This window comes from Schistocerca nitens, chromosome 1 (assembly GCF_023898315.1).
Source record: "Schistocerca nitens isolate TAMUIC-IGC-003100 chromosome 1, iqSchNite1.1, whole genome shotgun sequence".
NCBI lineage: Eukaryota > Metazoa > Arthropoda > Insecta > Orthoptera > Acrididae > Schistocerca > Schistocerca nitens.
In genome coordinates this window covers 1,070,547,422-1,070,619,510 of record NC_064614.1, presented here as the reverse complement: position 1 = coordinate 1,070,619,510, position 72,089 = coordinate 1,070,547,422, and positions in this window count along the sequence as shown.

Sequence of the window (72,089 nt, the reverse complement as noted above, 5' to 3'; positions counted from 1 at the left end):
GTGTGCTCGACATGTATATAGTCCATGATTGTTCCATGCTATGCCATCCATCACGTGGCTGTTTTAATCATTCTGCAACATTTTATGCTCCAGCCATACTTTGCCTAGTAATCCTTACGGTGTGTGTTTTTTTGTGTAAAATACTGTTTTAGATTTTTACCTCCGCTTTACAGTCGCCGCTTTTTGTATGCTTTCTTATGTTCTGCCTTTTTCCTATGTTCCGCCACGTTTTCTTCTTTATATTTCTTTTAAATGTTTCCCTGTCTACTTGTAACGTCTCTTGCCCGAAGAGTAGCGCCTATGCTGCTGCCAACCCGCCCCTGATGGGGAATTGCAAATACAATAAAGGAAAAATAAAATGACAGCATGGGCATTCAAGGGTTGGAACCTATCTTCGTTGGTAGTTCTCACTATGTGTCATTGTCTTCACTGCCAGTGCTTACTACCCATCATCGTGTTTGATGGCAGTCATCATCTTCACACTGATGTCTCTCCCTCATCACTGATCATCGCCAACCTACATCTTTACTGCCAATCTTCGCCTCCATCAGCGTCACCGGCGTTTGACCGCATGTCAATTCCACCGCCTCCATCTGTTGATCGCCACCCCTGCCTCATGCTTGACATAGCTGTTTCCATCCCTGTCAAATGGGAAACATTCTCAACGTTCACAACTCCACCACAGGTCGTCACCATCCTTAAAGCACGTCTTTGGTGGTTGCTCTTTACAAACAACGCTGTTCATCACTCTCTCTCATCATGGACTTCTCTGCTACATCAATCATTTACACTTCTCCATCTCCTCTTCCCACTGCCACCACATGGAGCATGCCTTCCATCCGTCCCCCTACATTTATCCCCCCCTTGTCTACCACACCCTTTCCTATCATAGCAGTTACACACATATCTCTCTGTCCCCAGCTCCTCTCATCTTTTCTCTTTCAGCCTTGACTCATGATACAACTCCGCCACTGCCACACATGTCACTACCTTCTGAGTAACAGCTGCAACAGATGACATCACAAGCATCACCCCAAGATAAACAAGTATGAGCAATACCACAGTTTAATGTTAGTTTAATTAAACAACACTAATATAAACTTTCATTATATGAGCTAAATCAGTGTTTAATTAAACAGTAATAAAATAAACTTTTATTATATCGCTCTGATTCCACATACAAGTGTTTCTCCACAGTAACGACAAAACTGGAGCAATAAACAGTGTAGTTGCATCAGGTCAGAGCCAACCACATTCAGTTACTAATTATCTCGTAGATAACAGCCTCATTGTGCTATTATGCTACTAGCACAGAATCTGGGTCAGTTTCTTGGACAGATCGTAATTTTTTTCATGTAGCTCGCTGTTCATTTTATATCACTGCTGCTCATTTGAATGAATGACAGCACAACTTAGAACTGGATTAGCAAAAACAATAATGGTGGGATAGATACGGTCTCGTGATTGTAAACCAACAATTGAATGGTACAAGACAATGTTATTTATGGTTGGTGCACTTTATACAAAGGAGCGCCCACTTGAGGAGTAAAATAGAAAACAACCCCAAATTTTGTTTATATTTCTCACTATAAATTTAATTAATTCGCTTGACTGAAGAGAGGTGAATTGTTCCTCTGACAGTACACATAAGACATAAGGAGGATGAAATAACAACAAAGAAAAAAATAGTAGCAATGTGATAGTAGGTTACTGTCCTAATATTATTATCCATCCTTAAATCCTTCCCACCAGCAGCTATTCACTTGTGGATTGGCAGAAGGCTACACGCAAGCATTGGTGGGAGGGTGGAGGGCTGGCTCTGAGCACTATGGGACTCAACTGCTGAGGTCATTAGTCCCCTAGAACTTAGAACTAGTTAAACCTAACTAACCTAAGGACATCACACACATCCATGCCCGAGGCAGGATTCGAACCTGCGACCGTAGCGGTCTCGCGGTTCCAGACTGCAGCGCCAGAACCGCGCGGCCACTTCGGCCGGCGAGGGTGGAGGGGGGGGGGGGAATTGACGAGGGGTGAAAGGAGGAGAGGGTAAGTGGTGAGGTTGTCACATCTACACCATGGGGGCAGGTGGGAGGAGCTGGGGAGGGTCTGCCAAATGGTTCAAATGGCTTTAAGCACTACGGGACTTAACATCTGAGGTCATCAGTCCCCTAGAGTTAGAACTACTTAAACCTAACTAACATAAGGACATCACACACATCCATGCCCGAGGCAGGATTCGAACCTGCGATCGTAGCAGCCGCGTGGTTCCGGACTGAAGCGCCTAGAACCGCGCGACCACAGCGGCAGGCAGGGCCTGCCATCTTAAAAAAAATTGTTAACACTCAGAGCGCACCAGTAACCCCCTTACGTCTCTACTCAAGGGGTCTGCACCTACCACCAGTTCTCACCAACTGAAATCGGGATCATCTGAGAGCGCCACGGTTTTCAAATCGCCTAGGAACCAACTAATATGGTCACTAGCAGAGCAGAGGCGGTGCTTTGCTGTCACACAGACACCTGCGTCGGTCGTCTGCTGCCACAATCCATTAACGCAAAATTTTGCCGCACTGTCCTAACGGATACGTTCGTCGTTCGGCCCGCATCTCGTGGTCGTGCGGTAGCGTTCTCGCTTCCCACGCCCGGGTTCCCGGGTTTGATTCCCGGCGGGGTCAGGGATTTTCTCTGCCTCGTGATGGCTGGGTGTTGTGTGATGTCCTTAGGTTAGTTAGGTTTAAGTAGTTCTAAGTTCTAGGGGACTGGTGACCATAGATGTTAAGTCCCATAGTGCTCAGAGCCATTTGAACCATTTTGTTCGTCGTTCGCCCCCCTTGGATTTCTGTGCTTATTTCACGCAGTGTTACTTACCTGTTAGCGACTACTCTCGGACGTTACGTGAAGGCCGTCGACCACCGTGTTGTCGGTGGTGAGACGTAATGCCCAAATTTGGTATTCTCGCCACACTCTTGACACTGCTGATCTCAGAATATTGAACTCTCTAACGATTTCTAAAATGGAATGTCCGATCCGCCTAGTTTCAACTAGCATTCCGCGTTCAGAGTCTATTAATTCCCATCGTGCGGCCCTAATCACGTCGGAAACCTTTCACGCGAATCACCTGAGTACAAATGACAACTCCGACAATGCACTGCCTCTTTATACCTTGCGTAAGCAGTACTTTCGCCCTCTGTATATGTGCATGTAACTACCCTATGACTTTTGTCATCAGAGTGTGCATTGTTTCTGTGATTAGTTACGTAGGTGGCAAGGTTTTTAGTTACTGAAATTGAAGTGATGAGAAGATTAACCCCTTCTCGTGGGTCAAAGCAAGACAGGCGACCCTCATGTAGAATAATTTTACAACTGCTGCAGTGCCTGGAATTAATTCAGATCCGTCAATAAATGTTCCCGAGTATATATGCGGAACAATATGGCCAATAATTGGTGTTGCGTGCCGCAAATCCCTGCGGTTGAGTCGAACCGTCTTACGGCAATTTCGCGTGAAACCACAGTAGCTCCGAGAACAGATGAAATGAACGTTGTAGTACTGCGAAGAAGTATGAAAAAATATCACAAACGAATAAAGATATAAAGAGAAACATACCAATGCTGACGTTCGCACACAACACAGCCTAGGCTGTTGCAAACAACCCATAGGGCAAGAGCGAAAGTCAGCCACTCATGCATTCACAGGCAGGCGCAGGTGGTGGAGACTACCTGTCAAATGTCCACATTGCGCGCGTTGTGCATAAGCGCTAGATGCTTGCACGCGGTTGCCTACAGGTGCTCAGGCGGTGGAGTACGGTAGTCATAGCAGACAGGCTGCCAAGGCCCATGTGGCTGTTTGTAAGGGAAGTTTAGATTTGGTGGAAGAAATGGGCAGCATACTTAGCACAGAATATGGATTAAGTATAAACAAAGGAGAAACTTGCTTACTATCGGAACAGTATCTGCAAGACCATAAAAATTCTCCAACCTATGAAGAACGAATACACAGGATAGCTGAAACGAGGAGGAAGTTTGGAGTAAAAGGGCAGAGGCAAATAAAGTTTTCTTGAATAGAACCACACTGGTATCTTATATCGATATGGAATTAAGGAAGAAGGTAGTGGAATTCCTGCACGTGTTATTACCAGGTATTTCTAACTTCCAGTTGAAATCCCGATTCCCGATTGAACCTTTTCGGGATAGGTGAAAATCCTGAGCACACAAAAATGAATAATATTTCATATAATGTTATGGTCTCCACATTAAATTGTACATTTTGGGTTTAAAATTGAAGAGAAATCTTGCAAAAGTTACTGAAATTTTAAATTCTGCTTTCAGTTTTACTCACAGAGCGAAGTTGGGAAACCTGACTCAAGGGCCGTTGTTTTCGAGTTGAGAGTCGATCATAACAGTGCTTAGTCTTTCTCTCAAAAAATGGTTCAAATGGCTCTGAGCACTATGGGACTTAACATGGGAGCTCATCAGTCCCCTAGAACTTAGAACTACTGAAACCTAACTAACCTAAAGGCATCACACACATCCATGCCCGAGGCAGGATTCGAACCTGCGACCGTAGCAGTCGCTCGGTTCCGAAGTTAAGCGCCTAGAACCGCTCCCTCACCACGGCCGGCTTAGTCTTTCTCTGCCATAACAACTAAGTAGTGCTGAACAGTTTCCTTCGTGAAACATTTTTAGAAATATGAATTCGTAGTCAAACAGAGAAACCAAAGTGTCGGTACCGAAAACGAAAAAAAGAGGTGAAAACTAGGTTCAAGAGTGAATGGTGAAAAGTTTACTAGTGGCTTCGAAAAGATGATTACAATGCTCACTGTATTGTATGCCTCTTACATTTCAGTGTTTCTCATGAAGGTAAAAAAGCGTCAAAAGACACGTAAACACAGCAACACAAAAAAACTTCTATTCGAAAATCGTCCTCGAAAACGCAGACGAAAGTAAGTTCTTTTTTTTCCTCTCAAGGAAGTGTAGAAAAACAAAAATTAATAGCCACGGAAGCATGCTTAGCATTTCTTTCAGTTAAATATTGCCACAATTATCTTTTTGTGGACTGCTACAGCAGTTTGTTCCAACAGTTGTTTAAAAAAAATCTGAGAAATATTCATGAGGACGCACAAAAGCAACGAAGATGATTTCGGTAGTACTGCGTCCGTATTCAAATGAGTGAACAGTTGAGTACTTGGATAACTCTGTTTATTATGCTGTTTCTTCGGGTGCATACAAAGAAGGGCACATTAAAAGCTTTCTAATGGTAGTGAGTTACTCTGCTGGCCACCGTAAATGCAACACCCTGAAGGAAGCATCCGAATCAAGTGAAATTTACACCATGGGTTTGCAGCGATATGCAACAGATTAGAATTTCAGCGCAGACGCACATCACGCGCGCCTGTGGCGCCACCTCATAGCGCCATTTAAGGCTTGGCGATTTCGACGAGTGTACGTTCGGCACGTGTGTTTACCTTGTGGTTGTTTCACAAGACGATCAGTTATGCCTCGTAGACAACAGCGAACATCGTTTGATCAAGTATCCGAGTTCGACAGAGGAAGGATAGTGGCTTACCGAGATTGTGGATTATCATACAGAGAAATCGCTAGTCGTGTTGGACGAAACCAAACAACTGTAATGCGGATATGTGACCGTTGGATGCAGGAGGGTACGACGGACCGACGTGGTCGATCGCATTCACCTCGGTGCACCACTGCACGTGCTGATAGGCAAATTGTGCGCATGGCAGTGACGGATCGCTCAGTGACATCCCGAACCATAGCACAGCACATTGTGTCTGTAACGCATCATCCAGTGTCTGCGCGTACCATTCGACGCCGTTTACAGCAGAGTGGTCTGTCCGCAAGACGTCCATTGCTTCGTCTACCATTGACGCAGAACCACAGACGTCTCCGTCGCCAATGGTGTGATGACAGACGGATGTGGACGGCAGAATGGAATGACGTTGTCTTTACTGACGAGGCACGCTTCTGTCTGCAGCACCACGATGGTCGGATTCGAGTGTGGAGACACCGTGGAAAGAGGATGCTGGACAGCTGCATTATGCACCGCCACACTGGTCTTGCACCGGGTATTATGGTATGGGGCGGTATTGGATATTACTCTCGCACGCCTCTAGTACGCATTGCCGGTACTTTAAATAGCCGGCGCTACATATCCGAGGTGCTGGAGCCAGTTGTCCTTCCTTACCTTCAGGGCTCGGCCACAGCCATATTTCAACAGGATAATGCGCGACCACACGTGGTACGCATTGTCCAAAGGTTCTTCGTCAATAACCGGATTGAATTGCTTCCCTGGCCGGCTCGCTCTCCGGATCTTTCGCCGATAGAAAACATGTGGTCCATGGTTTCTCAACGAGTGACCCAGATTACATCCCCAGCTGCCACACCAGATGATCTTTGGCAACGTGTGGAAGCTGCTTGGACTGCTGTACCTCAGGAACACATCCAACGTCTCTATGACTCAATGCCGAGACGTGTGGCAGCGGTGATCTCCAACAATGGCGGCTACTCTGGCTACTGATTCTGGCAGGAACCACATGTCACAGACATCTGTAAACGTAATCATTTGATACTTGGTCAACATGTTATCAACAAAATAAATTTTGTTGTGCTACCTCTTGTCTTTCTTGGTGTTGCATTTACGGTGGCCAGCAGTGTATTTTGCTCGTGAACAAGATGTATGTATAAAATTTCTCTCATTTAATAGCAGTGATTGTGAAACGTCTGACTCAGTTGCGGCAGGAATCAGAAATAAGCTTACCAAAGCATCTTTACGGCTGAAGAATATCAGCAGTTTTTCTGATGACAACGCCTCTGTTAATTTTGGAAAGAATAAAAGTGTATAAGTCAAGCTGCGCAAGGAAAATCTAGATTTGACTGCAACATCGTGTAACTGCCATCTCTTGTATAACGCCGCAAAGCAAGCAACAAATGCACTTCGAATCGATATAGAAGCCATTGTTTTTAAGGTATGTAATGAATTCTGTCAGTCTACTAAAACAGTCAGTGAGCTAAAGAACGTCTTTGCTTGGATACACATTTGATGACAAGAGATTTTAAAACCCCTACCAACAGCTGGCTTTCTGTCATTTCGGCCATAGAGCGAACAGTGCAAAACTTCAAGCCAATCAAGTCGCACTGACTCTAGCAGGAGTACACAACAAAGATACTCTGAGACACCTTCGAAGATGAACCATCTTTGATACATTTGGTCTTTACTATGAAAGTAGGTGGTTATTTTGCATCATAAATGCAAAAGTGCAGTCTGATGATACGATAATAACATATTTATTTGACCTTACGAACCACTTTAGAATCTCTCTGAAACAAATAAAGGAGGATAGTTTTATGGCTCTGTGGCATCTTCAGTCGTTTTGAAGCCAGTAAATGATGACCGTGTCAAAAAATTCAAAGGAGAGGCAGCCGATTAGTTGCAGCATGGTACAGACTGCCTAGACAAAGGATCTGGCATTGAAGAGAGCATGGACAAAGTTTTGGAACCATTTTCATTAGCAAGGAAACAGTGTTCAATTTAAGAATTCTCACTAGTGATTTATCGATAAAAACTTCGTCTAGACAAGGATTTCATGTTCGGGAATGTACGAAATTCAACACGTTTCTCGAGGAAGAAGAAGAAGAGAACTTTTTTAAGCTGAAATCTGATGATAACTGCATGAAATTTTTTCGTCGTTATGTAAACTCTGAAAGCCTGTTCAAAGTTGTCTGTTTTATATTTTCTATACCTTACTGTAATGCTGCTCCAGAAAGAATTTTCACCCTCATGAGCAACACTTCCTGTGTTGAGAGAAACCGTTTGCCAATGGCCATATTCGAAACTAAATTAATGGTGAAGCTGGAAACATCCCCCCATTCTGGAAACATCCCCCAGGCTGTGGCTAAGCCATGTCTCCGCAATATCCTTTCTTTCATGAGTGCTAGTTCTGCAAGGTTCGCAGAAGAGCCTCTGTAAAGTTTGGAAGGTAGGAGACGAGGTAATGGCAGAAGTAAAGCTGTGAGGACGGGGCGTGAGTCGTGCTTGGTAGAGCACCTGCCCGCGAAAGGCAAAGGTCTCGAGTTCGAGTCTCAGTCCGGCACACAATTTTAATATACCAGAAGGTTTCGCGAAGCTGAATTATTCATGTACGTGCTTGCAGTTTCGTCGATTTCTCGGGGGCGTTGAAGTGAAGATTCTACTAAAGAGGCTGTAAGCGAGCAGAAATATCAATAAGGTAAAATGCAGTGCTTTGTTATATCATATACTGAATATTAAGCCTATAGGTGTTCTGTATATGTTTGGTAAAAGATGCAGATTTTGTTCAGAAAAAAAACCTGGTGACCCTCATGGAGCACAGTATTGTATGTAAGTGAAGTTAGAACTATTGGAATTATAGAAAAAGAAATCTTGAACCATTTGAAATGTGTGCTATAGAATAATGTTAAGATTATGAAATGGAGATGTACTGAAAAAAGATCTGGATACACGTCTGTAGAAGATGCAAGGATAGGTTATGGTATAGCCGCTACGGTGGATCAGTGTAATACTTTGCTTGGTGGTGGAAGGAGCAGTGGTCAGAGAAAATGCTAGGAGCAAAGTTCAGAATATACAGCGTGTTTCACAAATCCTATTAATGGCTCCTGGCTGTTGTTGAGGGAACTAATAGTAAATGATCTTTCGGAACGAGTGCCCGCCCGTGCTCCGTACAGATACCATGCACGGCTACATTTACTGGTTTGGAAGACTGATAAAAGGACTTATAACAGCAAAAATACTCTCACGTGAGAATTAGGCACACATGAACATTCTGCCCCTACCCACCGTTTCTTCTGTCACTGTACGGTTATTCATTCTCGCAAAAAAGTCTGCTGTTCTCGCGGAAAAAAACCGTGTTGCCAGAAAGTTTTGGTAAGGAAGCCATATACGGAAATATGCCGTTTGGAGATAAAATAAGTTTGAAGATCAGCCCGGTTTCAAATTTTCCTCTCACACTAAGCACACGAACTGTGAAGAGGATGCCGTTGTCAGTCTCTCTTTGAGCTGTGACATCGTATACAATTTTCGTCTGACTGCAACAAAGGCTGCAACGACCTCATTGATTAGTAACTTGGAGGGTACACGGGTAGGGCTCCATGGACGCTCCGTCCTCTAAACTTTGAAGAGGACGTAGAAGAGAACCCGAGAACAAGTCCTTCAAACATTGTCATTGGGTTCCTGTAGAGCAGACAGGTCAGAACTCATTCTCTCCACTGTGTGCATACCGTAAAGTGGGATATTTGAAAGTGATCCAATCTTTAGACTTACTTTACATCAAAACTATACATTTCCGGACGTAAGTTCCTTATTTAAAATTTTTCTTTAGAGCCCCTCGATATGGGTAACAGGCATCGTAAAACACGCTGTATAAAACAAGTTCTACAGAATGTTGGGTGTCGTAGTAACATATTAGCAGAATACAGGGAAAGATGGACGTCAGCATCAAACAAGTGGAAAGAATGGAAAAAGAAAAACTCGCTAAGCGAGAGTATGACTCGCGCACTGAGCGTTCTGCACAAACTTAGTTATGTTTATAGGTAGTTCATCCATCCAGGAAATCGACAATATCAGCGATTTTTGCCTGCTATCGATATCGATATTTCGGGAAAATATCATTCACACAATACGAGTCCGAGAATTATCGAACAATCAGCTTAACAGCTCATGCATCCATGTTGCTGACAACAATATTATACAGAAGCATGGATAAGAAAATTCAGGAAGTGCTAGATGACGATCAGTTTGGCTTTAGAAAAGGTAAGGCACGAGAGAGGCAATTATGACGATGCGGTTGATAATGGAAGCAAGACTACAGAATAATCAAGATACGTTCATAGGATTAGTCGACCTGGAAAAAGCCTCCGACAATGTAAAATGGTGCAAGATGCTCGAAATTCTGAGAAAAGTAGGGGTAAGCTGTAGGGAGAGACGGGTAATACACAATATGTACAACAGCCAAGAGGGAATAACAAGAATGGACGACCAAGAACGAAGTGCTCGTATTAAAAAGGGTATGACAAGGAAGTAGCCTTTCGCCCCTACTGTTAAATCTGTACATTGAGGAAGCAATGATGGAAATAAAAGAAAGTTTCAGGAGTAGAATTAAAATTCAAGGTGAAAGGATATCATTGATACGATTTGCTGATGAGATTGCTATCCTGAGTGAAAGGGAAGAAGAATTACATGATCAGCCGAATGGAATGAACAATGTAAAGAGTACAGAATATGGATTGAGAGTAAATCGAAGAAAGACGAAAGTAATGAGCAGTAGCAGAAATGAGAAGAGCGAGAAACTTAATATCACGGTTGATGGCCACGAAGTTAAGGAATTCTGCTACCTAGGCAGTAAAATAACCAATGACGGACGGAGCAAAAAGGACATCAAAAGCAGACTAACAATGGCAAAAAGGGCATTCCTGGCCATGACAAGCCTATTAACATCAAATATTGGCCTTAATTTGAGGAACAAATTTCTGAGAATGTATATTTGGTAGTGAAACGTGGACTGTGGGAAAACCGGAACTGAAGAGAATAGAAGCATTTGAGATGTTGTGCTACAGAAGAAGGTTGAAAATTAGGTGGATTGATAAGGTAAGGAATGAGAAGGTTCTGAGCAGAATCAGAGAGGAAAGGTACATGTGGAAAACAGTGTTAAGGAGAAGGGACAGGATGATAGGACATTTGTTAAGAACTGAGGGAATGACTTTCATGGTACTACAGGAAGCTGTAGAGGGCAAAAACTGTACAGGAATACAGCGATCGGAATACATCCAACAAACAATTGAGGAAGTAGGTTGCAAGTGCTACTCTGAGATGAAGATGAGGAGAGGAATTTGTGTCGTGCCGCATCAAACCAGTCAGAAGACGGATGCCCCTCCCCCCTCCCCGTTCCCCCCCCCCCAAAAATCAATATCGATTGTGGCAAGATATTGATCCCGGGAATTCCAAGACCGTATCAAAACATCTGCAGAGGTTCCTGAGACTGGTCTGGGCATACAAAAAGAAGGGACCAAAGGACTTTAGCTTATACATCTAGTGAGTGAAGACTTATTAAAACATTTTTATTTATTTACTAAAACATGACCAAAACTTAAATTTTACATTTCCATGCAGTAATATACGTCTACTATTCTTCTGACGGATTACGGATACAATGTATGTTCAAAAGACAAAAGATATTTTTGTGTGATATAAATACAGTTTAACTAGTTTCACAGTTTTTACTTGTACTGCGAAACCTTGCTTCCTGTAAAATTTCATGACTATAAGTCAACGAGAAGCACTCTTTAGGTTTTGACGAGTGTGTTTACGAGTATCAAAATATGTGCCACAAATGGCCCTTTCTTTTGACTGCATTGAATTAGAAGCTTACAATTTTTACGACGCCATGGGACCATGCACCCTAGTAATTTGAACTCCGTACACCAAACTGTTCCAGAGAAAAAAAGATCTTAATAGACGGACAGACAAACAGACAGATGGATAAAAATACAGTTTTTCGTATTGTATAATTACAAATTAACAACCTTCGGATTTTTTTTCGCTTTACTTCTGTTTTGAAACCTTGCATTTTGATAACTTTATTGACTCCTTTCCTATGACAACCTCTACATCTCAGAATAGCACTTGCAACCTACGTCCTCATTTATTTACAGGATGTGTTCCAATCTCTGCCTTCTTCTACAGTTTTTGTCATCTACAGCTCCCTCTAGTACCATGTAAGTCATTCCCTGATGTCTCAGCAGATGTGCTATATCCTGTCCCTACTCCATGTCAGTGTTTTCCGCATATTTCTTTCCTCCCCGATTCTGCGCAGAACCTCCTCATTCCGCGCCTTTTCAATCCACCTACTTTTCAACAACCGTTTATAGCACCACATATCTAATGCTTAGATTCTCTTCTGTTCCGGTTTTCAACAGCCTATGTTTCACTACCACACAATTTACATTCTCAGGAATTTCTTCTTCAATTTCAGGCCTATTTTTGTTGCTAGTAGACTTCTCTTGGCCAGGAATGCTCTCTCTACCATTGCTAGTATGCTTTTGATGTCGTCCTTGCACATTCCGTTACTGGTTATTTTTCTGCCTAGAAAGTAGGATTCTCTAATATCATCTACCGCGTGACCATCAATCTTGATGTTAAGTTTCTCGCTGTTCTCATTTTTGACACTTCTCATTACCTTCGTCTTTCTTCGATTTACTCTCAGTCCACATTCTGCTCTTATCAGACTGCTCATTTCATTCAGAAGATCATGTAATTCTTCTTCATTATGACTCAGGATAGCAATGTCATCAGCGAATCGTATCACTGATATACTTTCACCTTGAATCGTAATTCCACTACTGAACCTTTCTTCGATGTACAGGCTGAACAGTAGGGGTGAAAGACTATACCCCTGTCTTACATCCTTTTTAATCCGAGTACTTCGTTCTTGGTCGTCCACTCCCTCTTGGCTCTTGAACGTATTGTATATTACCCGTCTCTCCCTATAGCTTACCCATATACTTCTCAGAATTTCGAATATCTTGCACCATTTTAAATTGTCGAACGCTTTCTTCAGGTCGTCAAATCCTATGAATGTGTCTTGATTTTTCATTAGTCTGTTTTCTACACACATCAAAAAAAGTTTTGTATCACCTTGGTTCCGAGAATATAGAAAATTGGAGTAGAGATCAACATAAACGTTATTTCCGCCCATTTTATTGCTCATGAAAACCACACATTGCATGTTGTACCACTATACAGCGAGACCTTCAGAGGTGGTGGTACAGATTGCTGTACACACCGGTACTTCCAATACCTAGTAGCATGTCCTCTTGCAGTGATGCATGCCTGTATTCTTCGTGGCATACTATCCACAAGTTCATCAAGGCTCTGTTGGTCTAGATTGTCCCACTCCTCAACGGCGATTTGGCGTGGATCCCTCAGAGTGGTTGATGGGTCACGTCGTCCATAATCAGCTCTTTTCACTCTGCCCCAGGAATGTTCGATAGGGTTCATGTCTGGAGAACATACTGGCCACTCTAATCGAGCGACGTCGTTATCCTGAAGGAAGTCATTTACAAGATGTGAACGATGGGGACGCGAATAATCGTCCATGAAGACGAATGGTTCAAATGGCTCTGAGCACTATGGGACTCAACTGCTGCGGTCATAAGTCCCCTAGAACTTAGAACTACTTAAACCTAACTAACCTAAGAACGTCACACACAACCATGCCCGAGGCAGGATTCGAACCTGCGACCGCAGCGGTCGTGCGGTTCCAGACTGTAGCGCCTTTAACCGCTCGGCCACTCCGGCCGGCGAAGACGAATGCCTCACCAATATGCTGCCGATATGGTTGCACTATCGGTCGGAGAACGGCATTCGCGTATCATACAGCCGTTACGGCGCCTTCCATGACCACCAGCGGTGTACGTCGGCCCCACATAATGCCACCCCAAAACAGCAGGGAAGTTCCACCTTTCTGCACTCGCTGGTCAATGTGTTCAGCCTGGCCGGGTTGCCTCTAAACACTTATCCGACGATTGTCTGGTTGAAGGCATAAGCGACACTCATCGGTGAAGAGAACGTGATGCCAATCCTGAGAGGTCTATTCAGCATGTTGTTGGGCCTATCTGTACCGCGCTACATGGTGTCGTGGTTGCAAAGATGGATCTCGTCATGGACGTCGGGAGTGAAGTTGCGCATCATGCAGCCCATTGCGCAGTTTGTGTCGTAACACGACGTCCTGGTGCTGCACGAAATGCATTATTCAACATTGTGGCGTTGCTGTCAGGTTCCTCCGAGCCATAATTCGTAGGTATCTTCCATCCACTGCAGTAGCAGCCCTTGGGCGGCCTGAGCGAGAATGCCATCGACAGTTCCTGTCTCTCTTTATCTCCTCCATGATCGAACAAATTCGCTTTAGTTCACTCCGAGACGCCTGGACACTTCCTTGTTGAGAGCCCTTCCTGGCACAAAGTAACAATGCGGACGCTATCGAACCGCGTTATTGACCGTCTAGCCATGGTAGAATTACAGACAACACGAACTGTGCACCTCGTTCCTGGTGGAATGACTGGAACTGATCGGCTGTCGGACGCTTTCCGTCTAATAGGCGCTGCTCATGCATGGTTGTTTACACCTTTTGGCGGGTTCAGTGACATCTCTGAACAGTCAAAGGAACGGTGTCAGTGATACAATATCCACAGACAACGTCTATCTTCAGGAGTTCTGGGAACTGGGGTGATGCAAAACTTTTTTTGATATGTGTGTTATCAACTGCAACGTTAGAATTGCTTCTCTGGTGCCTTTACCTTCCCTAAAGCCAAACTGAGCATCATTTAACACATCTTCCAATTTCTTTTCCATTCTTCTGTACATTTTTCTTGTAAGCAACTTAGAAGCTGATTGTGCGATAATTCTCCCACTTGTCGGCTCTTGCAGCCTTAGGAATTGTCTGCTGATATTTTTCCGAAAGTCACATGGTGTGTCGCCAGTCTCATATATTTTACATACCAACGTAAATAGTCATCTTGGTGCCATTTCCTCCAATGATTTTAGACATTCTGATGATGTTATCTATCCCTTCTGGCTTATTTGATCTGAAGTCGTCCAAAGCTCTCTCAAAGCTTATTGTGATACTGGATCCCCTACCTCATCAATATCAACTCCTGTCTCTTCTATCACATCAGACAAATCCTCCCCCTCATAGAGGCTTTCAGTGTACTCTTTCCACCTATTGGCTCTCTCCTCTGCATTTAACAGTTTAATTCCGGTTGTACTCTTAACGTTACCACCCTCGTTTTTATTTTAACTGAAGGATATTTTGACTTTTCTATATGCTGAGTCAGTCCCTCCGACAACCATTTCTTTTTCGATTCCTTTACATTTTTCATGCAGCCATCACATCTTAGCATCTCTGCACTTTCTATTTGTTTCATTCCTCAGCGACCTGTATATCTCTGAATTTCTCTGAACATTTTTGTATTTTCTTCTTTCACAGATCAACTGAAGTATTTCTTCTGTTAACAATGGCTTGTTCGCAGTTACCTTCTTTATACCTACGTTTTTCTTTCCAGCTTCTGTGATATCCCTTTTTAGAGATGTCCGTTCCTTTTCAAGTCTCCACTGCCTACTGGTCTATTCTTCATTGGTGTATCTACAGTCTTAGAGAACTTCAAGCATGTCTCATCATTCCTTAGTACATCCGTATCCCACTTCTTTGCGTACTGACTGTTCCTACTAATCTCAAACTTCAGCCTACTGTTCATCACTACTATATTGCGATCTGAGTCTGCATCTGGTCCTGAGTACTCCTCACAATCCAGTATCTGACTTCGGAATCTGTCTGACCACGATGTAATCTAACTGAAAGCTTCCTGTATCATCCGGCCTTTTCTAAGTATAACTCCTCCTCTTGTGATTCTTGAACTGAGTATCCGCTAATAATAGCTGAAATTTATTACAAAAGTAAATTATTCTTTCTTCTCTTTCATTCCTTGTCCGAAGCCCATATTCTCCTATCTTCCACTTCTTCCCGTATAACTGCATTCCAGTCCCCCCTGACTGTTGGATTTTCATCCCCTTTTACGTACTCTATTACCCATTGCATATCCTCATACACTTTATCTCTTGATCCTCAGCTTGCGACGTCGGGATGTATACTTGAACTTTCGTTCTCGGTGTTGGTATGCTGTCGATTCTGATAAGAACCACCATAACACTCAACTGTTCACAATAACACAGTCTCTGCCCTACCTTCGTATTCATAACGAATCCTACTCCCGTTGTACCATCTTCCGCTGCTGTTGATATTATCTTGTACCTAAAAGTGGTTCAAATGGCTCTAAGCACAATGGGAATTGAACATCTGTGGTCATCAATCCCCTAGACTTGGAACTACTTAAACTTAACTAACCTAAGAACATAACACACATCCACGCCCGAGGCAGGGTTCGATCCTGCGATTATAACAGCAGCGCGGTTATGGACTGAAGCGCCTAGAAACTCTCGGCCGGCATCTTATACTGATCTTCTTTCTATTTCACGTCACTGACCCCTACTATATCTAGATTGAGCCTCTGAATTTCCCTTTTCAGCTTTTCTAGCTTCCCTACCACGTTCAAGCTTCTGACAGTCCACGCCCCTACTCGTAGAACATTATCCTGTCGTTGGTTATTCAAACTTTTCCTCATGGTCACCTCCCCCTTGGCAGTCCCCTCCCGGAGATCCGAATGGGCGTCTATTCCGGAATCTTTCGCCAATGGAGAGATCGTCATGACACTTCTGCAATTACAGGCCACATGCCCTGTGGATGCACTGTATGTGTGTACTTAATATTATGCAGTGATTTCCATTGCCTTCTGCATTCTCATTCTGTTGATCGTTACTAATTCTTCCGCCTTTTGGGGCAGGTACCCACCCGAAGGACAAGAGAGTGCCGTGAACGTCTGTCTCCTCCTTCGCCCTCTTTGAAAATGCTATTGGTGGAATAAGGGTCACTTCTTATGCCGAAAATCTTCGGCCGTCAATGTTGACGGTTTAATCCCGCGTCCGGCCATCCTGATTTAGGTTTTCCGTGATTTCCCTAAAGCGCTCCAGGCAAATGCCGGGATGGTTTCTCTGAAAGGGCACGGTCGACTTCCTTCCCCGTCCTTCCCTAATCCGATGAGACCGATGACCTCGCTGTTTGTTCTCTTCCCCCAAACAACCGAACCCAAATTAATCAAAATATAAGCGGTGACGTATTTGGAAGCCGGGACCGAGGACGTTTTGTTTATTAATCAAAGACGCTACTCCTCAACCACGGGTTAATTTCAGACGAGTTGAAAGCTTAAAATTTTTGCATATTCAAGAGACCGTAGACCTTAATATGTGACATAAATTTGAACTTGATACGTTTAACCTTCCGGATAGCAAGGGGTCCAAAGAGTCAGACAGGCAGACAGACTGACTGACGGACAACATAGTGATCCTACAAGGATTTCATGTTTACAGATTGAGGCACGAAACCCTGAAAATAGCCTTAGTTCATTCTGACAACACAGTTTTGTCACGAGAACAACAGACCTTTTTGCAAGCATGAAAAACCGTACTGTGAGAGAAAATTCTGTGGAAGGGGTGGTATGTTCGTATGTGCTAATCTCACATGAGAGAGCACTGTTGCCGTTATACATTTCAAAGTTTTCCGGACCAATAAAAGTTGGCTTTTACGGCGTCTATATGGTACACATTACGAACATTCGTTCCGAAGGCCATTTACGATTAGCGCTGCCTCCAGCTGAATGTACGAGGCGCCGCAGCGACAGTTGGGGGGCGGGGAGAGGGAACCGGTGGCCCATTGCGCTGATTGCCGCCCCTAAATCACTTTGCCGGCGTCTGCCGGCGTGGTTACGCGACCTGGACGGGCGAGGCGTCGCATCTGGCCGACAGCGCACCCGTTGCCGCCCACGTGGTGCCTGCTGCACGGACGAGCTTTTCTGCTAATGAGGAGGTAGCCGCGCCGCCATTCTCCAAAAAAGGAGACGAGGCAGTCTGCCGGCCTTTCTGTACCAATTATCGTCAGATTACTGCACGGTATCTCTGCGTCAGGCGCTGCTCCCTCTTACCAGAGGTTCTGCTGTTTTGTACTGCAGGGAGAACAGCCAAGAAGATGTTAGTGAGTAGCCAGCAGCTTGTGAACACTCATTTCTTTTAGGAATGAGGAGACAGGAGTATCAATAGCAAACAACAGGTTTAAAGGTCTATTGAGGAATGAATGAGGAACAAATAATCCATCTTAAAATATTTATTATTTGATGAATTAGAAATTTGTCAAAAATTGTAACCTTATTTCGCCTTCTATTGAAAGAATTAAAATTCTACTAGGTACAACATTACCAACCTGAGGAACTAGAGAGCCATCTTTCTAATTTCTGTACATTTATCTTTCCACAGTCGAACTTGAAGGAAATATTATAAAAATGGAAGAGGACATATATGAACATAAGTTTTCAGATACGATACTGCGAGAAGAATTTGACAGAGATCTGAAATGCCTGTCGAAACAAGGCCCTGGGAGCAGACGACATTCCATCAGAGTTACTGATAGTCTTGGGACGACCAACCACGACAAAACTATTCCATCTGGGAACCTTCAACATCTCAGCGCGTCAGCAATCGTTGGTTAGCATATTAAGAAATTAAAAACCCACCCCGATTGCGAAAAAAGCACCTAGTGTTAAGTGTTAACCCAGGTTTCAGCGTAGATAACTACACCTTCTTCAGAACAACAATAAAACCCACAAGTGCCTAAGAAGACCTTTGTCAATGATTAAAAGAACACCATAGATATACATTTATAAACAAAAAAGAAAAGGAAAACACAAACAGTACATAGGTACAAAGTCAAAACCACTACTTAACTTAATGGTGTACGCTCCACCTCACACCGGCCTATGTTCGATGGGCCATGACCCGCCATCTGGTGTGCAAGACGTGTGAGACAGGCGAAATACTCGCAGGCTTCAAGAAGAATGTAATAATTACGATACCAAAGAAAGCAGGTGCTGACTGGTGTGAATACTTCCGAACGATACATTCTGACCCTACGACTTATTGTAGACGATAAATTAAGGAAACTCAAACCCAGCTTAATAGCATTTGTAGACTCAGAGAAAGTTTTTGAAAATGCTGAAAACTCTCTTTGGAATTTTGAAGGTAGCAGCTGTATTATACAGGGAGCGAAAGAAAATTTACAACTTGTACTGAAACTAGACGGCTGTTAATAAGAGACGAAGGGCACGAAAGGGAAGCAGTGATTGAGAAGGAAGTGAGACAGGGTTGTAACCTATCCCCAGTGTTATACTGAGCAATCAGTAAAGGAAACCAAAGAAAAATCTGGAGAAGACCTAAATTCAGGAGGAAGAAATTAAAACTTTGATGTTCTCCGATGACATTGTAATTCTACCAGTGACAGTATAGGACTTAGAGTAGTTGAACGGAATGGACAGTATCTTGAAAGGAGGATATAAGATGAACAACATCGAAAGCAAAACAAGGGCGATGGAGTGTAGTTTAATTAAATCAGACGATGCTGAAGGAATCAGATTAGGAAACGAGACTCTGAAAGTAGTAGATGAGCTTTGCTGTTTGGGCAGTAATATAACTGATAATGGCCGAAGTAGAGAGGACATAAAATGCAGACTGACAATGGTAAGGAAAGCATTTCTGCAGAAGAGAAATTCCTCAACATCGAATAATGTTACGAAGTTTTTCTGACGCGTGGAAGTGAAACATGGACGATAAATAGTGTAGGCAAGAATAGAATGGGAGTTTTTGATATGTGGTGCTGCGGACGAATGCTGAGGATAAAATAGGTAGATGAGGAGGTACACAATAGAATTAGTAGAAAAGAAACTTATGGCACAAGTTGACCAGAAGAAAGGATCGGTTGGTAGGACACATTCTGAGATATCAAAAGATCACCATTTTAGTATTGGAGGGAAGTGTGGGGCGTATAAATCGTAGGGGTGACTAAAAGATGAATACAGCAAGCAGTTTCAGAGGTATGTAAGTTGCAGTAGTTATTCGGAGATGAAGAGGCTTGCACAGGACAGAGTAGTACGGAGATAACATGAAACCAGTCTTTGGACTGAAGACGACGACGACAAAAACAACAACAACAACAACAACAACAACAACATCCTACATTCAGTTCTACAAAAAGTTTCCTAATATGATTTCAAAAGCTTTGTCCTTCTTGGACATGGCTGTGCACGAGTGAACTGATTGTACAGGAGGATCTTCTTACGGTTACCGTAAAAAGATTGGCGTGAATCACACTAACGAATACATCTGCGTCCCCCACCCAATCTATATTTTTGATTTCAAATCAAGGAGAGCAGAACCAACCCCAGTGGCCTTTTACAAAAAAAATATGTGGGTGGTATTTCTTATGACTCTGCAGTTTCGATGACATCGGACAAAGTGGATGGGACGATTTCTTAGGTCACTCCTCCAGGCCCAAGATACTAAAGGAAGAATCTGATTTGATTCCACTGGACTTGCACTAGGGAGCACGACGTTTCAAAGCCGCGTCCACCAACCTGATTTTGGTTTCCCGTGATTCCCCTAAATCTCTCCAGAGAAATGCCGGGATGGTTCCTTTCAAAGGACGCGGTCAATTTCCTCCACTATCTTTGAAATAATGCGAGCTTGGCCCCTGTCTCTAATGAACTCGTTGTCGAATGGACGTTAAATCCTAATGTTCCTGGTTCTAAAATGGTCCAAATGGCTCTGAGCACTATGGGACTTAACATCTGAGGTCATCAGTCCCCTAGAATTTAGGACTACTTAAACCTAACTAACCTAAGGACATCACACACATTCATGCCCGAGGCAGGATTCGAACCTACGACCGTAGCGGTCGCGCGGTTCCAGGCTGAAGCGCCACAGCGGCCGGCTCCTGGTTCTACTCTGGGTCTATTTCGGCTCACATTTCTCACGTCATGTATGCTATGTGGACGTAATTTCGTACCTGAAGATTAAGCTAGACCGAGAAGCTTTTGCAAATGTGAACTTAACACGGTATTGGAGACCAGGTCTTGGTGTTCCAAAATAGCCGGAATGGCTGTAAGCGGTTGTCGGCAGTAAAATGGAGTGTTCCGCAGGGTGCTGCCCTTGCTACTGCATACCAGGCGTTGGCTACCACTAATGAAATCTTCACGTGATGGTAAAATCATCGGTTACCAGCTTTCCTTTCCCTGGACATTCCGTCTCGTCATGGTTAAGCAACACTAATGTCGTTCCTCTTGTGGGTTGTTTGCTGTTACTATTGTTCCATTTACTCTACTAAACCAAACCCTGATTCAGTGATGATGTGTTCTGTTACATGTGTAATTTTTCCATATTCCAGTTAATTTATAAATATCTGATGGTGTCTGAATTGGACCTAGTAGCTGAACTGCGCTTTTCTGAACTTTTCACGCTAGCTCATAATAAAACAATAGGAAATGAAAAATGTGATTGTGCAGGAATGGTCCTGAAGTATTATTTTACGCAAACGCTTTACTTTTGTTTAATATTCAATAGGAGCTTATGTGCGCTTTATTTTCTTTGCACACATGAAAGGTTGACGTAAATCTTTGTTATCAAGAACCATTTAATATAAAACTAATCAAAAGAGAAAACCACCGACATAAAATCGCCTGTGGGTGAAAGGTTTTTCTCTTCTAAGAGAAGTAAAGAATTGGTTTTTCTCTTCTATTGGTGGTAAGAGCGTAGCTCTGCATATTTTTCATATGTCTTCTTCCTCAGCCTGCCTTATTGAGTAGGTGCTTATTATAAATGTTTAGATGTTTGCTGGTTTTGTTCTTAGAATTAAATATGAAACAAATCTAAAACATAATTGATTATCATTTTATCAATTGAAGACATAAAGTCTGTATATGAGTACGCGATCATTTTATTTTTAGCACTTTTATTTTCACAAGTCCGCTTTGAACACATATATTTCTTTGCACTTTATGACCGGTTTCGGCTTATCGCCATCTTCAGATCGTTAAAATTTTCTGATATAAATCATCGTCAAGTTAAACATATGTTGACGATGATTTATATCAGAATATTTTAACGATCTGAAGATGACGATAAGCATATGTTTGACTTGACGATACTTCATATCAGAATATTTTAACGATCTGAAGATGGCGATAAGCTGAAACCGGTTATAAAGTGCAAAGAAATCTATCTGATCAAGACGGACTTGTGAAAATAAAAGTATTATCATTTTTATAATTGTAATTTCTCCTAGTGTTTACAAATTACACACTGTTTCAGATCGTGTTGGCTGAAATAGGGAAGTCAGCAGATCATTTTGTAGTTATGTAACGGCGGAACGCTTATTGCGTTCAATTATTAATTAATTACTCTTCATAGAATATCGGCGGAACGCGTATTGCGTTCAGTTATTAACTTATTACTCCTCATAGAATGTCACAGTTCTGAGATTATTTGACGATCATTTTAATGCGTCTTGCGCCTATTGCGTGCAAAAAATTATCGTGAATCATTCTTCATTCGTCTCTAACCAGCAATTCTTTCGGGCTTCGATTCCATCGGATACCGGCCCGCTAAGTGATATTGACGGATGTATGAGACCTCTAGACCACCTATGGCTCTACCAATAAACAGTGGTCAGATCTTCAGACGCCTCTACGTGGTATGAATCTGTTCACAGTGTTAACGCCGATTACAGAGTTAACATGAATGAGTACACTACCTACCACAGTTTCCATAGACCGAAGATGTAATTTATTTTACGATATTATAACAGGTAACCCTGTGCAGATGTGAACCATGTGGCTTTCGTAATGAGTCACATCACTATCTTATGGCATACTTTTATATTCAGTGTATAATGTAAGATAACACCACCTGACGATAACGATTTTACATTTCGTTTAGTATGATGCTGTGAATACTTTTACATGAGTACGTGACATTGCATTTTATTTGGTATATGGGAGCGTGATGACGGACAGACGACTGCAACTGGTTGTGGAAATTAAGTGTTCCACCAGCAGCTCAAGGCGCTGATATATCATTTTTCCAATATATAAAAGCAATGGGGCACCACCACCTGAAAACAATTGAAATGAAAATTTATTTCAGCATCTCTTTGTTGATATTAAATTGCTATGGTAGAAAAAGATGGGTTTAATATTTCGTGTTGCACTAATTGCACATCACACTCATGCTCTCACAACTTGCAGAGGCTCTTTGAGCTTCAAAAGAACATCGTCGATTGTTCACGTTCTCGTACACATCCTCCAAGATCTGCAACAAAGCTCCACCATAAAAAAAAGAGTATTTCGTTATCAAACTATGCATAACTCACAGACTGCAAAAGCCAATTTCTCACCTAACGTCGAAAAACAGTATCTGAAATGGTGACCCGGTCAACTTTTGTAACTTTTTCAATGCTAACAGACAAGTAGCAGTGCGTTAAATAACCGCGGAAATCGAAGTGGGACGTACGACGAAAGTATCCGTTAGGACACTGCGGCTAAATTTGGTGTTAATGGGCTGTAGCAGCAGACGACTGACGTGAGTGTCTTTGCTAACAACACAACATCGCCTGCTGCGCCTCTCTTGAGCTCGTGACAATATCGGTTGGACCCTAGACGACTGGAAAACTGTGGCCTGGTCAGATGAGTCCCGATTTCAGTTGGTAAGGGCTGATGGTAAGGTTCGAGTCTGGCGCAGATCCCACGAAGCCTTGAACCCAAATTGTCAACAAGGCACTGTACAAGCTCGTGGTGGTGGCTCTATAATGGTGTGTGCTGTAGGAATGGACTGGGTCCTCCGGTTCAGCTGAACCGATCATTGACTGGAAACGGTTATTTTCGGCTTCTTACAAGGGAACCTCCCCATCGCACCCCCCTCAGATTTAGTTATAAATTGACACAGTGGATAGGCCTTGAAAAACTGAACACAGATCAATCGAGAAAACAGGAAGAAGTTGTGTGGAACTATGAAAAAATAAGCAAAATATACAAACTGAGTAGTCCATGTGCAAGATAGGCAACATAAAGGAGAATATTAGCTGACGAGCGCCATGGTCTCGTGGTTAGAGTGAGCAACTGCGGAACGAAAGGTCCTTGCTTCGAGTCCTCCCTCGAGTGAAAATTTTACTTTCTTTATTTTCGCAAAGTTACGATCTGTCCGTTCATTCATTGACGTCTCTGTTCACTGTAATAAGTTTAGTGTCTGTGTTTTGCGACCGCACCGCAAAACCGTGCGATTAGTAGACGAAAGGACGTTCCTCTCCAATAGGAACCGAAAACATTTGATCGCAAGGTCATAGGTCAACCGATTCCTACACAGGAAAACACGTCTGATATATTCTTTACGACACTGGTGACGGCATGTGCGTCACATGACAGGAATATGTTGTCGACCCACCTAACTTGCACACTTGGCGAATGGGTAAAAAGATTCTTCTACCTTGCCCGATTTAGGTTTTCTTGTGGATGTGATAATCACTCCAAAAAAAAGTGATGAAAACATAAGAGTTTGTCACATAAACTGCATCAAATGAATGCAACAGTTTCAGAGTCGCACAGTTTTCCCTGTGCTCTGTCAAAACATATGTTTTTTACGTTTTCAAATGTTTCCGTGCGTAGACCGTCAAATTCTGTATATGTCCAAGCAAATCTGAACATGTCCTGGAATTTTGGAGAGCGACGTTGATTATGTGTGAGTGCCTGAACTTTGATAATTATCTGAAAATAAAAAAATTAAAATTTTCACCCGAGAGAAGATTTGAACCAAGGACCTGTCGTTCTACAGCTGCTCACGCTAACCACGGGACCACGGCGCTTGTAAGCCAACGCTCTCCTTGATGTTGCCTACCTTGCGCATGGACTACTCAGTTTGTATATTTTGCTTATTTTTTTCATAGTTCCACACAACTTCTTCCTGTTTTCTCGATTGATCTGTGTTCAGTTTTTCAAGGCCTATCCCTGTGCCAACGTATAACTAAATCTGAGGGGGGTGCGATGGGGAGGTTCCCTTGTTAGAGACCATTTTCAGCCACTCGTGGACTTCGTGTTCCCAAAGAACTACGGAACTCTTATGCATGACAATGCGACAAGTGTTCGCGATTGGTTTGAAGAACATTCTGGACAATTCGAGTGAATGATCTGGCCATCTACCGAACATTGATGGGACATAATCGAGAGGCCAGATCACGAACAAAATCCCGCACCGGCAAGACGATCGCAATTATGGATGGGTATAGAAGCGGCGTGGCTCAGTATTTCTGCAGGGGACTGCCAACGACTTGTTAAGTCCATGCTATGTCGAGTAGTTGCACCACGCCTGGCAGAACGAGGTCCGACACGATATTAGGATGTATCCAACGATTGTTGTCAGCTCAGTTTACTTTTCAACATAGTCAAATTGCCGACGAACTCATTTCTTCTATGGAGAGACTAGTTTGTTGATAACGTAACTTGATATCGTCAATGTAGTATGTTTGACTTTGTTGACGGAGCCACAACCTCACCTCTGCTGACACTGTTTCTGACTATCAAAGTGAAGTCCTCAAAGGTGTATTTAAGTTCTGAAAACAGACGAAAATCGGGTGTGGCCAAGTCGGGGCTGTACGGAGAATGAACGACTACAGTGAACCCAAGGCGTCCGATTGTTGCAGATACACCAGCCCTTATGTGCTGTCATAGTGAAGTAGAGGCTGCTCCACGGTAGACGAAGGCTGTTCAAATTGGAAACTCGATTACAGCACGTTGTTTCTCACGCACCGATATAGTTGCGTTACACACCACCATGCTACACGCTACAATTCGGAGCCCTCTAGCGGCAGAGCATTGTAACTTTTGTAAGTGAAGCGAGAAAGTCGATCGAGTAATGTAGAGAGGTGTTCAGAAAAACAAAGACACTCTCCGATAGTTAATATCTTTGGAACAAAATGACATATCATTGCAATTTTGTGCGGCAGCGTAGTCCACTGCTTTCTCATCAGGTCTTGGCACGTGTTTCCAGTAGATGACATTGTAGCAATGAATGAAGTAAGATTGTCGTTTGAGCAACGCAAGGCTGTGTTGAAGTGGTACTGGAAGTGCAAAAACATGATGGAGGTACAACGGCAAAGACGGAATGTGTACAAAAATCAGCCAGGAACACGTACAATAATTTATCGTATTCGGGATAAAACTGAAGCTGCCGGTACTGTTCAGGATGTGGATAAGGAAAGGTCTGCCGACCAAAAATATCAACAAGTCCAGCTTCTAGCGCTGCTGTGTTGCAACATTTTACTAGGTCTCCCCAACTATCTGTGAAGCAGGGTGCACGTGAATGAGGGGTAAGCGGATCAAGTGTACGATGAATTTCGAAAGCTGCAAAGTGGAAAGCATGCATTCCAAGATCGTTGCACGCTGTGAACGAGGATGATCCAGATCAAAGGATCGTATACTGCGAGGGGTTTGAAGGCATGCTTCGCGAGGATGAACGGTTTCCAGGGATGGTCACCTGGTCTGACGACGCGTAATTCGAACTGAAGGGTATCGTAAACCACCACACCTGCGTGTACTGGCTTCCTGAAAATCCTCACGTTCACGTGGACAAACATGTTAATCTACTGGTGTGGTCAGTCATCGCACGGTTTGATTGGCTAATTCTTCTTTGGAGGTACCGTAATTGGTGAGGTGTATCCTCATATGCTGCAAAACATCGATTTTACCTGCCATGCGAGAGATGTTTGGAAGTAGAAGATTTTACCTACAAGATGGCGCTCCGCCTCACTGCCACAGATATGTCGGAGGCTACTTGGATGAAAATCTACCTGGACGATCGATAGATCGAAGAGGAGCTGTTGAGTACACACCACAGTCGCCCGACTATGGGGGACCTTGAAAAATGAAATTCATCAACAGAAGGCAGCTACACTGAACGCGCTGCGAGAAACCATAGAGGCGTTCTGTGAAGCTATCCCACCGGCAACACTGACAGCTGTAGTTCGCTCAACAGTTCAACGGCATGAACGCTGTTTGGCTGCTAATGGTGGTCATTTTGAACACAACAGCTGTAACGGCATGTCATTGTCTTCCACTAATATTGACTATCAAAGACTGTTTACGTTTTTCTGTATCCCCCTGTCTATGGCTCGTAATACCTCAACAGAATCTGAGAACAGAATAAAGAATTCGGAGGCATTGCTTTCCAACACGCCTTCGTAGCATGCTTACAGAGAACGAGCTACTTGCTTACAGACATTTCGTATGAGTTATAGTGGGGTATTGCTCGTTGAAGACGTTATGTAGCATGTTTCTTCGTCAAACCTCGGTGGACCCACAGTAGTCCTTTAGGTACTGCTTCATCACGTGCACCATATTTCTTTTTGTCTTCCTTTTAGCTCTGGCTTCCGGCGGGCAATATGGAACACTGAGCTCTTTAGGTCAGTTATGACCCTCGATCTTTGACCACAGTAACGTAGTGGCTAAAGTGCGCCGGTGAGACGTCTTAGGAGAGTCCGTTTCAGTTGTTAGCGTCGTGGATGGCGCGTCTGTACCGGGGCTGGCGGGAACTTCTGCAGAGAGCTCCCAACGGGGCTGTTGGCTGCGCCCCGGTAAACGACTCAAGTGCCTGTGGAACCAACCATTGACGGAGAGCGGCCGACTCAATCCTTCTCCCATTTCCAGTCCAAAACACGCACACACACACGTGCGCGTGCACTCACAGACACGTCTACACAACAGAACGATGCTACATGATAACTTATCCGAATTATCCTAATGCGACGGCTACACTCGGTCAGAGAGGCCATCGTGCTGGTGAGGCGTTGTAATGAAACAGAGAAGGACGTCACCATTTTGTTGAACTGTCTTCAGATTTTGAGAAAAAATGACCAACAATCATAATGACAGAGGTAAAGAACACGATAGCTGCAATGAAATACGAGGAAGCAGTCGTGGCCGTTTGCATTAATGATAACGTCTCCTGAGTCGTTAGGCTGCGTCATATTCCTCATCAGACCTCTTTAGTGCTCGATGTTTCGATCTATCTGCTGAATCTTCTTCAGAATTCTATTGGTGGATGGCTGTTATGACGCAGCCTAACAACTCACAACATTTCATCATTAATATTGAGGTTATCCAGCAAAACATACGGCAATGTACAATGGTGGAAAGAGAATTTTTTGACGTTGGTTGTGATTCCAGTACCAAAGAAACAGGAAATGAAGAAACGCAATTAGCCAGGACAATTATCTTAAATTCGGATGCCGCCAGACGTAGGTTAAGGCTCTGAGCACTATGGGACTTAACATGTGAGGTCATCAGTCCCCTAGACTTAGACTTACTTAAACCTAAGTAATCTAAGGACATCACACACATCCATGCCCGAGGCAGGATTCGAACCTGCGACCGTAGCAGTCGCGCTGTTTGGGACTGAAGCGCCTAGAACCGCTGGGCCACCACGGCCGGCGATGGTTAAGGGTTCGGGAATAAAAGTCTGTGAAAGATAATGGAGAGGATTTGGCTGAGGACCAGTTTGGTCTTCGTGGGATCACAGCCTCAAAGATGGAATAGTACTCTTGCAAAACTTAGGTGAGAGCTTTACAGAGAAAGGAAAAGGCTTACTCACGTGTTTAAATTGACATTTGACGTTGTGGTTTGGGATAAACTAACAACTATAATGAGGGAAAAAGAGAGTGAACTGCAAAATCAGGAGACTTTCATACAAAATATTATATTCACAGAAAAAATGAGAGGAAAAAATGCAGGCTGAAATGAATTAGGAAAAGAGGAAAGGAAAAGCTGTTCCCTCGAAGAGAAGGCTTGTCCCGCAAAGAGGCTTAAAATTTTGACCTTCAATTTTGGGAATGGATTAAGCGGATCGGTGGCAGAGTACGTACTAGCGTGCGAGAGGTGCTATGTCCGCGGACTACGGACAGAAAGAGTTCCAAGTTATTTGTAAGGATTTTACTAACTCTACATTTCCAACACAATGTCTCTTATGGCATAAAACGATCTCCTGCCTGATTTTGAGGTCCACGAGAAGGAAAAAACAAGACTAGTGTTCCCGCGGCACAAGAAATTAGTAGCTCCAGACACAGACGGAAGTTCGGCGTTGCCGGGAAAGTTAAGCAACAAAACAGTTACTCTGGTACTTATTGATGAGCGGCGTCGGGGATCACGTGACCTTAATGGATGGCCGAGGACGTGAAGAGTTCCTGGACCGGTCGACGTCTCCGCAGTATGTTGGTGATGGAGGACGCCGGGGCTGCTACAACGGCACCGGAATGGGCATCTGACTGATGAAGAACGTAAGCGTAAACGTTCGCCTCCTGGCCCAGGCGGCTCACTCGGTGTGAACGCCTTCCGAGCCTCGGCGCGCGGCTACAGCCCTTTCGGACCCACTCGCTACAATTGTTTACATTAACGTCTGCTGTGTATTAGTTCCAACAGAATTATTTTTCCTCAGGACATTTGTGAATGTTCAACCTTTTCACCATGCACAAGTGCTGCCATCTGTTGGGGATAACTATAAAATTATCAACAAGTGAATGTAGCAGTACGTAGCAGCTTGTGGCCGCCAGAATAGACGGAAGTGGTTGGTTAGTTATAGTCCGCTACATAACTGAATGTTATTACTGTTATTTTGCATGGTAATTTAATAAATTATCAGTTTATTTATTACAACAACGAATATTTGAAAATTAATAAATTAACTGCTAGTGAGACACACGCACTGTGCATGTATCAGTGAGCGTGCTGTCCGTGTGCAGAATGGAGAAAGCGCGCTATCTGTCTGAGTCTGAGCGAGGGCAGATTGTGATGGTCCGGAGACTCGGCACGAGAATTTTGGTAATTGTGCGACTTGTCGGCTGTTCGAGGAGTGCTGTGGTGAGTGTCTTCTACATGTGACGAAACCAAGGCGGAAACCACATCCAGAGGTCGTAGCGTTGAGCGGCCACCTCTCATGACAGAAGTCGGAAGCCGTAGGCTGGGCAGACTGGTAAAACAGGACAGGCGGCGAGCTGTGGCCGAACTAACATCAGTCTTCAATACTGTGAGGAGTACAAGTGTGTGAACACAAGGTGCGCCGAACAATCCTAACAAAAGGACCTCCGCAACCGACGACCCGCGCATGTACCATTGTTAACACCACGACATCGGCTACTACAACTGAAATGGGCACCTATCATCGGCGTTGGTTCAAAAATGGTTCAAATGGCTCTGAGCACTATGGGACTCAACTGCTGTGGTCATTAGTCCCCTAGAACTTAGAACTACTTAAACCTAACTAACCTAAGGACATCACAAACATCCATGCCCGAGGCAGGATTCGAACCTGCGACCGTAGCAGTCACACGGTTCCGGACAGCGCGCCTAGAACCGCGAGACCACCGCGTTGGTTGTTTGTGCAGTGGCAGAGGTTTGCATGGTCTGATGAATCCCGATACCTTCTTCATCATGCCGATAGGAGGGCAAGAATCCGTCGTCTTCCAGGGGAACAGCTCCTTGATACCTGTACTGATGGACGGATACAAGTTGGTGGCAGCTCCATTATCCTCGGGAGAACATTCACGTAGGCATCGAGGGGTGCAGTGGAGCTAATGCAAGGCACCGTGGCGGCCAATGACAGTAGTACACTGGTTGCAGGCCACATACAGCCCTCCACGACGATCATGTTTTCCGACGACAATGACATTTTTCGACAAGATAATGAGCTGTGTCACAAGGCCAGGAATGTGATGGAGTGAGTCGAAGAACTTAGTAGCTGCTTCCAGCTGATGTGCTGGCCCACCAACTCGCCAGATCTGAATCCAATGTGATTGAACGTGGCGTCAGAGCTCCTCAACCTCTTCCTCGGAATTTACCGGAATTGGGTGACTAGTTTGCGGATGTCGTGCCAGCTTCCACCAGAGACCTGCGAATACCTCATTGCTTTCATTGCCGCTGTTATCGGTGCGAAAGATGGACATATCGGCTTTTAGGAAGCTGGTAATAATCTTCTGGCTGATCAGTGCATGTGTATAAATCTTTCCTCAAAAAAAAAATTTTTAAAAAGTTACTTAAGAGCATTAGAGAACAAAGAAAAATTTTTCTTCCTCCAAAAAAAATCAAGATCGGAAAGGATTAAAGGACGCCCGCTCCATGATACATGGTGGACTATTTCCAGTCACGTGTTGTGTGGAAGAAATTAGGTTCGTGTACACCTCAACCTCTTCAGGCGCAAATGAGGCCTCCTGGTGACCACCGATGAAGTGTGCATGTACAGAAAGACCCCTACATCGTCCGGGGCCCGCTTTACACGTCTTTTCTGCGGATGGCCGGCGTCGCAGGCGCCCGGCCTAGTTATGTTAGGAGGGGCTAATTCCTTACGACAGCGCTGAGAAACGTAAGCTGTAGTTATGTTAGGAGGGGCTAATTCCTTACGACAGCAATGAGAAACGTAGAATCCCGAAAATTTTTTTCTGCTTTCGCGAATTGCACTTACAGCAGCATTTCTGCGTGGATGAATAAACGATTAAGCTCCCTGGTGTTAAATTTTATCTTGTTTTAGTGGTCTAACGTAGAAGTCACGTGTTGCGTGGGAGAAATTAGGTTCCTGTACACCGCGATCTCTTCAGGCGTAAATGAGGCCTCCCGATGGCCGCCGATGAGGTGTGCGTGCACAGAAGGACCGGCAAGCTGACCCCTACATGGTCCGGTGCCCGCATTACACGTCTTTTCTGCAGATGGCCGGAGTCGCTGGCGCTCGGCCAAGTTATATCAGGAGGGGCTAATTCCTTACGACAGTGCTGAGAAATATAATACATAAAGATGTAGAATCCCGAAAATTTCTTTCTGCTTTTTCGAATTTCATTTACAGCAACGTTTCCGTTCGGATGACTAAACGAGTAAGATCACTGGTGTTAAATTTTATCTTTGTTTTAGTGGTCTAACGTAGACGTGTACCTTCTTTTTACTCATGCACGTCTAAAGCACAGAAACTTTTATGCAGCCCACCAGTGCCTAGATGAGTGGTGGAAACTACTTGGAAATCACACCGAGGATGGCCAGCAGAATCGCCTCGGATCGACCTGGAATCGAATCCAAGGAGGACTCGCCGCCACGATCTCACAGGCTTGACATGTTACTGCACAGCAACATCCGCAGGTTCACAATTGTATTGTTAGGAAGAGACACAAACATGGGTCGACATTTAACTGTTTACTCGTGTAAACAGTGGCCTGCCCATTCTACGTGGTTAGAATTAGTAAAAGTCAGCTGTGAGAGACAGTGACTTGACGATTGCTTATCATGTCTATAAGATAAAGGCCTAAAAATTAAAGTGAACAGCATCTAGTAGTGCTTAAAAAAGTGGAAAAAAATTTTTTTACGCACACTTTCACACGCTGTATTGAAGTAATACGTTTAAAAAAAGTTATAAGTGTCCCTGCAGCTTTCTGCCGGCAAGTAACCTTTCATCGTTGGCTCCAATATAAACTCTATAAGAAGGTGGTTGTAATGTTTTGGCTCATCAATCAACGTGACTCTGCTATTGGTATTAACCTCTTGCTTATACTTTTAGCATTCAGCTTGTAATAGGAATTTAGCAGATTTATTCTTCGGTAATATGCTCATTATGATTTATCGACGCTCTTCTAAACAGGACACACCAAAGCTTCATTCCATTCATCTAGCACATGACCGCTCAGTCAGCAAACAGTCATAAAATTTAAAAGTCTATGTTTCGGTTGATCAGATGCATATTTTATCAGCTGCCTGTTTATATTATCAGTGCCCACTATGTTTTCTTGGAACATTTTTGCAGTTCTCCGTTGTTATTAGATCTACGGAATCACTAGTATTGGTGCTCATTTCTAGTTGTACTTCATTATCAGTCTATAAACATTTAAAGTACTTTAGAAGTTTCTTTTTTGGAAATTACATGGAGTTGTAATGTATCCCGTTCTTGCTTATTCAAGTGCTTCATAATTTAATATGCTTTGCTTTGTCTTCCATGCATGTCAAGTTCGGTTATACTACCGTTTTGATCCAAACTTTCCAAATTAATTTCTTTTTTATTTCGTTACTAAACTAGATTTACTTTTATACATTCTATAATTCATATTATTAAGTAACGATCAAGTTTTTAGACGAGCCTCCTTTTTGTCCTTTATTAGTTTACTAACATGGTCGTCCAAAATCGTTGATCCTCCTTTAGAATAACATTTTTTCCTCGATCTTAATGCTTCAGTGGTTCTCGTGTTATTTCCTTAACAGTATTCCAGTTTCCATTTTTATTGTTACTAGTTTCATTTGACATTTTTCATGTAATCTCTTTCGATATATTAGTCTGGTAGTATATTAGTGGAGCAGGTGCACCTTAGAAGTCCTTTCATCCGACTGGGTGTTTGTGGTCCTTTCTTCTATATCTTTAAGAAGTTATGTCTCGTCTTACTAGTGATTTGATAAGACATCCAAGCTTCTTGTGTCTTTTATTCTTACCCGAGCTACCATTGAGGAAATTATGTTGAATGATTGACACCAAAAGAGAATTGTGATCACAGCTTGTTAAATAACTACGTTGACGCTTGTGACCCATTTTTAGAAGAATAATTTACCATGGGACCGATTTGTGAGTACTTTCAGAATGTTTTTTTTTTAATGTGATGCACTGAAGCTTGCATATAGTATGCTTCATTGATAGTGACCGGGCCAAATATCTCACGAAATAAGCGTCAAACGAGAAAACTACAAAGAACGAAACTCGTCTAGCTTGAAGGGGGAAACCAGATGGCGCTATGGTTGGCCCACTAGATGGCGCTGCCATAGTCAAACAGATATCAAATGTGTTTTTCTTAAATAGGAACCCCCAGTTATTATTACATATTCGTATAGTACGTAAAGAAATATGAATGTTTTAGTTGGACCACTTTTTTCGCTTTGTGATAGATGGCGCTGTAATAGTCACATATAAGTACGTGGTATCACGTAACATTCCGCCAGTGTGGACGGTATTTGCTTCGTGATACATTATCCATGTTAAAATGGACCGTTTAACAATTGCGGAAAAGGTCGATATCGTTTTGATGTATGGCTATTGTGATCAAAGTGCCCAACGGGCGTGTACTGTGTATGCTGCTCGGTAACCTGGACGACATCATCCAAGTGTCCTGACCGTTCGCCGGATAGTTACATTATTTAAGGAAACAGGAAGTGTTCAGCCACATGTGAAACGTCAACCACGACCTGCAAAAAATGGTGATGCCCAAGTAGTTGTTTTAGTTGCTGTTGCGACAAACCCGCACATCAGTAGCAGACAAATTGAGCAAGAATTGGGAATCTCTAAAACGTAGGTGTTGAGAGTGCTACATCAACATCGATTGCACCCGTACCATATTTCTATGCACCAGGAATTTCATGACGACGACTTTGAACGTCGTGTACACTTCTGCCACTGGGCACAAGGAGAAATTACGGGACGATGACAGATTTTTTGCACGCGTTCTATTTAGCTACGAAGCTTCATTCACCAACAGCGGTAACGTAAACCGGCATAATATGCACTATTGGCCAACGGAAAATCCACGATGGCTCGACAAGTGGAACATCAGCGACCTTGGCGGGTTAATGTATGGTGCGGCATTATGGGAGGAAGGATAATTGGCCTCCATTTTATCGATGGCATCCTAAATGGTGCAATGTATGCTGATTTCCTACGTAATGGTTTACCGATGTTACTACAAGAAGTTTCACTGCGTGAGAGAATGGCGATGTACTTCCAAAATGATGGATGTCCGGCACATAGTACGCGTGCGGTTAAAGCGGTACTGAATAGCATATTTCCTGACAGGTGGATTGGTCGTCGAAGCACCATACTGTGGCCCGCACGTTCACCGGATCTGACGTCCCCGAATTTCTTTCTGTGGGGAAAGTTGAAGAATATTTGCTATCGTGGTCCACGGACAACGCCTGACAACATGCGTCAGGGCATTGTCAATGGATGTGCGAACATTACGGAAGGCGAACTACTCGCTGTTGAGAGGAAAGTCGTTACTCGTATTGCCAAATGCATTGAGGTTGACGGACATCATTTTGAGCATTTATTGCATTAATGTGGTATTTACAGGTAATCACGCGATAACAGCATGCGTTCTCAGAAAAGATAAGTTCACAAGGGTACGTGTATCACATTGGAACAACCGAAATAAAATGTCCAAACGTACCTACGTTATGTATTATAATTTAAAAAATCTACGTGTTACCATCTGTTCGTCTAAAATTGTGAGCCATATGTTTGTGCCTATTACAGCGCCATCCATCACAAAGCGAAAAAAGTGGTCCAACTAAAACATTCATATTTCTTTACGTACAAAACGAATATGTAATAAAAGCTGGGGGTTCCTATTTTTAAAATAACGCATTTGATATCTGTTTGACCTATGGCAGCGCCATCTAGCGGGCCAACCATAGCCCCTTCTGGTTTCCCCCTTCAAGCTAGACGAGTTTTGTTCTTTGTAGTTTTTTCGTTTGATGCTTATTTCGTGAGATATTTGCCCCGGTCTCGATCAACGGACCACACTGGCTGTATACAGGATCATTCAGCTGCCACTGTCGATATCGTTTTATGCAACCCGAAATTCTGTTTGTGGCCTTCAGATCCATACTCTCCCGCTCGCTAAGTGCAAAATGTTAGGTCCTACAGAAAAAATGAACAGGGACTTTCTGAGGAAGTTAAATGTTGTTCAGTTTTTTATTGGGATACGTTTTCGCTAGAAGCCGTAGTTTCCGAATTATTTATCTAAAACCGACAAGGTGACCTCCAAACGCACCCGCCCATTCCCACACTCAATCCCCACAGCTCAGGATTTCTTGTATTTTGTTCATTGGACTCCCTCCTACAACTGTACGAAAATTTTCGACTGCACGAATTATTTCCCACATTGGATCTTCATTAGTATTACGCCACTGGCTTAGTCGAGCACTTAAAAAATTGAAAACTGGTATTTTTTTGTAAATTTTATGTAACAATTTTGTGACTTGTAACAGCATAAAATAAACAAGTACATCATTGTATTTCTCAGGCCTTCTCACTACCAAACTACTGTCCTTTTAAGGGTTTGAATTATCAACGTAATAAGTTTTAGTGAAACGCTTACAAAAGTCGTTTCTCTTTCATTGCCTCATGGCCACGTCTTAATTAATAATGTTAACGATATAGTCGACTATGCTGGTGGCATAATAGCCCAATTATTAGAGACCAAAAAAGATCGAATATCGGGAACGAACGTGAATTGCAACAGCATAAAATAAACAATTACATCATTGTATTTGTCAGACCATCTCACTACCGAACTACTGTTCCTCTAAGGGTTAAGTGTGGCTCGAATTATCAACGTAATAAGTTTTAGTGAAACGTTTGCAAAAGTCGTTTCTCTTTCATTGCCTCATGGCGACGTCTCAATTAATAATGTTAACGATGTAGTCGACTATGCTGGTGGCATAATAGCCCAATTAATAGAGACGAAAAACAGATCGAATATCGGGAATGGATCGTATTGTCGGTACAGTGATACAGTGGTAAGACGGAGTGCCACGAACAACGTACTAGGAAACCCAACTGGCGAGGAATGAAGTGCGTTTGGAGGTAACTTTTGTACATTTTTCTTGAATAACTCGAAAACCATGGCGTCCAGTGAAAACACATCGCAGCACAAAATTTAACTGCATTAAAGTTTCTATAAAAAGGTCCCGTTAATTTTTTCTGTAGGACTAATAGTTTGCGCGCAGCGAATGAGAGAATATGAAATTCTCCTGCACGGTTTTCGAAGGCCTGTCTACGCAGCAGCTAGCTACATCTTCTGTATTGGCGATCGTGGCAATCAGTCGCGATAAATGAATAACGAACAATATTGCGAAACGTTCCACCTACGATCCGACAGCGTACCAAGTCATGGTTGCTGCCGGTGGTGTGGCTTAGAAGTAGTTGCTGGGGCCCATAATTTCAAAACTTTGTAGCGTTGTTGGATGACCTTTCCTGACACGAGTTTCTATCCTCGATATATTCCTCAAAACATCCTCTAAAACTCGTCTAAGTTCATCGCAACATTTCTGGGACACCCTGTATGCAATAGAAGACGATTTTACCAAGAAAAACGGCCGAGGTTTTTACAGGGCCTTCAGAGAGAGTTTAGCTGGCTGCCAAACTCCTGATGGACCTCTGGAAGTTACTTAAAAAAATAACTGTGAAATTCTAGCCAAATAATTCACTCCTCATCCGCGAAGAGTTATCTGATCAACTCCGATTTGCAAAACCAGCACCAGATCCTGATTAGCTTGCACCGTCAACGAAGAAACAGCGAAAACTATCAAATGACTGAAAGAGAACAGAGCACCTGGAGAAGAGGGAGTTACTACAGAATTATGGAGATTATTGTGTGTTCAAATGGCTCTGAGCACTACGAGACTCAACTTCTGAGGTCATTAGTCCCTTAGAACTTAGAACTAGTTACACCTAACTAACCTAAGGACATCACACACATCCATTACCGAGGCAGGATTCGAACCTGCGACCGTAGCGGTCTCGCGGTTACAGACTGCATGTTGTGTGTGCCAGCGTGCTTGAAATACTTTTGGAAGTAATGATATGCTATCCTATTCAAATATTTCGTAAATCAATTGAATTTCCTCGTCATTACTTTGCTATAAAGACGAATGTTCGCGGAATTGCACCTTACAAAATGGCTCTGGGCACTATGGGACTCAACTGCTGTGGTCATTAGTCCCCTAGAACTTAGAACGACTTAAACCTAACTAACCTAAGGACATCACACACATCCATGCCCGAGGCAGGATTCGAACCTGCGACCGTAGCAGTCGCACGGTTCCGGTTGCACCTTACAGTTAGCACAATTAATACTCGACATAGATTGGACCTTGCCATTAGCAAAGACAATTTCTTCCCTCTCTTGTTGTTTCTGTAAGGCCTATAAGGCTGTTCGCTAATCACGGTGAACATTACGCATGTATGTACTGTTTTTCAGTGCAGAAGACAAGGGACGGAGCAGTTCATCAGTTCTGATAAAATATGATTATTTGGATAAGGGGCACTTAAATGGAGACGAGACAAATCGAAAAAAGTAAGTAAAGTGTTCATTACTGCAAATGTAGTCACCCTAACTGTGAGACAAGGCGATTAATACCTTCATGGGAAGAAGCATGCTGTTGTCTAGGAAACCATTATTGTACCCAGACTGTGTGGAGTATGTGTAGGACTTCCAGCGAAACTTACATAGGGTAGTCTAAACAGCCTTGCAACATATGGGCCCGCCTCTTACACGTCACGCATTGCTGAGTTACGTCAGAATTGTGAGTACACCACGGCGATCCCACTCAACAGGGATATAAGACCGTGTTTTACATGTTTTTCTTATTAAAGCAGGTGACTGCTACGAATAATCAGAATTAGGTTCACGCAGGTCAATGAAGTACATGTCACGCGCATGATAAATACGTTGTAAGTAAGTCTGTCCTGTTTACCTCATATTGTCTAAGTATTTTAGTCAGATCACATTACTACCTACACGGTCCAGTCACGTTAAGGTGACCACCGCTTGTTTTCGACGTCAGTATGCAGTAACCATTCAGAATGAGCGTGTGGAGGGTATATGGAGCATGCCGGGAGGATGCGGAAAACAGTGTAGTCGTTGTGGTAATGTGGAAACGGAGAGAGTTACCAGACAGAGGGGCATGATGACTGACTTTTGGACCAAGAGTGGTGCAATTTCCTAAACGGCTAAGTCTGTAAACCTTCGCGTGCTGTGGTTAAAGTATGCCGTGCAGGGCAAAATGGCACTATCCAAACCAGCACCGAGACAAGTTTTGTGCACCACGGGCCGTAGATGACAGGGGTGAACAACGGCTGCGGGGATGTGTACAGGCGAACAGATGTGCAACCGTTGGGCAATTGAACTCCCATATGAACCAAGGGGCCACCAATTGTCTCCTCAAAGACCGTTCAACCAACGTTGTTTCGTATGGGCTTCGATAACACGTGCCTTGTTGATGCACCCATGCAGACTGCTGGTCGTCGGCGACGAAGGCTAGAATTTGCACTCCAGTATTGCAATCGGACATCCACTGACTGACGGCAGGTGGCCTTTTGAGATGAATCACCTTTTATGCTCCTTCGAACAGATGGTCGTTGGCGTGTACGCCCCTGCAATAATCATCTTAAGGCTTCAGGCCGGAGGAGGCAATGTTATGGTCGGGGGAATGTCTTCGTGGCTTTCCCTGGATGATCTCGTCATTTCGGAAGGCTCAGTGGATCAACACATGTATCCATCCTACGAGACCATGTCCACTCCTACATGCAGTTTGTTTTTTTTCCTTAAAAGGGTGGGATCTATCAGTAGAGTAACGCAAAGTGTCACACATCACGCAGTGTACGTGCGTGGCACTCACGTGGCCACCAAACTCTACAGAGTTAAACCCAATCGAGAATCCGTGAGACCATCTGCATCGCCCTGTTCGCACCATGGATCCTCACCAGCCAAATAACATTCTCTTTTGTGGATGCCCACAGATCTTTTTACGGGAGTTGCTGCTTTTTTTGGGCTTAACCATTCCCTAATTTTCCTTATGTTAGGATAAACACACCATTTATTGTCTCCAGTAACGGATAATGATAGAAATGATCGATGTTGTTATCAGACGATTGATGACGAGCAAGCAGAGATGCACATACGGCCACCCGCTGTTTTCAGTGAACCGTCCCCATTGACGCAAATGCCGCACGGTGATGGAATGGTCATAGTTCATCAAATTTGCCTGTTCTCTCGTACACTGACGTGAATCATTGTGGGCTAAGGCGGTTAAATGGTCTTCATCAATCTCTGAAGGTTGTCTTCAACTCGGAGTGTCACTAACGTCAAAAGGATCCTCCATAAAACGAGTAAACTACACTACTGGCCATTAAAATTGCTACACCAAGAAGAAATGTAGATGATAAACGGGTATTCATTGGACAAATATATTGTACTAGAACTGACACGTGATTACATTTTCACGCAGTTTGGGTTCATAGATCCTGAGAAATCGGTACCCTGAACAACCACCTCTGGCCGTAATAACGGCCTTGATACGCCTGGGCATTGAGTCAAACAGAGCTTGGATGGCGTGTACAGGTACAGCTGCGCATACAGCTTCAACACGATACCACAGTTCATCAAGAGTAGTGACTGGCGTATTGTGACGAGCCAGTTGTTCGGCCGCCATTGACCAGACGTTTTCAGTTGGTGAGAGATCTGGAGAATGTGCTGGCCAGGGCAGCAGTCGAACATTTTCTGTATCCAGAAAGGCCCATACAGTACCTGCAACATGCGGTCGTGCATTATCCTGCTGAAATATAGGGTTTCACAGGGATCGAATGAAGGGTAGAGCCAATGGTCGTAATACATCTGAAATGTAACGTCCACTGTTCAAAGTGCCGTCATTGCGAACAAGAGGTGACCGAGACGTGTAACCAATGGCACCCCATACCATCAAGCCGGGTGATGCGCCAGTTTGGCGATGACGATTACACGCTTCCATTGTGCGTTCACCGCGATGTCGCCAAACACGGATGCGACCATCATGATTCTGTAAACAGAACCTGGATTCATCTGAAAAAATAATGTTTTGCCATTCCTGCACCCAGGTTCGTCGTTGATGCAGCGTAAAGAGTAACCGCAGCCATGGTCTCCGAGCTGATAGTCCATGCTGCTGCAAACGTCGTGGAACTGTTCGTGCAGATGGTTGTTGTCTTGCAAACGTCCTCATCTGTTGACTAAGGGATCGAGACGTGTCTGCACGATCCGTTACAGCCATGCGGATAAGATGCTTGTCATCGCGACTGCTAGCGGTACGAGGCCGTTGGGATCCAGCATGGCGTTCCGTATTACCCTCCTGAACCCACCGATTCCATATTCTGCTATCAGTCATTGAATCTCGACCACGTCATCTTCGTGGTGCAGCAATTTTAATGGCCAGTAGTGTATTTTCTTGCCATGCCGTGTCCAATGGCATTATCCGTGTACACGGCGCAAATGTTTCTGACTGCCTCCGGTTCTATCACCACTGTACTGAACTCAACCGGAAGAATATGTCGGAAATGCTCCGATTTTTTCTCTTGGCACTCCATTTTCTAGCTTCCACAATATGTAAACTCACATAGTAACAGTAAACTACAAATGAAAAATGACAATCGATAAATAAACCCATATCAACCGGATTACGGACATGCAAAATGGCTCTGAGCACTATGGGACTTAACATCTATGGTCATCAGTCCCCTAGAACTTAGAACTACTTAAACCTAACTAACCTAAGGACAGCACACAACACCCAGCCATCACGAGGCAGAGAAAATCCCTGACCCCGCCGGGAATCGAACCCGGGAATCGAACCCGGGCGTGGGAAGCGAGAACGCTACCGCATGACCACGAGATGCGGGCTACGGACATGCAAATCAAAAACTCTACGGCTTTACGCACCAACCTAAATATGTATTTCCTTTGCTTCGATGACACGAAAGCTTCTATCTTTAAGGGCGTAGTAATTTATAAATCAGAAAATATGCTGCTAATCAAGGAGTAAGTAATTTGTTTTCAGGAAAATATTCTGATACTGACCACTGTGTACTACGCTTTTTATTACATTTCCCCTGTATAGCCATTATTGTACAGCCGATGGCAAACACACAATTGTTCACATTCCTGACAGTTGTATCGAGACACCTTACTAAACTGTTATTTATGTTGATCAAGACATTTGCGTCCAGATACTAGCGTGACAAGGGAAGCTCCCCATCACACCCCCTTCAGGTTTAGTGATCAGATGGCCCTGTGGATAGCCCGTTAAAAACTGAACACAGTTCAAAGCATGAAAACAGGAAGAAGATCCACTGAACTATGAAAAAAAGATGTGAGTAGCTATTGCATCGTGGTTATATGGCCACGGTGTTGGACTGCAAAGGCGGAAATCAGTGTTCAAATCTCCTGGGTACCCTGTATTTCTTTTCACAAAGTTATGAACAGTCCGCTCGGTCATTGACGTGTCTGTTCTCTGTATTCAGATTTGTGTCAATGTCGTGTTGTAATGTCCATTTGAACTAAATAAATTGAGGGGACCTCCAGACGTATGTACCTCCTATTTGTTCTACAAAAGTATCACATGTTATGACTCTTGAGTTCCATTTTGGAAGTTTTGACTCTTTAATTCAATTTTTGTTACATAATTCACAACAGTTTATTTATTTTTTCCATTTATGTGAGAGATATATGCAGCATCTCGCCTGCTCTCAGTATTCATCACATTTACTTGTGACAGTGATATGTCCTTACCACATGACTCATATTCTATACCCAATGCATGACAATTGCCAAGACTACAGCCCCCTGCAGGTCTGGGGGTTCTAATATGCCTGAGGTATTCCTGCCTGACATAAGAGGCGACTAAAAGGAGTCTCACACGTTTCGGCCTTTATGTGATGGTCCCCTGTAGGGTTTGACCTACATTTTTCAAAATAAGAGCGAGTCAATTAGGGAAGAGCACCTTACATGGTGCATCATGTCCATCGTGCATTGAGATCTTTAGCCAGCTTCCTCGTCGTCACACTGCAGTCCGGCTCATTCTCCATCTCTTGGGCGAGGACACCTTCCTGGGCACAATGCAGTGCCATTTTCTGTGCCACAATGACCGTGGACTTCTTTGCACCTTATATCTAGCACGGTAGCCAGTCCGTTCTGGTGGGGCCGCCATGTAACCTGTTGGTTGTAGCCCCCTGACAACAGAGGGATCGCTCTGCTGATGCCTGCGCCGTTAACTACCCACGTATGCCAAAGAGCAGATGCTCGTCACCCTGGGGCATCGGAACTCCTGGCAATGGCCATCTTGCCAGGTGGCCTTTGCTGAGGCTGGGTGGCGCCCGTGGGGAGGGATTCTGGTCTTAGTGGGTGGCATTAGGGCGGATGACACGCCATGAAGCATAGTACCTCATCTCTTGCTGGTGGCCCGCTGCCATCAGTCTCTATGTGGGAAAAGTCTAACTTCAATGTTACGAAATATGACCCCAAATCGTTCCCGTACCTCGCCACACCATGGTAGGAACGCCAGGCTAAGTATGGCAGCGAAGCTCATTCACCCCAGTACCTCGTATATACGAGAGTTGATGGGGAATCTTTCATGTCCATGAATCCTCAGTTTTTTGTGGAGCATTTGGAGGACAAGTTTGAGGAGGTGCAGGGCTTGTCGAAAAAACAGCATCCTCTGCCCAGTCACAGGCATTCCTAGCTTGTGGCAATTTGGGGGATGTTTCTGTTAGCATCAGGCCCCATAAGAGCTGCGCGCCAATTTAGAGCGGCGAGATGTTCATTTCGTTCAGCGCGTCCATCGGGGCCCGAGGGATAACCAGGCGACTACCGGTGCCTTCATCTTGGCCTTCGAGGGTCACACATTAACCGAGAAGGTAAAGGTGATGGTCTACTGCTGTGATGTCAAGCCATATGTCCTTCCCCCAATGTGCTGCTGGAGATTCAGCCATATGTCTTCCTGCTGTATTTACAGCCACACCTGTTGAGATTATGGACGTCCATCACATCCCAATACTCCATGTGCCCTGCCCCCATCTGTGTCAACTGCGGAGAGCATCATTCACCTTGCTCGCGAGACTGCAGGATTTTCCAGAAAGAGAGGAAAATCATGGACCGACTGACCTACATTGAGGCTAAGAGGAAATTTGAGCTCATACATCCTGTGGCTATGGCCTTCTCATATACCGCTGCTACTTGAACAGTTGTCGCCCCATCAGTTCCTTGAATTCCTGTCGCGTTTCAGAAACGGGAGACTACACCTGCCCCCTTGATGGTTGAGGGGAGGGGGGGGGGACACTTCTCTCCCTGTTGCTCCCGCACCACCTACTTCAGGAGCAACCCCCCCCCCCCCCCCACGACCATCGGGCATTTCAGTCCCCACTTCTGAGCTAGAGAAGCATAAGTCTTCTTCAGCTCCTCTTGCTAGTAAGGGGACCCTTGGGTCACTCCCTTCCCAGGCTTCTGCTAGTGAGAAAGATTACACCCACCAGTGGCAGAAGAGCTCAGACACAGCTGGTCATAGGGCTTCACCCTCATCCTCAGTCCCAGAGACTGATACAGTGAAGTCATCCTAGCTAGGGAAACCCAAGGAACAGCGCGAGAAATCGAAAAAGAAGACCCCCAAGAACAAGGAACTTGCGGTGGCACCCACACCACCGCTACCTGAGGATGGGGTGGAGATTCTGGCGTCCACTGAGGACCTGGACCTCGCCAGATCCTCAGACACAATGGATATAGAATGCTGATGCAAAAAGTTGGTGGCAGCAGGTGACCCTGATGAGTAAACTGCCTCACTGAATGTTCCATGCCTTCCCAGTTCCGAGTGATATCCTCCAGTGGAATTGTGGCGGTTTTCTCCACCGGCTGAGCTATGGCAACTGTTAAGCTTTACACCTGCTTTCTGCATTGCGCTTCAGGAAATATGCCTTCTGCGGCTATAAGGGATGTTACAGGAACCGTAGCGACTGTAATCGAGTGTCTGGTGGAGTTTGCATTTGTGTCCTAAAGTAAGTCTACAGTGAATCTGTGCCCCTTCAAACCCATCTTGAAACCGTGGCTGTCATAATATGGACGATGCAGGAAATAACTATCTGCAATGTACAGCTTCCTCCAGATGATTGATCAACTCCCTAAACCTTTCCTTGAGAGATTTTAACGCCCATAACCCATTGTGTAAAATAACTGATGATGGTCGAAGTAGAGAGGATATAAAATGTAGACTGGCAATGGCAAGGAAATAGTTTCTGAAGAAGAGAAATTTGTTAACATCGGGTATAGATTTGTCAGGAGGTCGTTTCTGAAAGTATTTGTATGGAGTGTAGATATGTATGGAAGTGAAACATGGACGATAACTAGTTTGGACAAGAAGAGAATAGAAGCTTTCGAAATGTGGTGCTACAGAAGAATGCTGAAGATAAGGTGGGTAGATCACGTAACTAATGAGGAGGTTGTGATTTTTCCGTCTATCTACGTAATTCTGTAGCTCTCAATTCGTTCGATCAATCAATCATTCATGATAGGAAACATAGTCATAGCTCAGTCACTCAAAATGATTCTGAAATTTTACTTGTTAGAATGAAAGCAGGCGATGATTCTTCTTCTCTGCAGGCTCGTGCTTTGCGGCAGTCTGCTAATCTGTACAAATAAAATGCCTCGTATTTTTGGGAGCGTTGTATAATCAGTCGGGAAACCTCAGATCAAGCGGATATTTGGCTTTGATGAAGTTTAACCTTCCGAAGAAATAATGGAGCTCTTGGATTATTAAATGCAGGTTCGTATCCAGTTTTTCGGAAGTTCCCTTCTGATTAACAAATACGCAATATATCGATGAATATCATTAATTCTCAAAAGTCGAATACACACCTTTTGTGTGAAGGAGCCATATATATGTATTTCACTTTTAATCGTACAATTTCGTATCCGTTATCTTCTGTCACAAATCTCAATAATCAGATTACAGTTCTTCAAAACCAAGTTCAGGCTAATCGGCACGAAGACAATCTCGGAAGCTCTCTTTCCTTTTTTTCTAACAACCACCAGAGAGAGTACTACAAAAAATACTTATGCGCTCATGGCATAGCTATTGTATGAACTACTTTTCGCATGGATTCTGCGAGTATGAAGATAGAAAATTAGTAAACGTCATTCAAGGGTAGAATTGTATCAGAATAATTCATCGACTATAAAGAGATATTACAATTGCCCCTCGCAGCGAGCAAAGTTAATGATAATACACTTTGCGAGCTAACAGAAAAAAATTTGTTGGGTTGTTTATTCAAAAGAGGAATATTTTGAATTCGTAGAATTTTACTATAGAGAGTATGGGTAACATGTTAAGACAATAAGTTACGAGAATACCTAAGCTGTAGCTTTTACATGTACCGGGGTATATCCGCATCCCGAGTACATAACCAAGGAAGATGTAGATTGGTGTAATTACGGAAAAGGTCTACCCATTTGGGAACTGGCCTTCACAGGGAAACCCTGGAAAACCCGGAAGAATAGACCCCAGCTCAGGTATTAAAGAAGATAGGAAAGCCTAAATCCAGTAATTTTGAAATATATAGAAGCTCTATAGATTAGATCGCAGGAAAAGTGCCTCATAGCCAAAAAAAAAATTTTACAATATTGCTCAAAAAAAATATTTTCAAAATTCTTCTTTCGACGATGTAGCCGGCGATCTCGTTGTGAAGTCGATGGAACAGGAACACTGGGTACGGACACCGGGTAGGTGACGTACAGCGTTTGGTGGACGCGGCACGAAGGACAGGCGATGGCTTATAGTACAGGATAGAAGCTGGTAACGTGCCGTATAAACAGGAAGATGATCTCAGGAACAGATGGTCAGGGACGTGAACATGAAACAGGTTTAAAGTGGAATAAGAAAAGGTTCTGACTGAATAAATCCCTGGAAGAGAGTGGATTAAGGCAACGAAGTCCCTATTTCATCGTTGAACTCAAAATCGGAGTGGATTCTTATATTCTTCCATCTGTACTAGTCTGGAATATCCATCAGTTCTGAGAATCACGAATTTTTTTTGTAGTCTTCAATACCAAAGTTGTTTTGCATTACAACTGCTGATTGTCCAAAACATTGCCAAATAGACTGTGGGCAATTAAATTTTGTTGTAGCTCATATCGAATGTATTCCTCTCAAAAAAATTTTTAATCTTATCTTCGTTTTGTTACAGTGCAGGTGGAAGTAGAGCATTGAATCTGTCCGAGGTTTGCTTTCAATTACGAAATTATGAATAAAATTTAAGTTTACACCTGATGAAAAATTTTAAACATAGGCATATGACACTGACTCCACAAAAGGAATAATTTGAGAAATTTTCATTATTCTTATAATTAATTGATTTATAGATCCACTTGCAAATAAATATCATTAATTATGACGTATGTTCATTTATCAAATCATCCACTCGTAGAATCTTCTTCATCCTCTCATGAACATTTATGGAAATATATTTCAACAATTATGTCCATAAGATGAAACACACAAATTGCTATTCTTAAAAAGTTAATTAAAATTCTTAAATTAATTCTCCTGGTCGAGAAGGCATAATGAAAAATCTAAAAATTATAATAATTTTCACTCGTGCAACCAGAGAGTTTCTTCAATTGTTTTCAACAGTGACATTATCGACTGTTGCTTCATTTCACAGTTCATTTGTGTTCTTGCGCGAACAGCGCACATCATACTCACAGCGTATTTACCTACATATCCCACACTGTTCAAGTTTCACACGCAATTCTCACATAAGTGCCGTGTCTTGATGAAATGTAGATGCACTTTCATTGTATATCACTGTGGCTTCCGCTCATAGTCCACACTTAGAAACACTAGTAATTAACAAATTCTTCTACCTATCTAAAAATTTTTCTGCTAAACTATCACAGGAGTAATCTCACTGTCTCTTAACCTATCACAGCAGTAATCTCACTGTCTCTTAACCTATCACAGGAGTAATCTCACTGTCTCTTAACCTACCACAGGAGTAATCTCACTGTCTCTTAACCTACCACACAAGTAATCTCACTGTCTCTTAACCTCTAGACAACATAAACTTCTTGATATTTATATACACATTCGACTCATAGTCAAATTCCACTCTAAATTCTTCTCCATATTTGGTATCACAGATCTACGATCCTTCAAAAAATTTCTTAATATCATTATGCGGGAATAATCCCTTTATTCTTTTCGATTCGGGATATGCCAACAAGTATGATCCCGGATTTGGTATATTTACAATAACCTATGGTCCAGTATAAATAAGATTCCATTTCTTTATGTTCTTCATCAGTTTTGAGGAATGGATGTGTCGCCTCAATAAAACCTTTTCTCCAAGATGAAACGTCTGAATCCGGTGAATCCGTTTGTCATATGTCAATTTCCGTTGTATTGCCTTTTTAGTTAAATTGAAAAGTGTGAGTCGAATCTTTTCCTACAATCTTAAATTCTGGTCTTCATACTTTTCTTCCGTTGCCTCCAGGTTTTGGAACGACTAAGAGCGGAGAACAATATGGACTAGTTGATGGCTCAATCAAGTTCCATTCTAACATTCTATTTATCTCCCTTTGAACGGATTGTTTTAAACGCCAGGGGATCGGATAGTGCGTGTAACAGTAAGTCTGATGTGGCTTCACTTGTAGGTGACAAATATACCCTTTAATAATTCCTGGTTTCTCATCAAAAATCTCTTCATATGCGTCTAACAAATAATGAAGCTGCTGCCTTTGTTCTCCGGTAAGCTGATTTGATTCACTAGCTTTTATCATTGTTGTTTGGTTAAAGTCCTCCTGTTGTATCAAATCCTTTGAAAGCTCCTTCCAACGACCGTTTGTAGTGTCAATTAATTGAATTATGGCACCGCGACAATATTTCTCATGCACCGTTTCCTTTCTATTTAAATCCAGTGCTATCTCTTCTCCATTTAATCTAAATTTAACTATTCCTTCCAAAAAATCAACCTGACAATCGTACTCCTGCATACTCCCAATACCAAGAATACAGTCCACTAATAACTTCTCCACAACAAGGAACGTGCATTTTATTGCTACATTTCCCATTTTCATCTCTAATTGTGTTTGTATTTTGACATTGGGAGAGCGTGCTCCAACAGCTCCAATGATTTTGCAGTTCTGTACTGGCAAAATTGGTACCTTCTTCTTCCTAATAATTCTCCGAAAAAGAGCGCCTGAGATGACATTGGCGGAAGCGGCGGTGTCTAATATCACATTCGTTGGAACTTCCTCTATTTCAACAAATACTTCCGATACCGGAACACTCGATCTGTCATTATGACACGTTATTAAATCCTTTGTTAACTCTTCGGTCAACAGCTCACCATCATTATATCTTAACAATTGTAATTTTACTGTTTCGCCCCTAACAGATCCCCTGACCGCTCCTCCGGGGCACGATGCGGTCACGTTTAGTTTGACTGACTGTTGGTCCGATTGGTATTTGTCTCTTCAGCTACTTCAGTGATTATCGGTTGTTGTGGTGAATTCGGTCTATATTGTCTTGCTTGATTTATGTAATTATTTTTGTTGTTCTGCTGGTGTTGGTAGAACTGTCTTGTGTTGTCATACATTGGATTATATCGATTAAAATTCCTATTGTTCCTAAAATAGCCCCTCGCTGCACCATTACCAAAGTTTCCATTATGGTAATAATTATTGTTTGCATTTTGTCCATTTCTAAGTCTCCTCGGAGAGTGTAGTTGGTTATGATTATTGTTACCACTACCATTACTGCCATTCCCATTCGAGTTGCAGCTCGGATTCGCTTCTATTACACTTCTTTGATATGACATTTCTCTTGCCCTTTTATTGTCCTCCTCAGTTATATCAATATGATCAAGCGTAGTCATAAATGAGTCTATATCCTTATCATTTATATATAACAGCTGATTCCTTATACTGGTGGGTAGTCTGGACTTGAGAATTCTAAGTATATCCGACAAAGGATTCGGTACATCCCAATACAAAGATTTATTGATGTATTTCTCAAAATATCTCTTTATAGATCCTCTAGAAAATGAGAAAGGCTCAGGATATAATACTTCCTGCCTAAGTCTTTCTTGTACTCCAGCAGACCAATATTTTGCTAGAAAAGCCTGCTCAAATTCTTTGTAACATTTACAAGAAGATGTTTGTTCGGATGCCCACAATGCTCCTGATCCTTGTATATATCCTGATACAAAACTAATCTTTTGCCATTCTGTCCAAGATCGTGGAAATAGACCTCTGAAACTTCGAATGAAGACTACAGGATGGACATTCATTTTGTCAGGGTTAAAGATTTGAAATTGTCTCTGTTTAATCATCTTCTCCTCAACGGTACTACGATTCCAAAAATCGTGCTGTTCGTACTCTTCCCTGTGGCTATCCGTTATATCGAATCTAACTGGTGACGTTCCAGTTCTGTCTACATCGGATCTTGACGTGGACGGGATGTCACGCGCAGATTGAGAATTTTGTTTCCTACTTCTCGCTGTTTCTAAATCCTCCTGCGAGATATCTAGTGATCTTTCGATATTTTCTTTCCAACGCGAGAATTCTCCGCCAAGTTGTTCTCGAACTTTCTTTAACCCTTTGTTGAAAAAATTCTCCTCGGAACTCTCTGAAATTGACTGTAAAGCTACTTTCACAGTTTCTTCTATGGTTTCCGAAGGAAAATTTGGCCGCTGTAATGTCATTTCTGAAAACTTTCCCGCAAGTACATTCATTCTATGTTCCACTGTCTCCTGTTTTTCCTTCACTTCGTCAAATTGCTTCTTTATATTATCTTGGGATACTATAATTTCTGGTATCATAGCTACGGAACACTGTATGTCCTCTTGAGCTTGTATTACTTGAGGAAACAGTTCTACTTGTTTTTGTATCGTGTCAATTTTGACGGATACATATTCGGTTAGTTCCGCTTTTAATTTACTATTGTTTTCTTGGCATTGTTGGCGGACCTGCTCAATCTGAGCAATAAGATTCTGTTCGGTCCTTTCTGCCTGTTCTTTTATTTCCTGTGTCTGCGTATTTAATCTCTGATCTAATTCGGTAAAGGTTGCTCTTAACTGATTTTGTAATTCTGTTCGATTTTCGGCTAATTGATTTTGGAGTTCATTTTGTATAACGGATAAGTCTCGTTTTACCTCTGCTTGGCCTTCGGCTAATAGAGACAACTGTTGCATAATAACAACTAACGTGTCAACAACAGTCTGATCAGCTGTTGTATGAATGTTTTCTGAACCAGCGGGATTATTTATATTGCTACCGCTAGCCACAACAGTCTCAGCATTGCTATCCGCGGCCTCTGCTTCTGCGCAAACAGCTGAAGGCTGTTGCACGTCTCGTTGCTGATTCAATGACATTTTAAATGCCGCTCTAGTCAATAACAATAAATAACTATCAATATCAGGTTCTAATCACAAAATACAGTTTCAAATTTACTGTCGTAGACACACTTAACTTTCAAATTACTTCACAGATGGTATAAAGTTCAATGTCCAGATACGAAAATCACACAATATACAGTTCTACAATCTAACTACTATCTGGAAAAAAGTTCTTTCTAAATTGATTTCAAACTAATTTAACTACAGGATAAAAAAATTAGATTTCTCTGGCCTTTTTCTGTAGTCTCGGTGTTGTCCAATAGTTGAAATCGTTTCTTGGTATCAGCAATCTTTTACTATGGGCACCGTATCTCACTTCATGTTCATTACTTCTCGTTCTCGTTGGTTTTCATGAAACAAAAAATACATATATTATATAACAATCCAAGAGAGTCCTGTCACACTGGCGCCATTGTGATTTTTCCGTCTATCTACGTAATTCTGTAGCTCTCAATTCGTTCGATCAATCAATCATTCATGATAGGAAACATAGTCATAGCTCAGTCACTCAAAATGATTCTGAAATTTTACTTGTTAGAATGAAAGCAGGCGATGATTCTTCTTCTCTGCAGGCTCGTGCTTTGCGGCAGTCTGCTAATCTGTACAAATAAAATGCCTCGTATTTTTGGGAGCGTTGTATAATCAGTCGGGAAACCTCAGATCAAGCGGATATTTGGCTTTGATGAAGTTTAACCTTCCGAAGAAATAATGGAGCTCTTGGATTATTAAATGCAGGTTCGTATCCAGTTTTTCGGAAGTTCCCTTCTGATTAACAAATACGCAATATATCGATGAATATCATTAATTCTCAAAAGTCGAATACACACCTTTTGTGTGAAGGAGCCATATATATGTATTTCACTTTTAATCGTACAATTTCGTATCCGTTATCTTCTGTCACAAATCTCAATAATCAGATTACAGTTCTTCAAAACCAAGTTCAGGCTAATCGGCACGAAGACAATCTCGGAAGCTCTCTTTCCTTTTTTTCTAACAACCACCAGAGAGAGTACTACAAAAAATACTTATGCGCTCATGGCATAGCTATTGTATGAACTACTTTTCGCATGGATTCTGCGAGTATGAAGATAGAAAATTAGTAAACGTCATTCAAGGGTAGAATTGTATCAGAATAATTCATCGACTATAAAGAGATATTACAAGGTATTGAATAGGATTGGGGAGAAGAGAAGTTTGTGGCACAACTTGACTAGAAGAAGGGGTCGGTTGGTAGGACATGTTTTGAGGCATCAAGGAATCACAAATTTAGCATTGGAGGGCAGCGTGGACGGTAAAAATCGTAGAGGGAGACCAAGAGATGAATACACTAAGCAGATTCAGAAGGATGTAGGTTGCAGTAGGTACTGGGAGATGAAGAAGATTGCACAGGATAGAGTAGCATGGAGAGCTGCATCAAACCAGTCTCAGGACTGAAGACCACAACAACAACAACAACCCCTTGTGGGGTGACACCGTGCTTACTGGCTGAGGCAGAGATGTCGAAGCTTTACTGCCTCTTAAATACTGGGGCCGCCACACATTTCATTGTGGCTCAAGGTAGTTACTTGGCAATTGATTTATCAATTTACAGCCCAGGACTTCTCCCATCTATCCACTGGAGAGCACATGACGACCTGTGCAGTAGTGACCATTTCCCCATCTTCCTGTCACTGCCCTGGCGTCAGGCCCACGGACGCCTGCCCAGATGGGCTTTAAAAAAAGGCGGGCTGGGAAACTTTCACTTCCGATGTCACCGTTGACTCTCCACCACATGGTAAAATCGATGTGATGGTTGCACAGGAGACTACCACAATCGTTTCTGCGGCAGAAAACGCGATCCCTCGCTCTTTAGGGTTCCCACGGCGAAAGACAGTCCCTTGGTGGTCGCCAGAAGTCGCTGAGGCAATTACAGAGCTTCGGCGAGCTCTACAGCGTCATAAGTGGCACCCTTCCCTAGAATATCTGATAGCCTTTAAGCGGCTTCATGCCCGTGTACGCCAGTTTATAAAATGACGGAAACAGGAGTGTTGGGATAGGTACGTGTCGACCATTGGGTCCCATACGTTACCTTCCCAAGTCTGGACGAAGATCAGACGTCTATTTGGGTACCAGACCCCAACAGGTGTCCCTGGCGTTACCATCAATGGCGTGCTACGTACCGACGCAAACGCGATTGCCGAGCACTTTGATGAGCACTGTGCTAGAGCCTCTGCATCGGCGAACTACCCCCCAACCTTTCGTACCCTCAAACGGTGGATGGAAAGGAAAGTCTTCCCGTTCACTACATGCCACACTGAACCCTATAACGTCCCACTTACGCAGTGGAAGCTCCTCAGCGCACTTACACATCTCCCCGAAACAGCTCCTGGGCGGATTGCATCCACGGTCAGATCATTAAATGTCTCTCGTCTGACTACAACCGACATCTCCTCGGTATCTTCAACCAGATCTGGTGCGATGTCGTCTTTCAATCGCAATGGCGGGAGAGCACCATCGTTCCGGTGCTCAGATCCGGTAAAAACCCGCTTGTTGTGGATAGTTATCGGCCCATCAGCCTCATCAACTTTCTTTGTAAGCTGTTGGAACGTATGGTGTGTCGGCGGTTGGGTTCTGGAGTTACGTAGCCTACTAGCTCCATGTCAGGGCAGCTTTCGCCAGGGTCGCTCGACCACTGATAATCCCGTGTCCCTCGAGTCTGCCACCCAAACAGCCTTTTCCAGACGGCAACACCTTGCTGCCATCTTTTTTGATCCACGCAAAACGTATGACACGACCTGGTGACATCATAGCCTTGGCACATTATGCGGGTGTTATCTCAGAGGCCTGCTCCAGATTTTTTATCCAGAATTTCCTGTCGCTCCGTACTTTCCGTGTCCAAGTTGATGCCTCCCATAGTTCCCTCCGTATCCAGTAGAATAGGGTCCAGCAGGGCTCTGTATTGAATCGCTATTTTCAGTGACCATTAACGCTCTAGCAGCAGCTGTAGGGCTGTCCATCTCACTCTCTCTATACGCAGACGACTTTTACATTTCGTACTGCTCCACCAGTACTGGTGCTGCTGAGCGCGCCTACAGGGAGCCATCCACAATCAAGGGCTCTCGCCCACGGCTTCCAGTTTTCGGCCTCTAAGTCGTGTGTCATGCACTTCTGTAGGCGTCGTACCATTCTTCCGGAACCATAAATTACCTTAATGACGATCCACTCACTGCAGTGGAAACATATCGATTCTTAGGACACCGACTCCCAATTGACTTGGCTACCTCATCTTCGTCAGCTTAAACGGAAGTGCTGGCAGCACCTCGATGCCCTCCGCTGCCTGAGCAACACCAATTGGAGTGCAGATCGCTCTACGCTGCTGCAGCTCTACCAAGCCCTTGTTCAATCCTGCCTTGTCTGTGGGAGTCTGGTTTAAAGTTTGGCGGCGCCCTCAGCGTTGCGTGTACTCGACCCAGTGCACCACTGTGGCGTTCGCCTAGCGACGCGAGCTTTTAGAACGAGTCGGGTGACCAGAGTCCTGATGTAGACTGAGTCCCTCCATTGCAGGTTCGTCGTGCGCAACATTGCACACATTCGTAGTTCTCCTGAGCATCCATATTACCGTCTCCTTTCTCCATCCGCGGCAGTTCATCTCCCGCTTTGGCAGCCCCGGTCAGGGCTAACGATTGCGGTTCGCGTGCGATCCCTTCTGTCTGAACTGGAGTCCTTCCCTTTACCACCTCCCATCCAGGTATGTCCGAATACACCTTCATGGTGGTCACCTAGGCCGCAGATTCGTCTAGACCTTCCGCATGAACCTAACGCGTCAGTTACTCCTGCCACTTTTCGCTCTCACTTCCTCTCGATTCTTGACTTGTTTCGGGGCTCTGAAGTGGTTTACACCGACGGCTCGAAGGCTGATGGTTATGTTGGCTTCGCCAACGTCCACAGAGGCCTTTTTGAACAGCATTCCTTGCCCGATGGCTGCAGTGTATTCACTGTAGAGCTGGTGGCCATATCTCGTGCACTTCAGTAAATCCGTTCATGTCCCGGGGAATCGTTTCTTCAGTGTAGTGACTCCTTGAACAGCCTACAAGTCATCGATCAGTGCTACCCTCCCCATCCTTTGGTAGCGTCCATCGAGGAGTCCATCTATGCCCTGGACCAATCCCGTCGTTCAGTGGTGTTTGTGTGGACCTCAGGACACGTGGGCATCCCAGGCAACGAACGTGCCGACAGACTTGCCAAACAGGCTACGCGGAAACCGCTTCTGGAGATGGGCCTCTCTGAACCTGACCTGCGTTCTGACTTACGCAGCTAATTTTATCTGATATCGCCTCATCGGCTGACCCTAGTGCTTCTAGGGTGGAGGTTTTAATGTGTTGCCAGGCATGGTGGCCGAGCTGTTCTAGGCGCTTCAGTCCGGAACTGTACGACTACTACAGTCGCAGGTTAGAATCCTGCCTCGGGCATGGATGTGTGTGATGTCCTTAGGTTAGTTAGGTTTAAGTAGTTCTAAGTTCTAGGGGACTGATGACCTCAGATGTTAAGTCCCATAGTGCTCAGAGCCCTTTGAACCCCCCTTTTAATGTGTTCCAGAGTGGCTGGCTTCTCCTTTTCATTCTCATGGTCAGCGAGCCATGACAATCTGCTTTGTTGTTTTAATCAATTCGTCCCCTTTCTTGCGTTTCTGTGGTTTTGTTGTCCTCCTTTTGCCCATTTACATGTTTGTTGCCCTTCATCGTTCTTGTGATTTTTCCTTTCATTCCGTTTTGAGTTGTCAGTCTCGTTCATTTTATTCGCATACTTTTGGCATTGCTTTATTCGGAACAATGGCCTGATCACCTCGTAGTGTGGTCCCTTTCCCCCTCTTTTAATTCAACCAACGAACCAACCAACCAAGACTACAGAAGGTGAACAGACACGCCAGCTTTTTTAACTGTAACAATTTTGTCTGTAATAATTTTTAATGTACAATCCAGATTTCGGCCTTAAACTGGAGTAGATAATAGAAGTATGAATCACAAAGGTAAGAAACGGGACAACCATGAAAAAATGCAGAAATATCATGATTATCTTATTTACACTCAGAAGACACCAGACTGGTCTGAGATAAAAGTCCTTGCTAAAAAAGCGTATGGTGGCCATATAGTCCAGATCGGTCATTAGTAAAAGTGGGGACTTCCCTAAATTGCCTGAATAAGTTGCTGACTTTCACTTTCTGTACCCTATAGCACAGCTGCTATAACCAACAGATATCTGCCACACTGCTGTGTCTGAACAACTGGAAAGGACATACACTGAAGAGCCAAAGAAACTGGTAAACCTGCCCAGTATCGTGTAGAGGCCCCGTGAGCACGAAGAACTGCCGCAGCATGACGTGGTATGGACTCGACTAATGTCCGAAGTAGCGCTGGAGGGAACTGACACCATGAATCATGCAGGGCTGTCCATAAATCCGTAAGAGTACGAGGGGTTGGAGACCTCTTCTGAACAGCACGTTACTAGGCATCCCAGATATGCTCAATAATGTTCGTATAGGGGGAGTTTGGGAGCCAACTGAAATATTTAAACTCAGAGCAGTGTTCCTGGAGCCACTCCGTAGCAATTCTGGACGTGTGGGATGTCACATTGCCCTGCTGGAATTGCCTAAGTCCGTCGGAATGCACAATGGACATGAATGGATGCAGGTGATAATTCAGGATGTTCAAATGGCTCTGAGCACTATGGGATTTAACATCTGAGGTCACCAGTCCCCTAGAACTTAGAACTACTTAAACCTAACTAACCTAAGGACATCACACACATCCATGCCCGAGGCACGATTCGAACCTGCGACCGTAGCGGTCGCGCGGTTCCAGGCTGAAGCGCCTAGAACCGCTCGGCCACACCGGCCGGTCACCTGTCAGAGTCGTATCTATCACTCCAGCTAGACAGGCCGCACACCATTGCACAGCCTCCAGTAGCTTGAACAGTCCCCTACTGACGTGCAGTATCCATGGATTTGTGAGGTTGTCTCTATATCCGTAAACGTCCATCCGATCGATACAATTTGAAAGGAGTCTCGTCCGACCAGGCAACATGTTTCCAGTCATCAACAGTAGTGTCGGTGCTGACGGGTCCAGGCGTGCCGTAAGGCTTTGTGTCCTGCAGTCATCAAGGCTACACGAGTGGGCCTTTAGCTCCGAAATACCCTATCGATGAAGTTTCGGTGAATGGTTCACACGCTGACACTTTTTGGTGGCTCAATATTGAAATCTGCAGCAATTTGCGGGAGGGTTGCACTTCTGTCACGTTGACCGATTGTGTTAAGTCGTCGTTGGTCCCGTTCTTGCAGGATCTTTTTCCGGCCCCAGCGATGTCGGAGATTTGATGTTTTACCGGATTCTTGATATTCACGGTACACTCGCGAAATGGTCGTACGGGAAAATCCCCACTTCATTGCTACCTTGGAGATGTGTCCAACCGCTCGTTCGCCGACTATAACACCACGTTCAAACTCACTTAAACCTTGATAACCTGGAGTTGTAGCGGCAGTAACCGATGTAAAAACTGCGCCAAATACTTGTTGTCTTATATAGGCGTTGCCGACGGCAGCGCCGTGTTCTGCCTGTTTACATATCTCTGTATCTGAATACGCATGCCTATACCAGTTTCTTTGGCGCTTCAGTGTAGATTAGACGGTGTTCGAAATGACTGGACGGAAAGTTCATAACTTTCAGAAGGAAAAAAAGGGAGGGGGGCGGTTTGCACGAATAACATATGAACACGGATCTCCCACTTTGCAGTCCAACACCGTGACCACACAAGCACGTCGTGTTGTTTATTACAAGCCGCTAAAAATAACCCATGTTCAGCTTGTACAGTTCACTGTTTCTAATTTGATTCTTTTTTCACAGCTCAGCTGTTTTCAGCTTCATTTATCTTCAAGTTTTGACGGGCTACGCACTGGGCCATTGTAATGTTAAATCTGAGGATGGTGTGATGGGGAGTTTTTTTTTTGTAAGACAAATGTTTCTGAGTCGTCGAGCGTTTGGCCGTGATTCAGTGTCTGTAGTGGCACTAGGGGAGACAGGGAGACCAGCGCCTCGAAGGGATACACAGAGACTAAATGCTTGATATGCGCGTGGCTTCACTGCAAAGTGAATGTTCTTCCCTAATGAGAGTAGACGTGGAGCCGCCGAGCCACAAGCAGTATTCTGCGGAGCTGTGTGTTGTGCCGTTTATGGTTTCGCGGTTGTGTGTGCCGGTGTTGTGCACAGCCAGCCGGAACTAGGTACACCGTGTTTCCGTGACTGCACTAGGTGTGTATTATCTCGGCTTAATACGAGGAGTGGAACGCGGTTCTCTGTAAATAGAACCGTTGTTTGCCGCGTGGTCTCAGGCGTCTTGAATAGGATAAGGGAACGATGACCGTAGCAGTTTGGTCCCGTAAGACCTTACCACAAATTTCCAATTTGCAGCTGCTGTTTGTGCGCTATTGAAGGCACCGCTCCAGGTACAGCTGGTGGAACAAGTTATTACCGATAGTGGGTGGTACGCGGCCAGTTTTGGATGGGCCTCTAAGTGTGGTGATGCCTATGGGCATAGAATTGTGGGCTTAGTACAAAATTTTGTCTGTTTGTGAGAGAACTGAATACATTCATCTCTTTTCTCCTGATGTAAGTAGCACTTTAGATAACGTATTCAGTTGCTTAGCAAAGCTGACTGTTGGTTGGCCCTGTGTTGCACATGTGAACAGAGTAGTGGAATAAGACTTGCAAATTCATGAAATGCAAAATCTGAAATAAATAAAATGAGTTCAAAGGAAGCTAATTGTGTGCTCAATGAAATATATAAAACACAGTACTGAAGCGCATTAGGAGCAATGCGTTACATGAAGGGCGATGGTAGACTAAGGATATCTACAAAAAATAAATTACTGCTCTACTCGGAAGGAAATAACTGCTTGAATTTAGCAACATTGTTCACTGAAAATTAATGTACTTGCTAGCATAAGAGCTGACAGTCCCAACTAAACAGAGTTTGCTCAAGAATACAAAGTGAGAGCTGCCTGAAATAAAAGTAAATTACCTCTTGCACAGCATGCTGCTTTAGTGTCTGGCGAACTGACCTTCTCGAAAGAAAATACAAATCAGCAGATGCAACAGCTAAAGATAAATAATGAACTCTAAAATCTTTATTGTCAGAAACACTCTGTTGCTTAGTGTGGCGTTAAGGTGGAATGCATACATGATAAAAAATTAAAACTTTACTAGAATCATGGAAGTAGGTTTTACTTTAAAGAAAATTGTTTTTGAGAAATCGGACTCTGATTAATGACAAAAGGACTGCACAACATAACAACACTCTAACAATTACCAAATTCTCTGATTACAAAGAAACTACAAACATACCTTTAAAATTCCTCCAAAACCTTCTCTGTCAATAACATGAGCAAGAACGCATTAAATGAATTTTTACGTTCATAATAAAGTATTCCAGAAAGTTTCTCCCGGATTCACAATAACATATCTCAGTCTCTGTAAAACTTGACTGCTTCCTACTGTGCCCGGAGTAACAGTGTCCCAGCGCTAAAAAACTGACTAATATGTCAACAACTTATAAAACTAGAATAGCGTCAAGAATCTTATTCACTACTCCTAATGTGCGCTCATTCATATTTGTCCCAGTACAATGAAAGTGAATTATTTGAAGTATCAGAAAACATATGAAGGGCTTATTTCAGTAGTGGTACAAGTCCATTTTTGTTCGTTGTGAGATACAGAGTCCTAAAGTTAAATGAGCGCTGAAAAATCTGCAGTTGAGATACCAGAAATATCCAAGCATATGGCTTCTTGCTAGAGATGAACCTTTCGTTCTGTTTGTTTGGATCATTAATTGCAGAAGCAATATAAGCAGAAAAGTGGAGGTAATAGACTTGTAACACTATTGAAATAAGCCCTTCATATGAGGACCTTACAAAAGTACTGCATTAAGGTGAAGGATGCAGTGAGAGTTTGATTATATGACTTTGATTACTGGTAAGTACTTACCTGTCCTAAATACACTTAAGTGACAAATATCATGCGATGGCGGTAGCATCGCGAACACAAGGCATAAAAGGGCACTGCACTGGCGGACCTGTGGCTCATATGAAAATGTTTCCAACGCGATTATCACGGCACGACGGGAATTAACAGAGTTTGAACTCGGAATAGCAGTTGGTGCTAGGTGCTCGGGACATTCCATTTGGAAATCGTAAGGGAACTCAATATTCCAGGATCCACAGTGTCAAGAGTGTGCCGAGAATACAAAATTTCAGGCATTCCCTCTCACCACCGACAACGTAGTGGCCAACAGCCTTCACTTAACGATTGAGAGCAGCGCAGTTTGCATAGAGTTGTCAGTACTAACAGATAGACAACACTGCATGACGTACAATGCTGTTGGACGTACAACGAACGTATCCGTAAGGACAGTGTGGCGAAATTTGTCGCTAATGGGCTATGACAGCAGACGACCAATGCGAGTGCCTTTGCTAACAGCATGACATGCCCTGCAGTGCCTCCCATGAGTTCGTGACTCTATCGGTTGGACGCTAGGCAACTGGAAAGCCGTGGGCCGGTCGCATGAGTCCTGATTTCAGTTGGTAAGAACTAATGGTAGGGTTCGAGAATGACGCAAATCGCACGAAGCCATGGACCTAAGCTTTCAAAAAGCCATTGTACAAGCTGGTCTTGGCTCTCTGGGCTTACATGGGATAGACTGGGTCATGTATGATTGGCTTCTTGGAGACCATGGATTGGACTTCATGTTCCCAAACAAAAATGGAATTTCTATGGACGATAGTGCTCCATTTCTCCTTGCCACTGCTGATCGTAATTTGTTTGAAGAAAATTTGGAAAATCCGAGCGAATGATTTGGTCACCCAGGTCGCCCGACGTGAATCCCAGCGAACGTTTACGGGACATAATGGAGAGGTCAGTTCGTACACAAAATACTGCACTGGCAACACTTCTGCAATTATGGATGGTCCCCCTGCGGGTCTGGGGGTTAGAATAGGCCCGAAGTATCCCAGTCTGTTATAAGAGGCGACTAAAAGGAGTCTCACACTTTTCAGCACTAACCGTTCAAGTCCCATTTTATGGTTTGACCTGCCACTTTCTAAATTCCACAGAAGTGCGAGCCTTATGGGGCAGGAAGCCTTATGTGATGCGTGAGTTGTCCATAGTGCCCTTAGATTCGATCTGCTGAACCTCTTGTCATGGCTTTGCATCTCCACCTGCAATTCAACTATTTGGGTGAGGGCACTTTCCAGCACATGTCACCTTCTTTCGTTGTCTCCTGTCCTCTTTTGTCCCCATGACAATATTGGATTTATCTGCACCCAATATCCAGCACGGTAGCCAGTCTGTTGTCGTGGGGCCGTCATGTACCCATTTGGTCGTAGCCCCTTGACAGCACAGCTGTAAACTCCCCACATATTCGAAGGAGAAGATACCTGTCTTCCTGGGGCATCAGGACTCCTGGCAACAGCAATCAAGCCAGGCAGCCTTTGCTGTGGCTGGGTAACGTCCTTGGTAAGAGCCCCTGATCCGAGTGGGTGGCATCAGGGCAGTAGACCCACAATGAAGCAGACTGAGTCATCTCTTGCGGGTGACTGTAAGGTGCCAACAAAGAAAGGCAAGATCAAGTACAATGCTGACCCTAAATGGTTTCTCTCCCTCGATGCACCATGGGAGGAACGTAAGGCTACAGAAAGAAGAGCGCCATATTCACCTCAGTATTTAGTCTCTAGCAGATTGGACGGGGACTCCTTTCTACCTATGAAGCCTCAGTCTTTTGTTGAACATCTTGACGATAAGGTTGGGAAAGTGACAGCGCTGTCCAAGATGAGAAGTGGTGCAGTCTTGATTCAGACAGCATCCCCTGCCTAATCCTGGGCGTTACTCGCTTGTGACCAGCTGGATGATATTCCTGTTTCTGTCACTCTCCATAATAGCCTCAACATGGTCCAGGGGATTATTTTCCATTGCGACCTCCTCTTGCAGTCTGACGACGAGCTCCACGCCAATCTAGAATGGCGGGGTGTTCATTTCATCTGGCGCATTTACAGGGGACCCAATGACAACAGGTTTGTAACCAGTGGCTTCATCTTGGCCTTTGAGGGTGATTCATTGCCTGAAAAGGTCAAGGTGATGGTTTACCGCTGTGACGTTAAACCATACGTCCCTCCCCCTATGCAGTGCTTTAAGTGCTGGAAATTCGGCCACATATCTTCCCACTGCAGTTCCAGCACCACATATCGAGACTGCGGATATCCACTGCATCCAGATACTCCCTGTGTGCCTCCTCCCACTTTTATCATATGTGGAGAGTAGCACTCCTCCTGCTTGCTAGACTGCACAGTACTCCTCAAGGAGTGGAAAATCATGGAGTACACGACCCTCAACTGGTTGACTTACCAAGAGGCTAAACGTAAATTTGAACGATTACACACCATTCAGTTGGTGTCCACATATTCTGAAGCTACATTACCATCGCCATCATAAGTACCAGTAGTGCCACACTCCGTGCCATGAACAGAATTCATGCACCCCCTTGGTGGTAGGGGAAAATCTCCTTCCACTGCTCCCAAAGTACTTTATTTGGAGCAAGCCCCCCCCCCCCCCGCCGCCCAAGTGCAGGGGACATCGGTCCCCTTCCCCCCCAGCTAGAGAAGGAACAGCATCCTCTGGCTCCTCTCATGTGGAAGGGGTCCCTTGAGACCGTCTCTCGCAAGGTCTCGACTAATGTCACAGAAGACACTCGCCAGTGGCTAAAAGAGCCAAAAGATGCTGGACAAAGAGCTTCCCAGTGTTCCTCTGTGCCTCAAGCTACTGCAAAGAAGTCCCCCAGCAAGCCCCTAAAGAGAAGCGAGAGGACAAGCAAAGAAGTCCGCTAAGAAAAAGGACCCTCCAGTGGCCCCAACACCACCACTCCCTACCAACTCTGCACCTGCAGGTGAGGTGGAGATCTCAGCGTTCCTTGACCTGGATCTCACTGATGCCTCATCCACAATAGGAATGGATACAAATACTCAATCGGTGGCAGCAGGTGACCCTGAGGCGTAACCTATCTCCTTGCATGCTTCATGCCTTCCCAGCCTCACAATAATGTCATCCTCCAGTGGAATTGCTGCAGTTGTTTCCACCACCTCACTGAGCTGCAGCAACTGTTAAGCCTTACACCTGCTTTCTGCATTGCCCTCTAGGAAACTTGGTTCCCGGCCATGTGGACACCTGCCCTCAGCAGCTATAGGGGATATTACATGAACCATAGCGACTGTAATAGAGTGTCAAATGGAGTATGTGTCTATGTCCTGAGCTCAGTATGCAGTGAAACTGTGCCCCTTCAAACTGTCTGTCAGGATAAGGATGATGCAGGAAATAACTGTCTGCAATGTGTATCTTCCTCCAGATGGTGCAGTACCCCTGAACACATTGGCTGCACTGATACACCAACTCCCTAAACCTTTCCTACTTTTGGGAGATTTTAACACCCATAACCGTCCGCAGCTCGTGGTCGTGCAGTAGCGTTCTCGCTTCCCACGCCCGGGTTCCCGGGTTCGATTCCCGGCGGGGTCAGGGATTTTCTCTGCCTCGTGATGACTGGGTGTTGTGTGCTGTCCTTGGGTTAGTTAGGTTTAAGTAGTTCTAAGTTCTAGGGGACTGATGACCGTAGATGTTACGTCCCATAGCGCTCAGAGCCATTTGAACCATTTGAACACCCATAACCCCTTGTGGGGTGGCACTGTGTTTACTGGACAAGGTAGAGATGACCTCTGCCTCTTAAATACTGGGTTCCCCACACATTTCAGTGTGGCTCATAGCACTTACTCGCCACTGATTTATCCCTCTGCAGCCCAGGGTTCTCCCATCTGTCCACTGGAGAGCCCATGATGACTTGTGTGGTAGTGACCACTTTCCCATCTTCCTGTCACTCCCCCTATGCCATTTCCCTGGACGTCTACAAAGATGGGCTTTAAGCAAGGAGACTGGGAAGCTTTCACCTCTGCTGTCAACATTGAATCTCCCCCACATGGTCACTAGAACGAACGTTACTGCTGCGGAAACACGATCGATTGTTCATTAGGGTGCCCCCTTGGTGGTCGCCAGAAATCGCGGAGACCATTAAAGAGCATCAGCGAGCTCTACAGCACCTAGAGCACCTAATAGCTCCATGCCCACATTCGCCATTTAGAGGCAGTACCATCATCAAGTGTTCTCGCCGCAAGGTCTGTACTAGTACCCAGTACCGCCACCAGAGAGAGCAGTTATCCCTCCCATGACATAATCCAAGATGGCGGTTCGGGGCGGGGGAGAAATGGCGGAAACGAATAGGAACACTTAATCTAGTCATGTGTTAGACTTCAGCCAGTAGGATGGCGGTATCTGGTAACGTCATTGGAGGGGATATCACGCAGGCTCAGCAGCTCTGGGACCTCAGTCTTGCTCAGTCAGTCAGCAGCAGCAGCAGAAGAAGAAGAACCATGCATGAAGTGTTAACAGCAGTTGCAATGCAGCACAGTCCTGTAGAACAGGAAGAAGCAGAAAAGTAAGTATCCCATATCACAATTTTGTCATTATTATTATTATTGTTTTCGCATCTTCGTCCCTGTGTAATGCTTCCTCATCTTTGTTCAGCAGTAGCCCTCGAAACATCCAAGTGTGCAGGGTCGAGCACCAACATGCCTATCTCTGCTGCCTCCGGACCTGTAGCAACCTCGGCTGTCATCTTGTAGAGACGTGCAGCATACTCTAGACCTGCTGCAGCAACAACCTCCAGCACGTCTGAACCTGTAGCGACCACGAGGGATCCTGTAGTGCACATAGCCCACTTTCTGGAGCAGGACAGGGAGCTGTTGTTGTCTGTCCCGCTCATCGATTTGTGTGATGACACGCGATCTGCCCCCAACATATCGAACGCTGCTGGTGGTCCTAAACAACAGCAAGATGGAAGACAGTACTGGTCACCAACGTATGACCCATCCCAGCAGAACATCCCGTGCTAGTGCGGCCACAGAGTGCAGATGCCGTGGATAAGAAGGCATGGAGTGTACGCATGCTTTTCAGTTCCACATACAGTTCCACATACAGTTTAACTCCTAGTGGAACGAAAAGTGTAAACGTTGGTATAGAAGCACATTATGTCTGGAGCTTTCATGCGAGAATGGAAATTGAAAATGCATCGAAGGGTGTTAAAGTGCCAGTTTCCGAGTTCTACTGGGACGAAATATGTCGTGAAGAGCCCTACATCAATCAGCAGATGACTACAGAGTATTAACCAACTCATTCTCCCCCAGACATTCGCCTTATTGGAGTGACACTATCTATTACAACAGTGTATGACGACTGTGCACTATGTGTGAAATCGGGTAACAACTGTGTTTATCTAAGGCACGCCTCAGTTGTGAAGTTATAAAATCTGGATACTGCATTATGTCTTGCATTGGAGAGTCTGTTATGTTGGTTGCTGAGCATAGACTCTGCATACAATGATGTTGTAAACTTCCTATGTGTGCATAGTGTACATGTTGACGATTTGAAGCAGCACTTTTGTCTGCAAATGAACGCTGAACCGGAAGAGAAACAGATTAAATGTCCATGTGAAAAACCTGAGTACTGTGATCATCTATTGGCTTGAGGGAGATACAGGCAGAATTTATTGCATGTCAAAAAGCTCTGTTTGGGAAGTACTGCACAGGTGCAAAGAAGAAGATACAGAAAGAGCCTGATGATTTTTTTGAAATACTACATCCTATGTGTGATATTTAAACAAATAAAGTATATATATATATATATATATATATATATATATATATAATTTCATACCTCTCTCATTATAGTTAAAGTATTACACCTATTAATATTTTTATAATGCTATACCAGTTATTGACATAACGAATGATTAAGTTACTCTTCATGGAATATATATATATATATATATATATATATATATATATATATATATATATATATATAATATTTCATACCTCTCTCATTATAGTTAAAGTATTACACTAATTAATATTTTTTAATGCTATACCAGTTATTGATACAACGAATGATTAAGTTACTCTTCATGGGTAATATATATATATATATATATATATATATATATATATAGCTCATTTCCTGTGTAGCCAATTTAGCTCAGTTAGTTAAGTGATGGAGATATAGTGGCTACACATATTATTGCCCTCCCTTCAAGTGTATCTTTCTGGATATGCCAATTACTTGTCTGTACCTGGCGTAGTTAGTATCATGGCAGGGTGGGTGAAACATCCTCATCACAAGGACTTTGTTATCGGTGACTGGTCCTGTGAAGATGCAAGAGAAGGCTGAAGAAGAAGAACAGAATTCTCCATCCTGATAATATAAGAGCAATTATTTTAGGTCCATCCAATTGTGGGAATACTAATGTCCTCATGACGCTGCTAACACATGCAGATGGAGCCTGATTTGAACATGTTTGTTTATTCTCAAAAACACTGTTTCAACCAAAGTATCAGCTATTATAGGGGATATTGCATGGTGTAGATGGTGTTACACACACAGAATTCACCCGGAAAAGCAAAGAAAAACACTTTCTTCATATTTGATGATGTAGCTGAGGAAAACCAAGACGAAATTCGAAAATATTTCTGTTTAGGTCGTCATATGGGTGCTGATGTATTTTACCTAAGCCAAACATATTCCAGAATCCCGAAACAGTTGGTTAGGGATAATGCAAACCTCAATAGCCTTCAAGGAAGACAATTTGTATTTGAAACATATTTACGAGCAGATGTCGGAACTGACATATCGTTCAATGATATTTAGAAGATATGTGCTGATTGCTGGAATCATACACAGTATTGGTTCCTCATTACTGATAAAACAAGAAAACTGAGTGATGGTAGATACAGGCGAAACTTTCAAGAGTTTCTGCATATATAGCACGGTAAGAGAGGTTAGCACATCAGTATATGGTGCACCATTGACACATTCGCGCGCATGCCTAGTTCTCAACCTGAGAAAATGGGTGTACACAGACAGAACATTCGCCTGTACATGGATGTGAAAATTCAGGCTATTGTGCATAAAGTTGGAGGTATGCACAGGGAACTAGAGACATATTATCAGACTCTTCTGAGAATCGTGAATGCGTTAAATGAGTCAGTTAATGAAGTCGGTAAGAAAGTGAACGACTTCACTGGAAAGGTTGAGGCTATTGAGGGGAAAATAGATCTAGAGTTCCTTGCTGTTGAAAAGGCGAAGCAGGTACATAGTAAGAGGAAGAAGGAGAATGGATATATAAGGCCTCATGCTGCGGGGATGTCTGATCAGTATACAGCAAGATGTCAACGAGGCAGAAAGTGATTCAAGCATGGAAAGCAGTTCGTGAGAAATCACGGTTGCTGAGGTTATGGCATATGGATTGACAGCAAACACTAAGAGGGATATTTAAGCCAGTTACTGAATCTTTCCGACAGCTTTGAGTAAAAACAAAAACACATGATAACGATGGTGTTGCCATTGACGAATTCATTATCCATCACGCCCATGGTCAGATAGGTAGAACATTTGGCGTTAGCAGGGGAAGACTGTATGTGTTGGGTATGCATCCTATAACTGTAATTGATGACACAATACAAATTGGTGATAGGCGGTTTGAGAGAACATCTGTCTTAATGAATCTTATCTTCCTAAGACCTACCAGAAAACCTATAAATTATTCAGTTAATGGTAGGGAAATGTACCATGAAATACTGCAAATGACTGATTTACATAAGATCACGAAAAGACTGAGCAACAAGAGATATAATGCCATTATAAAACCAATACTTGATGGCGAAAACAACAACAACAACAACAACAAAAACAACAGCAGCAGCAACGGTGATGGTACTGACATTGAGCATAAAGCAGTGAACAATCGGATCCGGCAGTACATATATTATGACGACCCCAACGAGCTAATAGATCGACTACAGCTGCTCATGGCATCAGCTGCTGCAGGTAACACAGCTCATTCGAATGAGGCTGTTTCAATAATCTCTGAGCTTAGAGAGAGAGGGATAAGTATGGAGACAGTAGTTCGACAACTGCACAAACCAGCATGCAAAGCATACCCTCATAGGCATATTATGATTAAAGGTTTGGATGATGTATGGCAAGCTGATCTTGTAGATATGAGGGAATATTCACATGAGAGTAATTGATTCAAATATATTGTAACGGTTATTGATACATACTCCAAATTTGCCTGGGCATTGCCTGTCTAAACAAAACTGGGTAGAAATTTCGTGGACGTTTTTGAGCATTTGCTACAGACAGGGACGAATTGATGCCCAGACAACCTTCAAACAGATCATGGTGGAGTGTTTTGCAATAGGAATTTCAAGACCGTGATGTAGCGCTATGGAATACATCACTACTCAACATTCACTCACCTGAAGTGGACTGAGGACGATGGAGGTTGATTGTGGGTTTATATATAGACTGAGGTGACCAATGAGAGAGCTTCATTTGAATGTACAGTCAATGAGAAGCTTTTATCGAACGTCACTATTTCTGAAAGGGCTTGATGAGACCATCATCTCTTTCTCTCTTTCTCTCTCTCCCTAAATAGTAACAAGAATGCTTATATGATTAACTATATTTTCGCAAGGGTGGATATTACGACTTCCAGGAAGGGTAACACGTGGTGCCTCGTTAGGACCATCAGGAAGAATGCAATCGATGTTATTCTGTGTTATTTTCATGAGGAGGTTCTGGTAGGGTGCCGAGGGATGGAAAGCAGGTAGTCAGATTTCTATAATGCGTGCTGTGACGTCAGCATCCACAGACATGTCTCGCATGTCCCGTTAGGATCGCGATGGAGAGAAAGTGGTCGAACAGATTTCTATAATGCTAGCTGTGATGTCAGTACACAAAGGTTTCGCATGCATGGGCATCTCGCATGTCCCATTAGGGTCACTAGGAACAATGCACTCTGTGCTATTCTGGAACAGATTTCTACAGCACGAGTTGTGACTTCAGAATCCATAGGTATCGCATCAGCAGTGGTAAACACATGTGCACATGGCCCAGAGGATGACTTGGCGCTTATTTAGATAGACATGTGATGTCAGTATAACACTCGAAGAACTTTTAACTGTAGACGTGACTTTCACATACCGTTTTCAGCAGAGTGACCTGCCATTTTCTCCCACCTCAGACCGCCATCTTGTATTAAGTCACAGAAGGGATGACAGCGCCCTTTGGTGGCGGTAATGTGTATGAGGTCAGTTGAACTCTGGACCTCGTGGTGAACACACTTGATGGAGGTACTGCCTCTAATTGTTTAAATACATATGTCCAAGATGTATGTCCAGCACAGGCTGAGTCCTTTTCCCACCAATTCCTAGGAAGAGGCGGAGGTCAGGCGCCTTAGGTTAGCCGGCCGAAGTGGCCGTGCGGTTAAAGGCACTGCAGTCTGGAACCGCAAGACCGCTACGGTCGCAGGTTCGAATCCTGCCTCGGGCATGGATGTTTGTGATGTCCTTAGGTTAGTTAGGTTTAACTAGTTCTAAGTTCTAGGGGACTAATGACCTCAGCAGTTGAGTCCCATAGTGCTCAGAGCCATTTGAACCATTTGAACCGGGACTGCTACGGTCGCGGGTTCGAGTCCTGCCTCGGGCATGGGTGTGTGTGATGTCCTTGGGTTGGTTAGGTTTGAGTAGTTCTAAGTTCTAGGGGACTTATGACCTAAGATGCTGAGTCCCGTGGTGCTCAGAGCCATTTGAACTTAGGTTAGTGGAGGTAGCCCAAGTGACCTATTTTCCCACCATGATGGAATTTGAACTTCCCATCATTTTCTGGGGAGGGAGGGGGTTACGTTAGTGGAGGTATCTTCCTGCCAAAATTCAAGCTTCTTACCAAAAGCCACCATCTTGGATAATGGTACCTCATCATCATAGCCGCCATCTTGGATGATGTTATGCACTGTTTCCAAGTCTACAGGCAGCCATCTTGGATGACGTCATCGCCGCCATCTTGGGTACATCTGACAACAATGGAGAGTGGGGTGGTATATGCTTTGCCCTTCTACCTTCATTTACTTGAATTTATTTCATTATTTCAAAGAAAAGCCAAAGTTGACATGCTACAAGCTTACATTCCCTCAATTAATTTTCAGTTCACAAGAAGATATTTATGGTGAATATAATCTTTTATGCTAATCAAACCGACAGACTTTGAGTCATTTAATCTTGCACAGTACTGGTCGGTGGTGAAGAAGCGATAATTATGTATGGGATCAGAAACAAGGAAACATTCATTTTCTGAAACAAGCAGTGGTAGACTCCTACGAAGTTACTGAGCATTACCATGCACCTGATGCTGGGACACAAAAACTGACGGCGATCGAAAAACATTTGCACTCAAGCATGCTTCATCTGCAAACTCAATTTCAATACCGAGTGTAGGAAAGAAAAATATCGATAAAGCGGTTCAGACAGAAGATTGGTGAAGCACTGATGTACCACTGAGCAAAACCCTAGAAATTCTCTACTCAAGCTCCAAACACCGACTTACGATGAGGTCATCATGTGGTTGGATCATGGGCCAAAGTTAGAGTATCGTTGTCAGGAAAAATCATTCAAAAATACGAGACTTCACGCGGCAGTTGCATATCATTATCCTTATTATAACACAAAGTATCATTTTATAGACGTTCTACAGTGGTTGGAGATCAAGGAAGGTCCATGTGGTTGGTTGAATACCATAGGTGTGGATCACTAGTTAAAATTATTAGGTTTCGCAATCATTTCAACACGAAATATATTACAAGCTGCTCAGTTGTTGAAAAGATGACATGAGCGGTTATCAAAGTCTACAATCTGAAGCCTGAAACTAAAAAAGGCTACATAACAGCTACGGGTCATTGCCCGAAAAGCGAAGAGAGCGCTTACAAGACACCTGCGAACTTTACTTGTGCAGCCGCTTTGGTCCCATCGTTGCCTACCCAGAAGTCTGAGTTGGCAATACTACATCAAACCATGCCATGCCAGACGCTCTGACTGTGATGAAGCGTGTTTTGAGCTGCTCTGTTTTGCTGGTTTTCTCATTCATACAGGATTGATAAAGGGAGTGGGATTGTGAAAAGAAACAACACCGATAAATGAAAAGAGACTGGCGCTCACACGTCCTCCAGAGCCTCTGTATCGGACTGGGAGTGTACCGAGGTGATGTATACACACACGGCCAATCTCCTGAGACGGAAGTCACACAACTCTTTCACCGTTCGTATCCTCTGCGCAGAGGGTGGTACCCACATCACTTAACTTCCGGCGAGAACTCCTCATGGTGCGACGTATATACAAAACAAGGCCCATCCTCGACCGTATCACTGTTGGTATCGGAGCTGAACCATCCGTAAGAAGAAAGTTTACTAGTCGCGTGCTACTAAGCCCTTTCTTGTCGCTCCAAGCACAATCTCGATCAACTTGGTGTAGCAAACAAACCAATTCTTAACAACTTACACTGCAATTCTTAATCACTTACACCCTGCTGGATGAGTGACAGATCCACTCTTAACTTGGACATGACGGAGTACAATTAGTTTACCACTCTACCTACAATTTTAAAATACCTCATTAACGGCATTTTGTCGGAGTATCGCGAGCACATGGTGATTTTTACAGACGGATTAAAGCAACCGCACAATGTCCGGTGTTCTGTTATCTTCCCAAATTTTATCACTAAAATCCGCCAACAAAGACGCTTCTCGGTGTAATATGAAGAGCTCTGGGTGGTCAAGAAGGCACGGAAAAACACGAGACAAGAATTTTGGTGCAAGGAAGTTTCTTGTGTTCCAAAAACAAAAAATAAAAAAAAATCAAATGGCTCTGAGCGCTATGGGACTTAACATTTGAGGTCTTCAGTCCCCTAGAACTTAGAACTACTTACCCTAACTAACCTAAGGACATCACACACATCCATGCCCGAGGCAGGATTCGAACCTGCGACCGTAGTGATCTCGCGGTTCCAGACTGAAGCGCCTAGAACCGCTCGACCACACCGGCCGGCTTTCTTGTATTCACGGGCACTCTTAGTGCTCTGCAGGCTATTCAGCAAATGTTCCTAGCAGATAGCTTAGTCGAGATGATGCAGGACAGCATCTACTCCTGCACAGGCAGGAGAAAGAGGTGGCCTTCTGTTGGGTCCCTGGACGCATAAGAATCGAGGGGAATGAGGAAGCTGACAGAGCAGCGAAAGGAGCCTGCCAAGAAAATACCGCAGTTCACCTTAACGTCCCCCTACAGACTATCGTATCGTTGGCGACAGTGAGTGTTGGTTGTGTGGGAAAGGAAAAGGCTGGGACTGGTAAACAAGAAGCTACGGTCGGTCTAACCTTGGTGCACTTCCGTTCGAACTCAAATTAGAGACGAAATGGTACCAACCTGCCTTCGTATCGGACACTGCCCAATGACGCATACTTATCTCTTTCGACATGATGCTCCACCGAAATGCAGCGACACATCATGGTTCACCATGTTTTAGCTTCGTGTGTT